Genomic DNA, 72089 nt, shown 5'->3' with positions numbered 1-72089 from the left:
TGCAAGCTCATGACACCACCCCAACACAACATACAGTACCTCTTGATCAACCAAACCTCCAGCTATCGATTGTGTGTCCCTTGACCTTAATTACCCCATACAAGTTCCTTACAGCAATCACCCATCAACTCCCACCACCCTCGGAATGCCGATCACAGGTCACAATTTACCAGTCACTGGCAGCTGACCTCCATCCCGACATTCTCCGCCTTCCAATCCAGGATGCTCCCACCCAAGCCCTGGCCCCGTTCCTTTTCCCTCTTGAGGGGTATGGTGACACAGTGATAAGTTACTGCATGAGCATCCAGAAGCTGAGACCATTGAGCCAGAGACATGACAGGTGGGAAATAGAAAGTTAACTAAATAAATACATCTGGAATTTAAGGAATAACTTAGTCTTACTAATGGTGGCCATGAAACTATCAGATTTGTCATTAAAAACCTGTCTGGTTTGCTCATGTGCTACAATTGGTGTGGCTGCAAAAGCAGTTAATTCGTGGTGAGTGACTTCCCTCCTGATACCCACAAACCTTTCCACTATCTATTTGGCACATCATACATTTGATGGAATACTCTCCACTTCCCTGGACGAGTATAGTGACAACAAGAACACAAGAAAATAGGAGCAGGAGTAAGCCACCAGCCTGCACTGCCATTCAACATGATCATGGCTGATCTATGCTGGCCTCAACTCCCTTTATGTGCCAGTTCCCCATAACACTCAGTTTCTCAATCTTTCAAATATTTATCTATCCCCACCTCAAATATTTCTAGCCTCCAATACCCACAACGCTCATCATCCTCCAGGACAAAGTAGTCCTCTTGATTAGCACTCCATCCACCACTGGTGTACAGGGGATGTGGTATGTGGTATGCGCTGTCTACAAAATGTACTGCAGTTACTCACCTCCAACAACATCTCGTGAACCCATGACTACCACCAAGAAGGATATGGACAGCAAATACAAGGGTGCCCCTCCAAGTTGCACACTATTCTGATTTGGAAATGTATCACCATTCATCCAAAGGTTCAAGCCTCACCACAGCTTCTCAAGGCTAATTGAAGATGACAAATACTTACTTGCCTTGTCAGTGATGACCTCATCTTATAAATGATTACAAAAATACCATCTGAAGTGAGATCAACACACACAAAATGCTAGAGGAACTTTGCAGGTCAGGCAGCATCTATGGAGGGAAATAAACAGTCAAAGTTTTGGGTCGAGACCCTTCGTCAGTCCTAATGAAGGGTCTTGACCCAAACGTCAACTGTTTATTTCCCTCCATAGGTGCTACCTGACCTGCTGAGTTCCTCCAGCATTTCATGTGTGTTGCTCCAGATTCCAGCATCTGCAGAATCTCTTGTGTATCTGAAGTGAGATCATAAGTACCTTTATTAAACCAAAGATCATGGACTCGATGCACCTAAGCTCAAAAATCAAATTGTGACTGCACATTCACCTTTACAAACTTCTTTACAGAGTGATGATTTTCACTGGGCTGGAGTGAACCAGAAAACAGCAATGAAACAAGTTGTGAAACCATTTCATTATCCCGTTTCCTTTCACATGTTTGTAAGTTCTTGTAATATTTACAAGCTAGTGATCCCTGGAATCAGAAATTTAAAGTAGTTCCATTTAGAAAACTCTAAAATCTTGTTGTACTTGATACTTTGACAAAATTTCAGAAATAAATAGATTACAAAAAGAAATCTTGATTGCTTATAGCTAAATATTTGATGAATGGTAAAATAACAACAGTATTCAATGTATTTAATCACTAAAAATGTAATCTTGAAAATTGACATACTGCATTTCTGATATTTGTATTGATGTCACAACTTAAGAACAGGTATTATAAAACCTTTCAAATTACTACAAGAATAATTCCCTTTATTTAGCACCTTTAATGTAACAATAAAAGCATCAAGGCATTTTTCTCAGGAGCTGTTGCTCAAACTATTGATGCTAAGCCTTGAAAGGTGATACTTATGCTGAGGTCCAAAAGTTTAGTCGAGGAGGTAAAGAAATATCTTAAAGATAGAAAGGGAGGTGGAGAGCCAGAAAGGTTGAAAGAGGGACAAATACATGGCTGCTTGGTGGACCAATTAAAACAGAGGACATAAGAAACTGCAGATGCTGGAATCTGGAGGAAAAAAAAATGCATCTCCCAACTCTACCCCTCCCCCTCCACTACCTGGCTCCATCTGCCCATCATCCTTCACCCTTCCTCGGTCCATCTATCCCCACTGGCGCCTCCCCCTCACCCTCCCCTCTTTACACTGACTATCTTCCCTCTCCACTCTTAGTCCTGATGCAGGGTCTTGACCCAAAACGTCGACAATTCCTTCCCCCCTACAGAAGCTGCTCAACTAGCTGAGTCCCTCCAGCATTTTATTTTTTTTGCTCCAATTAAAACCAGGGATGACCTTGCGGCCAAAATCAGAGGAGTGCAGATATATTTTTAATTAGTGAGATTTTGAGAAAAAGAATGTGTTGTTTAATCAGTATTCACTGTATGTCAGCGAGCATTGGGGTGATGTGGGGTGGGATGTTGAGATTTAGGCTGCCGAGTTTTGGATGACAGGTTAATGGACAAGAAACAGAGAGGTCAGCCAAGATGGAAAGGAATAGACTACAAAGACATCAATATGGGTTTCAGCATGGATGAGCTGAGGCAGAGCCAGAGTTAGGCAGCCAGTAAAACTTCTCATTAGATTCATTAAAAGCAATCATTTTGCTGGCACATTTTGTGCAAACAATATAAGTTGATTACTAACCCATAAAAGCTTAATACTGGCGAGGCTTTAAACTGTTTAAAAGACAAGCTGAGGCTCAGTGCTTCATTTTCTGAATGCTTAATTTTTTATAAGGCTGATTACTGGTACTTCTGTCTTTGTTAACAGTATTACCCACTTACGTGAAAGATTACACAATCCTTATTTAGGTCTGTTCTTAAATATTTTGCACCTGCAACTTCAGCTATTATTTTTTGAGTTTTTTATTGCAATTTGAAAAAAAGAACTGGTATTTTTATGGGGCTATATTTTGGTGCAAAGAAACCAAATTCTCCATCATGTATCAGCAAAGCTAATGTAGCTTGTTTGGCCAAATATAGCTCATGCATGTGTGGAAGATATATAAAATAAGATGCATGCCATTGACTTACCAAACCACACTATTTTGATCTTGAATTTCATTTTTTTCCACGCATAAACCAGGTCCACATATTACTTCATCATTTTATTCTAATAATTGACTATAGTCCTAATTGGCAAATGGAATGACATCATTTGGAATACCAGGGTCTCTGTCCAATTTTTTGTGGAAAGTGATGCTAAATTTGCATTACACCCTGGCTTCTTAAAAAGTACCTTCTAGATGACTTTCCCAGTCCACTTTTCCTTCTATGTTTCTTTCCCCACCTTTTTGTATTGTGGCATTAAGAAGCAGAAATCTATGTATTGTACAACTCCATTATTTGTACTTGTTGTACAAGATATTTCACAAATGCAGAAAAAATTGTGTGGAAAACATTGTACTGTTCAGCAGAAAGTGGCCTGTCAATTGAATATAAACCCCACGTAAGGCAGAGATTTGAGTCTTAAAGTCTAATTAAGAAACAGAGCTCTTGAAGCAATGGGTTATTACACAATGCTTTGCTGGTTATTCTCAGAGAAGTTGTCCTTTAACGCAATCAATGCAAACTCTTTGACTATATTTGAAATAAAATCTTATCTTATAAATAGAATTATTGAATGGAAGGAAAATATCTATTTATAATGCATAAGATGGACTTGCAGACCATTGTGAAATGCACGCAGAGCACTGTGAACAATTCTGGTCTTCACGTTATAAAGAGGATGTGGAAACACGGCGATCTTTTTAATCAGAACTGAAAAGTTATATCAATCAGTAAAGACTGGATATGTTTTTCTTGAAAATGGAAGGCTAAGAGATGGCTAGCAAAGGTCTTTCACATTGTGAAGGTGTTCGATAGGGAAAAGCAGAGAATATGTTTCTGTAGACAAGAACTGGTGGTGACATTTGCTAATAAATCTATTGAGGAATTTAGGAATAAGACTGCTCGAGAGTTAGGATGTCAAACTCACTGCAGAAATGTAGTTCAGGTTAAGAGAAATTATGTATTTTGAGAGGAAGCTAGATATGCACACAATAGAGGAAAGAATAGTAGATTATTTTAATGGTATTAGATGAAGACAAGTAATAGTGTGGACTTCTTGGGCTGAATAGCCTATTTCTGTGCTGTGAATACTTTGTAACTGCAGCTATGATTCTAGAAGAGGCATATTCTTTCAAGGTTAGTTCAAGATGTGTATGTGGAAACAGAATATGTTCTATTTAAATAAAGGAATTAAACTATATTTGGGAATAGCATTCTATTGTAATTAATTAGGCATAGGCTTACACAAAACATACCAGAAAGCAAAGCTCTTAATCAAAACAAACATATTTAGCATAGAGTAACCATGCTGAGTTCAATTTGAATTTTGCCTGTTGCCATAGAAACGAACGACAGGGAAGATAATTTACCATAAAGGCCCTTTGCTGGCCTTCCAGTGTAAACTATTAATGGACTTCTTCTTATTAATTTCTCTGGTTGCTGTAACATCATCCAAGAGTAAAATGGCAATCTGCCATATGGATTAATTTGTTACATGCAGTATATTTGCAATCTCTCTTTGGGATGAGCAGTCTCTATAATATTCTATAGCTTTCATCTTACTTGAATTTCATAGGTTTCTTCAAAATCCACCTATTGGTTCCATTTAAATATTCTAAGTTCTGATGCATGAAGAAACAGGAAAGGTTCCCCAAGGTGCATTTAGTCTGGATTGTTCTAATTTCACAACCCCAGTTTACCTCCTTGTTCTTCTTCTATCTCATCCACAACACTTGCTGCCCAACTGCATCTCCAGCTCATGATTCCCAAGTTTTCCTTTCATCCTCATGCTTCTATTTTCTTTTTGACTCCCCTCTCCCTTGAATCTATCTCTCAAGCTCTGTCTTCTCAATACTTCTTGCACCTCTCTTTCCTTACTGTCCCTTACTCCACAGGAGCTGCCCATGAGACATCTTTTATGTGACATTCATGAATCAATTTTCCCATTCTCATTATTTTTGCTATCGACTTCTATACCTCTCCAATTTCTGCTTTACTCCCAGACGGAGATTTTCACGTTTCCATTTCTCCAGATGACTACATGTAAATTCCCAATCTCCATACCTTAGATCCCCCTCTTCTTTGAAACCTTCTTTGTCCTTATTTCTAATACATGGATCTTGCCACTTCTTAAGACATCTGCAGCTAGTTCATGTCCCTCTCTCAAACACCTTTCCTACCACCGTCAAACCATATTTCTGCTGATCTTCAGGGAGCAAATGCTGCAGAGAGTCCAGGTAATATGCTAGCAGTGGTGAAGTAAATTATAAAATAGCCACTGCTTAGTAGAAACCAAGTCCTGCACCACATTCAAGACAAAAATAAAATTACTAATTATGTGACTATATATTTTATGCTTTGGTCGCCAGCAAAGTGGATTAAGATATCCTTAAAAGTAAAGAGACACATGCAATAAATATTCTTTGCTCACCTTCATCCCCCCTTCAGAAATCTGAGTTAGACAGTGCCCTAACTTGCTCCAAGTGTTGTGCATTGCTTAATGATCTATTTTGGCTAATGGTTTGACATTGCATTGATTTTAATATTTTTATCCTGTTTTCAAACCTTCCATAACCTCATTCCTTCCCTAGCCCTACAATATTCCATCTTTTCTAGATTCCTCCAATTCTGGTCTTCTTTTGTGCATCCTTGATAATAATACTTTGCTTCACCATTGATATCATTCCTTTGACTACCTAGGACAAGTTGTTGAATTCACTTCTTCTACTTCTCCATCTTCCTCTCTCTACCTCATTGAAGACTCTCTTTAAAACCTATTTTTTTGACTGAATGTTTGGTTATCTCTGCTAATATTTCCTTGTCATGAGACATATGATAGTACTCAATGTGAAGCACTTTTAGACAGTTACAACATGAAAAATGTTCTATTAATGCAATTGGTTATTGTCATGCTATGTACAATGTCTGTCCTAACATTAAGATAAGATTTCTTTATTAGTCACATGTACATCTAAACACAGTGAAACGCATCTTTTGCGTAGAGTGTTCTGGGGGCAGTCTGCAAGTGTCGCCACACTTATGGTGCCAACATAGTATGCCCACAACTTCCTAACCTGTATGTCTTTGGAATGTGGGAGGAAACTGGAGCACCCGGAGGAAACTCACGCAGACATGGGGAGAATGTACTATTACGGATCACGTTGCTATTTGGTGAATGTCCCTTTAAGACATAGTACGGTAGAGTAGTAGTGTTTGTGTGGTATCATCACGACAGCAAGATTACAACGTGCTGACATTTTTGCTCAGTGAGTCAGTGAGTTGGAGGAGAGAGAGAGAGAGAGAGACACTGACTGCTGGTCTCTGTACTGATGGATGAAGAACAATAACTGTGTCTGTCACTATCCATGTATGGATTTTTGGACCAAACAAGAGGAGTCCACTTTGTAGTTAACCTGTAGAGGGAAACAGGTATTTGTGTAGACGGCCACATCTCGAATGCCTTTCAGGGTGGCAGATACTTCACAACAAAGCAATGGAGATCATCGGAGATTGAGGTGTCGTATGGATTCCATGGTGTAATGATTAACACTCTGGATTCTGAATCCAGCGATCCGAGTTCAAATCTTGGTGGAACCACCCTCTGCTACCAAGTTAACTGCTTCACCTGTTGTTTTTGCGAAAGTTGTAAATGTTACAACTTTGTATCATATTTTGGTTCTGCAGCTTCAGTGACACAATGTTTGGTATAAATTGATCTTCCCCAGTCTCAACTTCAGATATCCTCGAAACAACACCCACATTATCAACCATGGCCACAGCTGTATTCTTTGGCAATGGGCCAACACAGTCCACAATCACCTTCGAAAAGGGTTCACCAAAAGCAGGAATAGGCTGTAAAGGAGCCACAGGGGGACTTTGATTCAGTTTACCTACCATCTGACATGCATGACAAGTTCTACAAAACATCACAACATCCTTCTTCACACCAGGCCAAAAGAATTGTTTCAAAATCTTTCTTACAGTTTTATTCACACCAAAATGACCACCTAAAGGCATACCAGGGGTCAGGTTTAAAATCTCATTCCTATAAACTTTAGGAACCACAACTTGGTAAATAACTGCCCATTCCTCACTGGCAGGAACACCAAGAGGTCTCCAATTCCTCATTAACACTTCATTTTTGAAATAATATCCAGTTGGCACCTTCTCAATCTCATCACTTGAGAGTGCTTTTTCTCCCAATTCAATAAGCTCTGGGTCTTTAGTCTGCTCCGTTATAAATTCTTTCCTGGATAGAGGCAAATCTTTATATTCAGGCCCAATACAAGGATTTTGATCCTCCAGTGAAGACAGAAAAGTCTCTGACAAGTCATCATAACTTGCATCCTGTTTAGGGCTGACACAGGGAACAAAATCAGGCTGCACAGGACTATCAGCCTTGGCTAATTCTTTAGCCCTAACTCGAGTCACTGCACAGGATGGATAAAGATCTGAATCGTTCTTGGACTCATCAGTAATTGGTTTTGTCGTTAACTGTACCACGGGGACAATTTTTCCACCTGCAAGGTCATTTGGCGACCATGAAGGGACCCAAACCCTCAATCCTCCAATGATCTTCATTGTTGTAATCTTGCTGTCGTGATGACACCACACACACACACTACTACTCTACTGTACTATGTCTTAAAGGGACATTCACCAAATAGCAACCTGATCCATAACAGTACAAACTCCTTATAGACAGTGGCCGTATTTGAACCCAGGTCGCTGGAGCTGCAACGCGTTACGCTAACCGCTACACTACTGTGCCTGCCCTTAACCCATTTGACACATTTAACCTGCTTTTAGTAATTGTTCTTTCTGAGATTTTCTGAGACAAGGGCAAAGTTAACATAATATCTTGAACCATCGCTAACACTGCAAAAAAATAGTGGGTGGCAAATTTCTCAAATATGCCCTGACTTAAATAAAAAGAACTAAAGGTGTTTTTTGACAGGCAGTGAAAAATGCTGCAGTGCACAAGGCCATTTAAAAACTGAGCATAAAGGAAAGCACCAACAGAAAAAAAATATATCCCAAATTTACTTTACTCTCTATTCAGCAGTATATTGCAGTGCATCAAAGTGACACGGTGCTATGACATTCATGGCAATGTGTCACAGCATATCAAATTGACTTTAATAAAAAAAAATACAAATTAGGTGTGCTGTACATATTTTGACAACCCTGTCTTGCATTCATTTAAATTTCTAATATCATCCCACTCTACTCCATTTATTTTATTTGCAACAAAATATTGTGCTTCTAGTCTGACTCTATGATAGACAGCATACATTTCCAATTCTGATTTCAACCAGTCGCTCCGAAGATTTTAATCTCTAAAATGGTTACAAACATAGTTTCAACTTTACCTGATCTGCCTTTGCCAAAAACAATTTTGGAACTAGACTGAATCTGAGTTAGGAGAAAGAATATGTGGGGGGATTAATTTGACCTTAGTAACATAAATTAAATGCCACACTCTGTACTTTTAAAAAATTTGTTAATTTGCTTTTTTTTAGAAGCTGGATGTCACTGGCAAAGCCAGTGTTATGACTGTGACTGAGCCACTAGAAACTGAAGCTGGTGGATGTAAAAGGTCTTTATTCATCGTGACAAGCAGGCATTCTCTCAGAGACACTCTCATTAGAATCTCTCCGAACTCGAAGTATATCGACTTTTTATATTCTGAAGAACAAGGATGACAGCAAGTTATTCAATATAATTACAATAGCTGAAATGATATTGTTTACTTCAATGTTTTAAGTCTGATGAATGGTTCCATTGAGTTACATATTTACAGTGGGAGCACACTGTAACTTACAAGACACCTCTCAAAGTTCAAACACATTTGCTGGGACAAAATACTTCACATGGATGGTCTAAAAACTTTAGAGGACAGTAAACCTAAAGACCCAAAATTAGTGTTCTGAGAACTGACTCTTCAGGTACACAAATATCCCAATTATTGATAGTCAGAGAAAATATGCTTATGACCATGTTTAATGTGCTGAGTGACAAAATAAGTCTGATCTCCATCACAATGATGCAAAATAACTTAGTTGAAGGTGTCTGATTCCTGGTTGATGTAGGGCAATTAACATAGCCCCATTGTCTTATGCTTGACTGACGTATACTACAATGTCTTCTGGTTATGTCAGTTTACAAACCACACTTCTTGAGCAATCTTCTGCTGTGGGCCAGCAGCCTGTACTCTGTAGATGGTACTCTTTGCTTACAAAGCTGTTCTCTTAATTTCAGAACTGATTACTGTTTGTAATTTACATTTGAGCACATTTTTGTTTGTATTAATACCTGCTATCCACTTAATTCCTGAAGGATGTCCAATGTCAAACAAACCCTAACAGCCAGCATTTATTCCCCACTCCTAATTGTCCCCCAGAAGGTGGTAGTGAGCTGTCATCTTGAACTGCTGCAGTCCTTCTGCTGTAGGTACTCCTACAAAGCTATCGTTTAGGAGATTCCAGGATCTAAAACCCAGCAATGAAGAGGGACCAACAACATATTTCTATGGCAGGGTGGTGTGCGACTTGGAGGGAAACATGCTTGTGCTAATGCTCCCAAACCCTGCCACCCTTTGTGGTAGAGATTGTGGATTTTACAAGTGCTGCCAGAATAACCTAGGTGAGAGCTGCTCATTGACTTTTGAGGTCAAGAGGGTTGAGAGCTTCAAGCTCCTAGGAGTGAACATCACCAATAGCCTGTCCTGGTCCAATCACATTGATGCCATGGCCAAGAAAGCTCACCAATAACTCTACTTACTCATAATTCTAAAGAAATTTGGCATGTCCCCTTTGACTCTTTTGATGCACCATAGAAGGCATCCTACCTGGATGCATTACGGCTTGGTATAGCAACTGCTCTCCCCAGGACCGCAAGAAACTGCAGAAGGTTGTGGACATTGCTCGTGGAAACCAGCCTCCCCTCCATGGAGTCTACACTTCTCACTGCTTTGGTAAAGCAGTCAGCATAATCAAAGACCCCACCCACCCTGGATATTCTCTCTTCTCCCCTCTCCCATTGGGCAGAAGATACAAAAGCCTGAAAGCACGTACTACCAGGCACAAGGATAGCTTCTGTCCTGCTGTTATAAGAATATTAACCAGTTCCCTAGTACGTTAAGATGGACTCTTGATTTCGCAATCTACCTCGTTGTGACTTTGCACCTTATTATCTACCTGCACTGAACTTTCTCTGTAACTGTAACACTTTATTCTGCATTCTGTTATTGTTTTACCTTGTACTGCCTCAATGGCCTGTTGTAATGAATTGATCTGTGTGGACAACGTGCGAGACAAGTGTTTCACTGTACCTCGGTACATGTGACAATAATAAACAAATAATAACTGCAGTGCATTTTGGAAATGGAATATGCTTTTGTCACGGGGCTCCAGTGGTGGAGGCAATGAATGTTTAGTTTGGGCAGCTTTTGGCTGGTTGGCCACAGAGTCACAGAGACAAAGAGATGTAAAGCAAGGAAATAGGCCCTTGAGCCCATCAAGTACTTGCCAACGATCTGGCACCTATTTATACAAACCTTATTATCCCCATGTTCCCTTCAACTCAATGCAGATTCAACCAGACACCTACACATTTGGGTCTATTTACAATCACCAATAAACCTATCACCCCACATGTCAATGGGATTTGAGAGGAAACCAGAGCACTTGAAAGAAACCCTCACAGTCACAGGGAGAATGTGGAAACTGCACACAGACAGCACCAAAGGTCGGGATTGAACCCAGGTGATTGGAGCTGTAAGACAGCAGCTCTGCCAGCTGTGCCACTGTGTTGTGCCTGGTGATGAGGTTGTTGGAGCTTCATTTATCCAGAAAAGTGGATACCCAGCTTCAGACCTGCTTTTGTAGCCACAATATTTGTGCGGCTGGATGTGGATGGAGGGCAATTTGATGAATGCCATTGAATGTAAAGAATAGATGATTAGACCTCCGCTTGTTGTAGATAGTCACCGCTTGATACCACTGTGGTTCGAGTGTTACTTGCCACTTGTCAGTGTGCGCTGTCAGCGGGCATGCACTGTTTCATTTGCTGAGCAGGTGCAAAAGGAATTGAACATTGAACAGCAATCATCACTGAACTTCCCAGCTGACCTTATAACGGAAGGAAAGTTATTGATGAAGCAGCTGAAGGTAGTTGTGCCCAGGATACAGCCCAAAGGAACTCAGCAAGTGATATCCTTTGGCTGGGATAATTGACTTTGAAAAATCACAACCATCTCCCTTTGTGCAAGGTACGACTCCAAATGCTGATACTGATTATTTAGCTCGTTAATCAGGGTATTGTTACTGCATATCAAATGAAAACTATATACGCAGAAAAAAAACTCCCTTCCCTCCTGACCACAAGAAAGTCTCTAATCTTTTCCCTGCTCCAATGCAAGAGCAGTGTCTGGTCCCTTCCCTCCTCCTGCTCTGGGCAAGAAGTTAGTGCCACAATAGCATCAATCCAACAGCAACCACCCAAATTTCTGCCAAGGCTCAGGAGAACAAGACCACAGAGCACATTTTCAAACTTCATGCAAAAAACACATCATTTCCTCTATTTCACCGCTACCCCATCACACATTTGGGATGCAGTAGAATTTCTGGGTTAGTGTTGTCACAGAGTGGTTAAAGTTTTAATCTGCTTCTAATCTTTGCTATTTCTGGTGAGATTATCCATCTTGTGCACAATGGATGCAAGAATGCAAATGTTGAGATTTTTTGCAACACATTTTCATCCATTGTATTTCCTGGTAATATATTTTTTACACATTGCAAAACACAGTTGTGCGTACATCTGCTGACTATGTGAGAAATAATATTTGTATAAAACCTTTATTTTAGTTGTGCAATCAGCAATCTATTTCATTTGAGCCATTGCCTATTAGCTCAAAAGTATAGGCGCCATGATTCAAGTGCCACTTTTCTAGATGCTGCTGGCAATATCCTTTATACATTATTAAAATAGAGAACTATGGGTAAGCCTAATAATTTCTAGGGTAGGGACATGTTCGGCACAGCTTTGTGGGCCGAAGGGCCTGAATTGTGTTTTAGTTTGTTTCTATGTTTCTATATACTGTACGGACATGTGATTTTGTGTTATGACAGAGATATTCTTTCCTAATCTACTTCAGTATTATTTCAATTGAGCAAGTCATGAACAAAAATATATTTTAGTTCAAGTAGCTTCCATGAATTCCAAAATGTAGGATATAATTCATGATTCTCCCTTTTTACTCTTTTTATTCTTAAATGATTTAAAGCTTCGTGGAATCAATATTCATTATTTTTAAAAGAATGTGATGTTTTCTGTTTAGTTTGCTCCAAGGAACTGTTTATATGTCTCAAGGTGTCACTTTTTTTTATAACTTGGCATACAAAACCTACTGGCGATGAGGTCACTTAGATTGAAAGAGCAATCATTTGTAAAAAGTAACAAGAAATCGCTGAAGTTTGATCCTTCACTGTCAATCCTTGTGACATTTAAATTGAGTATGTGTAATTTTTTCATGTAAATTTATTGCACCATAATTATTCTTCAAAACACTTTAAAGAGAACAAAAATATGATTCCTTTACTCAGCTTGTATTCATTTCCTCCCTATCGGTTGATGATAAAGGCTTGACAGGGAGCCTATCACATCAGTCACCGCATCACAAACTGCAATGAAAATGAGAACAGCTTGTTCACAAATAGAGGGACAACCTTGCCAGAGGTGCAATTAGCCGACTAATTTTGATTGTCATTATCAGATCTCCCATGAATAAAAACAAATTTACAACAGGCTGAAACTTAATATTTTAATGGATGCAATCCTGGAGAATATTACAACATTCATTTTCTCTGTTTTTTTTGTGAAATCCATTTGCACTGTGATAGTGCAAACTATAAGTTCTAAACTATGTCACACTGGATAAAAGAGAGCATTCCACTGGAGCTAAGTCATAATTCTACAGGGCAGAATTTCATCTTTAGTTGCAAGCATTAAATCAGTGTTTTACTATTGGGCACCACTGTTCTCCCTTCCTCATATTTGGATTCATGTACGGCCACTATTAATGTTCATTTAGTATCTAACTAAGGACATTATCAACTGTCAGGTCTTAAACAGCCATCAGTGTTCATTATGACTACGCTTGTTCATCAAACACAATGCAGCATAGTGAAAACTAGAATTACTTTGATTAGTTTTGATACAGGTATCTCTGGCAAGGGCAACATATAATGCCCATTCCAACTTGTCCTAAGGAAACTGGGAGTGGGCTTCTTTGAATATTGTGAGACTTCCATGATGCTGTCAGATAGGGAATTTTTACAGGATTTTGACCCAGCATTGAAGAGCATGAATAGCTTATTGAAGGCCATCAGGAAGTGTGTCATCTCTTTCAGATGAATTGATTGAACTAAATTCTTTGATGAAGGGGTTAAATTGTGGAAGTGCAGTTTTGTGTAATTTTAACAGCCACCTGCGTCATGATTACTCTGAAAGCAGCCATTGATCTCTAAATATTCAGCCAAATTTATTAATCAGAGGAAAATGGGAAGAGAAACCAAATTTTACACATATGGTAACACTGCAGAATAGTGGTGCACCATTATTTGCTCAGTCATTGACAATTCCTGCAGTTCACACAACAATTGATATGTCAGTGCGAAATATTTCAGTGGTTTTTGATGTGGGTTCATGCTTCATTACATTTTATTGACTTTCCAAGACTAAGTAAATACAGTGTTCATGGAGCAAATCGATCTCACCATGTCCCGAGGTAAAACTGCTGAACTACCACAAGATGTTCAAAGTTAACCAAGCTAGATCTGAAATATTAATTAGCTTTCAAAATGCATCACTATTTTTTCCCTTCTCATGTATCCATGTAAAAATGTGTTGCATTCAGGGAAGCCTTTCTCTCAGTTGTGTTTGAAGCAGGTAGCGCAGTAATAGGGAACAAATGATTTACGACAGAAGACCAGTTACACAATATCGTAACACTCCATTAGCAAATGCATTAGAATGGATGTTTTGGATATATCCTGTTTGTTGTGCGTAGTTAAAAAAAATCTTGCTCCTGTTGCAGGTTAGGAAAATGCAACATGTTGTGTGGGAGTGGAGTATCTTACCAGTTAAGGGATTGAATCTGAAGACAATTTTATATAGTTGTTCACTAAAGCAAGTAACACAACACAAGAAAATATCTGCAACAGTAGACCACCTGACCCCTCCAGCTTCCCTACTTTTCAATATGATCATGGCACATCTGTCACAGGCCTCAACGTTTTGCTTGTGCCTGTTCCTCATTGTCCTCAATTGCCTGGTCTTGCAAAAAATTTACTTCCTCCCCTTTAAATATCTCCATTTATCTTTTCTCCATAATCCTCTTAGAAAATTCTTGAGATTCACTTCTCTCTGCAAGAAGAAATTCTTAGACACCTCAGTTTTAAATGACCACTTGCAATTATGTCCTTTCTGTTAAGACTCTGCTACTGGTGGTAAACATCTATTTCCCTATGTTTGATTTGACTTATCATTCATGAGGCAGCACTTTAGGGGCATATATTCCACTCCCGCCCACATCTTCTTTCCCCTGCTATTCCTTATTTCCACCCAAACTAATTCCACACCACAATCCACTATACCTATATCACTACTTAGCTCTGCACTAATCTTCCATGATTAACAACTCTATCCCATTTCCTTTCCATTTTTGCCTCTTGGAACAGTCAATAACCCAAAATATTAAGTTCCTAGTGCTGGTCACCATGCAACGACATCTCTGTAATACCTTTTAAATCAGACTCATTTATTTCTATTTGTAGCGTCAACTCATCTAGTTGCAAATGCTGCATGCATTCAGGTAAAGAGCCTGAAGCTTTGACTTTTTAAAATTTTTACTTATTTCAGTTTCAATTTCTGCTACACACTTATAAGCAAAAGTATCCTTTCTTGTTATGCTTTGATGTTCATTCACCCCTTCACTAACCCTGTGCAACTGCTCTCTCATTTCTTTTTGATTTATTAAACTTCCTGCAACTTGAATTCTCTCTGCCCGTCCCCATCATCCTCAATGTGTTCAAAGCCCTGTCTATAAAGCTAGTTATGCAATTTGTTAGAATACTGATTCCAACATGGTTTCACTGAAACCCAGATCAACAAACAGGTTTAAGATGCTTCCAAAACACATCCTAACTTTTTTCCACTAGTCAGTCCACAAGGCTGTCTCTGAGTGTCCAGTTACCTTTCACTTTAATTCTCCATTCCATTCCCAGTTTGATATCTCCGTCTTTGGCCTCCTATACTATTCCAAGAAAGCTAGGCATGAATTCAAGGAACAACACTTCACGTTCCATCCAGGAACTTGGCAGCCCTTGGAACACAAATGTTGAATTCAACAATATCAGAAAACCAGTCTTTTGAGTTTGGGAACACATTGGCCAGTTCTGATGTAAAGTCATCAACCAGTAACGTTAATTCAATTTTCTCTCTCTGTCGATGCTACCTGGCCTGCTGAGTATTTGCAGCATTCTGTTTATTTGTGTTTTGTATCCTACATCGTTTTTATTTCTCTGTCTGCTATTCTCATTCATCATTCTCTATTTACGTCTCTTCGAGGCAGATAGGCTATGATTATCAAACCTTCACCACCCTCTCTGAGGTGACATCAACAGAATCTGTTTCAGCTTTATCCTCTTGGCCATCACTTGTGATGGACATTCCCTTTGGCCTCTCCAAACTTGCCGCTTCTCTGCAACTTACTTGTTTTCTCACTTTTCCAGTTCTGATAAAAGGTCATTGACCCAAAACATAACTCTGTTTCTCTCTCCACGAATGCTGCCCTTACATATTGGACATTTCCAGTATTTTCTGTTTTTATTTCAAATTTCCAGCACCTGCAGTTTCCTGCTTTTAGATTACTGGCATATGACAGACTGATGTGCAAGAGTATTGACAAACATATTTATCACGGCATTCACAATTTATGAAGTGCCTTGAATTTCGTTATTGCACTCCTCTTCCAGTGTGCAATAAACTCCATTCAACATACACGTCTCTATCACTTGAACAACTGCCAATGCATAGATATACTCCAGCAAGTTTGTTCCACACATTTGCTCCCTTGCATCCAAGGCAAACAGAACTATCCAGCAGTTTCTTTCTTTAGGACTTGCAACCCCATGCAATACAAGTAATCTTGTACAGGCATTCCGAGGCTGTGTTACTCCCTTTAACATCAATGGCAAGACCTCCAAGCTTTTGCAGCCATATTGTTTGCAGCCTTCCTGTCCTTGGCACTCGTTACTGAATGTTTTCCCATCAAATCACCCATAGCATCCATGTGAATCAGCAGCAAAGAGAAGACTACACCACCAATGCTATTTCTGTGTTTTTTTTTTCCTTGTATGCTCCTCAGAAGTGTCTACTGAGCAAAACTGCTTTCACTTTTCACATTGGTGGCTATTCTGCACACTTCCTTAGGTCCAGCACATCAAGCCACTTTGTTTGAATTCTCTTATTTGCCAACCCACATGCCAAATGGTCCCCCAGCACCTAATCTACAAAGGTCCGAAAGTCGTAGCATTCAGACATTATCCTGACCATATGCTTACTGATTATTTATTCTAATGCCTGAATGCATGTGCAAATTAATAATTCTTCCAAATCTATGACAGCACTGCATCAAAATGTAGCTTCAAGATTTTAACAACATTTTCAGAACGGACACAGATATTGTTGGGGATACACAGCAGGTCAGGTAGTAGCTGTGAAAAGAGAATAAGAATCAATGCTTATGGTCATCAGAGCACAAACAGACGTTTTGGGAATGAAAAGCAAAATAAACCTTCAGATGCTGGAATTCTGAAATAATTTGGTTGTACAACTTCCTCAAGTAGCAACATCCCAAACGTATTGACAATATAGTATTTACTGTCTTTTTAGCAACAAGGAAAAAGCTAACATATGGAAGGTAATACGTAATTAACAGCAGTGGCTATTACACTGATGTATCAAAAGTTAGCTCAATGGTATGTACAGTTCTTAAATGTACTTTCATATTCATATATTTGTGATACATGATCATATGTGGAAAAGATGGATGTGGAAAAGATGGATGTTGTAGAAGAATCATCTCTGGAGTCCGTATGGGTGGAATTAAGGAACAAGAAAGGAGCAGTTACTCTACTAGGAGTATTCTATAGGCCCCCCGGTAGCAATAGAGATATAGAGGAGCAGATTGGCAGGCAGTGTTTGGAGAGAAGCAAAAATAACAGGGTTGTTATAATGGGAGACTTCAACTTCCCAAATATAGACTGGAACCTGCTTAGTGCCAAAGGTTTAGATGGGACGGAATTTGTTAAATGTGTCTAGGAGGGATTCCTGACGCAGTATGTTGACAGGCCGACTAGAGGGAATGCCATGTTAGATCTAGTTTTAGGAAATGAACCGGGACAGGTGAAGGATCTATTGGTGGGTGAGCATTTGGGGGACAGTGACCATTGCTCCATAACCTTTAAAATTGTCATGGACAGGGACAGGTGCAGAGAGGACAAGGGGATTTTTAACTGGGGAAGGGCGAATTATGAGGCTATAAGGAGAGAACTTGGGAGTGTAAATTGGGATGTCCTTTTTAAAGGAAAATGTACCATGGAGATGTGGTCGATGTTCAGGGATCTTATGCAGGATGTTAGGGATAAATATGTCCCGGTGAGGCAGAGAAGGAATGGCAGGGTGAAGGAACCGTGGGTGACGAGAGAGGTGGAACGACTTGTTAGGGAGAAGAAGGTAGCGTGCATGAGGTATAAGCAGCAAGGTTCAGTCAGGGCCCGTGAGGAATATAGGGTAGCGAGGAAGGAACTTAAGAAAGGGCTGAGGAGAGCTAGAAGGGGACATGAAAAGGCGTTGGCTGGTAGGGTTAAGGAAAATCCCAAGGCCTTTTTCAAGTACGTGAAGGGTAGGAGGATGGCTAGGGTAAAGGTAGGTCCGATTAAGGACAAAGGTGGGAGAATTTTCCTGGAGGTGGCGGAAGTGGGAGAAGTTCTCAGTGAGTACTTCTCTTTGGTATTCACCAGGGAGAGGGGTCTTGATGACACGGAAGGGAGTGCTGGTAGGGGTAATGTTCTCTAGGTTGTAGATATCAAGAGAGAGGATGTGTTGAAGTTGTTACATAATATTAAGACAGATAAATCTCCGGGTCCTGATGGGATTTTCCCCAGGTTGCTTCGAGAGGCTAGGGAGGAGATTGTTGAACTGCTGGTAAGCATCTTTGAGTCCTCATAGTCCATGGGGATGGTGCCAGAGGATTGGAGGGTTGCGAATGTTGTCCCCTTGTTCAAAAAAGGTAATAGGGATAGGCCAGGGAATTATAGACTGGTGATTCTCACGTCTGTGGTGGGTAAGCTGTTAGAAAGGATTCTAAGGGATAGGATTTATGAACACCTAGAGAATCATGGACTGATTAGGGACAGCCAGCATGGCTTTGTGAAGGGAAGATCTTGCCTCACCAGCCTGATAGAGTTCTTTGAGGAGGTGACCAGGAAGATTGATGAGGGCAGTGTGGTGGATGTGGTTTACATGGATTTTAGTAAGGCGTTTGATAAGGTTCCTCATGGTAGGCTTCTTCAGAAGGTCAGAGGCCAAGGGATCCAAGGAAACTTGGCTGTGTGGATTAGGAATTGGCTTGCATGTAGAAAGCATAGGGTTGTGGTGGAAGGAGTGCCCTCGGATTGGAAGGCAGTGACTAGTGGTCTCCCGCAGGGATCGGTTCTGGGACCTCTACTTTTTGTGATATTTATAGATGACTTAGATGAGGGGGTGGAGGGCTGGGTTAGTAAGTTTGTGGATGACACTAAGATCGGCGGTGTTGTGGATAGCGTGGAGGGCTGTCGGAGCTTACAGAGGGATATTGATAGGATGCAGAGCTGGGCTGACAAGTGGCAGATGGAGTTCAATCCGGAGAAGTGTGAGGTGGTACACTTTGGAAGGACAAACTCCAGGGCAGAGTACTGGGTAAATGGCAAGGTACTTGTCAGTGTGGAGGAGCAGAGGGATCTGGGGGTTCATATTCACAGTTCATTGAAAGTTGCCTCACAGGTGGAAAGAGCAGTTAAGAAGGCCAATGGGATGTTGGCTTTCATAAATCGCGGGATTGAGTTTAAGAGTGGCGAGGTGATGATGCAGCTTTACAAAACTCTAGTTAGGCCACACTTAGAGTACTGTGTTCAGTTCTGGTCACCTCATTATAGGAAGGATGTGGAGGCGTTGGAGAGGGTGCAGAGGAGATTTACCAGGATGCTGCCTGGATTAGAGAGTATTGAATATGAGGAGAGGCTTAAGATGCTAGGGCTTTATTCACTGGAAAGGAGGAGGATGAGAGGAGACATGATAGAGGTATATAAAATATTGAGAGGAATAGATAGAGTAGACAGTTAGCGCCTCCTTCCCAGGGCACCAATGCTCAAGACGAGAGGGCATGGCTTTAAGGTTATGGGTGGGAGGTTCAGGGGAGATGTCAGGGGGAGGTTTTTCACCCAGAGAGTGGTTGGTGCATGGAATGCACTGCCTGGGGTGGTGGTGGAGGCAGATACATTGGACAGGTTCAAGAGCTTGTTGGGTAGGCATATGGAGGAGTGTGGGATGGGGGGATATGCGGGAGGAAGGGGTTAGGTAGTGTGAGGGTGGTTTGATGGACGGCACAACATGGTGGGCTGAAGGGCCTGTTTTGTGCTGTATGGTTCTATGGTTCTATAAGTATTTTTCAAAGTGATAGAATTGAACCATTTTTAAATTCAGTTTTCAAGATTTGGTATTGGTATTGGTATTGATTTATTATTGTCACTTGTACCAAGGTACAGTGAAAAACTTGTCTTGCATACCGATCGTACAGATCAGTTCATTACACAGTGCAGTTACATTGGGTTTGTACAGAGTGCATTGAGGTAGTACAGAGTGCATTGATGTAGTACAGGTAAAAACGATAACAGTACTGAGTAAAATGTCACAACTACAGAGAAAGTGCAGTGCAATAATGTGCAAGGTCACAACAAGGTAGATCGTGAGGTCAGAGTCCATCTTATTGTATAAGGCAACTGTTCAATAGTCTTATCACAGTGGGGTAGAACCTGTCCTTAAGTCTGGTGGTACCTGCCCTCGGGCTCCTGTATCTTCTATCTGATGGAAGAGGAGAGAAGAGAGAATGACCCACGGTGGGGTGGGGTCTTTGATTATGCTGGCTGCTTCAGCAAGACCAAGTCCAAGGAGGGGAGGCTGGTGTCCATGATGCGCTGGACTGTGTCCACAACTCTCTGCAGTTTCTTGCGGTCCTGGGCAGAGCAGTTGCCATACCAAGCCGAGATACATCCGGATAGGATGCTTTCTATCATGCCATTCATAAGGCAGAATTTATTGCACATAATTCATTATCCTAAACTAAAATATTTTCCAATTGCCTTGAGTTGTTTCCTTTGAAATTGAACCAGTATTATTAGATCATATATAATGCAATGATACCAACATTGTCCCTCTCTCCACAGGGACCTGCATTTTCTGTTTAGTTTCAGATCTCCAGCACCTGCAACATTTTGCTTTTGCACTTTTACAGCATACATGTTCTACATCACAACTACTCAGGCACGGTAGTGTTGTGGTTAGCATAACGCTATTACAGGGCCAGCGACCTGGGTTCAATTCCAGGTGCTGTCTGTAAGGAGTTTGTACGTTCTTCCCATGTCTGCATGGGTTTCCTCTGGGTTTTTCGGTTTCCTCCCACATTCCAAAGACATACGGGTTAGGAAGTTGTGGGCATGCTATGTTGGCGCTGGAAGCATGGCGACACTTGCGGGCCGCCCCCAGAACACTCTCCGCAAAAGATGCAATTCACTGTGTATTTCAATGTACATGTGACTAATAAAAATATCTTAAACTAAAACTAAATTTGTAAATGTTTATTCTTCTAAAGTAGTTATTGATATCATTAATTAACAGCAGAGTACCACAAATGCTCAGAATATTCAACTAACAAATACAAATTAAGATAAGTTGCAACAAACTTCTTGTCAACACCTTTAAACATATGGTGCAATATGTTATTGCCTTGTGTATACGATATGTATATGCAATATGCAATATCATCACCAGCTTAATGGGATCCAATCTAAGGTGGCCACAGCATCCTATTTAGTAAATATAGATATTACATTTAATGTGCTAACTCAACATAAAGACAAGGGGGTTGAATACAGAGCTAATGATGGTACAAGATGGATGATAATGAAAATGCTTATATTCTTCAGTAAAATAAATAGTTTCACCCACTATTGCCAATGGTGTGGGCATAAGAGTAAAGAATACTAATAGAGGAGAAACCTCACTATTTCTGTTGAAGTTCCAAACCAATCCTAGTCAAGGTCCACAATGAGAAATTGATCATAATGATACATAATGAGAAATTTCAAGTTGAGTTTCACTCAGCAAGGGATTCTGAATTCAAAGCTCTGAATTCTTGTCAGTAATTTTCTTTGTGCCCTTCAAGGACCCTTGCAATAATGGGCTGGTTTTGTCCTGATATTTTGACTGGTTATTTATAGATAGGGAGAGATTGAAAGCCTTACCCTACCATCAATCCTGAATAATTTTTTTGTTGTCACTGAGAATGAGTGACTTTCTTGGACAGTTTATTTTTAAAATGATGTTGTAAAACACTTTACCTGGTATGATTAATGAAAAGAAGGTGCCTTCTTTCTGGAACATTACCTTTTTCCCCTTAGCAAAGCCTGGACACCAGGATCACAATTCTATATGCAAAGTGTTGATTATTAAGATGGGAGGTTGATGCACAGGAGGGTTTGAATAAATTGGACATACAGTATGTTCTCTGGAGTTTAGAAGAATGAGGTGACTTCATTGAAATGTACCCTGCTGTTGCAGGCATTGACTGGATGGATGCTAAGAAGCCATTTCCCCTGTCTGAAGCTCTGAGGCTAGGGGTCAGAGACTTGGTGAAAGAGGACAACCATATGGAGGAAAGATTTCTTCAGATGATTTTGAATCTCTTCTCTTGCTCAGGGAATGATTGTTTTTTGTATATTTAAGGAATCAATGGATAGGAAGGTAAGGGAGGAAAATAGCGTTGAGATAAATGATCAAGCATGATTAATTGAATGGTTGAACAAACTAGTGGAGTATTGTGGTCCATTCCTTCCCCTGTTGTTTATGCTCTTTATATACTTTTGCTATGGTATGAATCATGAAAGTTGGTCAAAATGATTTTCCCATTATTACCTCATTACTTTCATATATCTATTGTTGTCATAATGTGGATGGGAATATGTAATGTTCCATTCAGTTAAAAAAGTCTTGATTTTCCTCTCAAAAACCTTTCCCTATCATTCTTCCAACACAATCCATTCTCAAGCTACTCAAGGAAAGAAAGCAGACAATTTATTTGCAATCAAAATTGCAGAGAAGCAGGTAGCTATTTTAGTGAAGTCCAATGAAATTGACCACTCCATCAAAATACATGGTCAGGGTGGATGGTACATGCTGGTAAATGTCTAATCAATGTAAGGAGAGTCTCAAATGGACCAGCTCCTCTGAAGCAACAAGAAGTACCTTGGAACCTGTCATCAATTCTTCAGGGAATCATCTTCCACAGTCCAAAAAAAAATCAATTCCCAACACAATTTACAGATCATAAAGAATATGAAACACTGGACAGATTGGAAACCTGAACTAAAAGCAGAAATATTCCGCAGATCAAGAAGCATATGTGGGGGGTGAAACAGTGTGAACAGGTGACATTTCACTGAGCTAAAATGTTAATTCTTTTTTCAGATGCTGCCTGACTGTTAGATTATTGATGCTCATTCTTTCTAAAAAAACAGATTTCTATGAATACTTCTTTCAAAAAATGCTGCAATGTTTTATGCCTTTAACAATAACACAAAATGACACTCCTTTACTTGGTCTTTTTCCACTCAGTGAAAATGCAATATAACCTTTCTCCATTCTAGTCATTCTGCTTCGTTCCTTCCATGTTTGAAGTGCCACTCAGTAGTTGATAACCTATTTTTAAAAAATCATGCAGTTCCCAGAAAGTCTACCTAATTGAAAAATAAGTTAAGATCAGGAGGAGCAAACCCCATGATGTCCCTTTAACAAGCTCTGTATTTGTAGAATCCAAAAGGAAAGTAAGTTAATGCTCCTTGCAGGTAAGTGGCCATCTTCGTTCATCTTCACTGGTCTTCAGATGTTCTTACGAAGGTTACATTGAATCCTATTGCCAGATGTTGTGAGCAAAATCTTTTGATCAGATTGTAAAGGAAAGCTTCATCAGATTGCCAACCCATCCAATTTACGTCTGTGCTAAAGGTGAAAAAGAAGTTTGACTTCAATGAAAGCTTTCTAGTTTGTCAGAAAGGAACTGACTGCAACACTGAAGAAGAGAAGCACAGGCATATAGTTCGAGGAGTGGGAGGGAGAGAATCAGATTCAAAGATACAAGGCCAGCAAGTGGGTGGATGAGCATGGTACGATAATCAGAGGCTTACTGACATATGAATTAATGAACCAAACCCATTCAACCATGGAAGACTGAAAATCAGGGTATGCAATGATTCTGGTCAAAACAGGAATCCTAAAGCAATAGGAATTTAGTAATCTGTTTTATAATTGCTTGCAGAGCATACTCCTTAAATGATAGAATGAATGATGTGTTGCCAATGTGCATACAATCTTAAAAAATGCAATGGTACCTATACATCCATCCAAAAATCCATTTGAACCTTAGCATTTAAAGACAGATATTAACTCTATAGCATCCCCAGACCCCAGTCCTATTACACAGTACAGAAGTATATTTTTAGCTGTGACTATGAATACAGCTTTCGTTTTTTATGCTCCACACTGCTGCCATCTCCAGGACCAATTCATGTCAGCACTCACACTCATTTCTCTTTCTTCACTGCTACAGACATATTCAATTACAAGCTTTATTTAAAATGACATTCAAGTTTTTTTTAATAAGGGGTCTGTTACCCATTTAATATTTGAAGGACCACTTCTAGTCTGGGTAAGATTATTCTTGAGACCTGGAACCTGATAATTCTGGTCTGCACTGGATAGAGTTATGCTATTTTTCTGTGGGGTGAAGGTGAGGTTATTTGACTTGTATATGGTATAAGTGCTTGTATATGGTATAAGTGCTTGTATATGGTATAAGTGGTGCCCTTTATGTTGAAAGTTGGCCACATTGACAAATGAATAATTCCTGTATGTTTCACATCTGAATTAAATGCTTCTCAGCTAGATTCCTCAGTGAGGGACAGAAGATTGTTCTAAATGCATTGTCCCAGTAACTACAAAGTCGGTTAACACACGTATATCACCAATATGTCAATTTCATTTCTCACACCAGATATCTGTGTGAATTGTCTAAATGGCACCATCAATTAACATCAACTAGTAGTGATGAATGCAATGATTTTCAGTGTAGTTTTATGCAATATTGAACTACCTAAACTTGCTTCACAAAGAATTCTTTTAGCCATCAGGAAAAGGTTAGACTTCAAACTGTTGATTGTGTACTGGCAGCACCTTTTATAAATAATAGCTTGAGGTTTTGTGACCATTTAATTATTACATATAAATCACATGTACAGAATCAATTTCCGTCGTTTTGAGCAGTGTGGTCACCAAGCTTGATTAAGAGAGAAATTACCGAAGGAAGAGTACAATACTGGTATAGAAGTATACCGTCCTAATGCAGGCAAATGGGATTATATAGATGGGCAAAAAGGTTGGCATGGACATGATGGGCCAAAGAGCCCATTTCTGTGCTGTACGACTATGTGACTTGATGATGACTCTGTGACCAAATCATCTCAAGTCAAACTGGCTATGGCATTGTCCATATGGGCTATCTCACTGAAGAGATTATTGGATACAAATTGTGCTTTGGGCAAATTCATGAGGCAGGAACTGCATGCTTAAAATGAAACATTCACTCAAAATGATGGTGTATTGACATTAATATTGGTGTTTTATGTTAATTAACAATTTCATGGTATGTACTTTCCCACACAACAGATGACTGTAAAATTGTAGAAAATTGAGAAGGAAATTATTTGAATGTTGGTGCTATCTAAAAATTCCTGTGCAGCCTGCGAAAGGATAAATTCTGACTGAAGCTTTACAAGCTGAGAAGAAATAGAAGTAGAAACAGAGAGGGAGAAATTAACACAAGATAGTAAAAGAGAAAAGGTGAACAAAGAAAGGCTAAAGGAGAAAGTTGGCGAAGGACATAGAGAAAATGAAAGAGAAGGAGAAAAATAGAGAAATAAAATTAGAAAGAGGCAGAGACAAAGAAAGAGGGAGATAGAAATGGAGAGAAAATGAGAGAAGGAAGGAAGGCAGACAACATCCCTTTCATAGTTTTCAGGCCGGTCCAGAGTGCAAAACAGTCAATGAAGCCATTATTGTTTGATGGTAGCCAATTGCACAGAGCAAGAGATAAGTGATCAGTCAAGCTAATGATCTTCTTTGAGAAATGTACTTTGCCAAGGATTTGAGACAAATACCCCTGCTCTTCTTCAAATAGTGTTATGGGATATTTTATAATTACGTGAATCTAAATAGCGACATAGATTAACATTGAATCTAAAATGTGGGAGCTCTGACAAGACAGTTGTTGACATTGCACTCAAAAATTCACTCCTACATGGCATTGGTAGAAGAGGCAATGCCTTGCTGGGACACTGTCCTAGGAAATAGCAGTTTGGGACATTGTAACTGAATCCTAAAATGCAGAGTAGTGTGGCAGACTGGAAGAACCAGATCAAATCTTGCTGCATGAGATGTGCCAGGTTGCTCACACTGATGTTGAAATGGCACCTCGGGATTTACAATCTGTGCTTCATTTAAAAATAAAACATGCCATTCCTTAAACGTGGGCAGAGCTGGCAAGACCAAAGTCTAATGTGTAAATGGTGATGGGCAGCATGTTTGAACCACAGTTCCTCATAATTTGAAGGTACTTGCACAGTGCTGTGAGGTAAGATTTTCCAGAATTTTGACCCAAGGACAATGAAGAAAATCACAGTTCATCAATAATTAAAACTAACAAGGAGATAGAAGGTGTAGCCAAGACAAACAAAATATGTATCTTTGTATGTGTCAGCTGTGACTCAGTTGATAGTATCTATTTCCAAATCCAGGGGTTATCAGTTCCAGTCTCACTCCAGAGCCTTGAATATTTGTACTACCACTGGAGAAGCAGTCAATCAGAAGAAATGGTGAAATTATCAGGTGGATGTAAAAGATCCTACTGGAGTCTTTGGTGTAGGTTCAGGGAAATTATTCCCAGGGGTCCTGGCCAATGGTTGTTTCACAAACAATAAGACTAAAACAAATTATCTGGTCATCATCCCTTGCTATTTTTGGAAACTTGCTGCATACAAATTGACTGCAAAGTTTCCTACCTTAAAACAATGATCACCATAATCAGATGCCTATATAACTCATGGTGAACCAAAAAGTTGACTCAAATTCTTGTCCCAAGGTGCCGTGGACCCAATGTCAGAGCTGAACATTTCAAACTGAAGAGGAAATCCTTTAGTATGTGTTTACTTAAAGGACAAGCTTTTCATTTGGATTTATGCTATGTGACAATGTCATCAAAGTAATAAGCCATTGCAGAAATAAAAAGGTAACCATGGTATGTCTAGCTCAGTCCTCAATGGGTGTTTGAAGTGTGAATATTAAAGTGAAAGTCAAGTTTGTCGTCATATGCACAAGTACATGTGTGCACAGGTGCAATGAAAAACTTACTTGCAACAGCATCACAGGCGCATTGCATTATATAAGCAGCATTCACAAGAAAAACATAAATTAAACATAAATTATACACAATTTTTACAAGAAAGAACACAATTAGAACAAAAAAACACCAGGTCCATTTTAGTGCAAAGTGATTAAAGTGGGCATAGTGTTGTTAAACTGTAGTGATTAGGGTTTTGCCAGTTGGTTCAAGAACTGAATGGTTGAAGGGAAGTAACTGTTCTTGAGCCTGGTGGTGTGGGACTTCAGGCTTCTGTACATCCTGCCTGAAAGTAGCTGCAAAAAGATGACATGGACTTAATGCTGGGGATCTTTGATGATAGATGTTGCCTTCTTGAGGCACTGTCTTCTGTAGATACTACCAATGGTGAGGAGGGATGTGCCTGTGATGTAATGGGCAGAGTCCACTACTCTCTGCAGCTTCTTACATTCCTGCGCATTCGAGTTGCCATACCAGATGATGATGCAACCACTCAGGATACTTTCAACAGTACGTCTGTAGAAGTTTGTTAGAGTGTAGTGTTAGAATGTAGTAGAAACATTTGTTAGCAAATTTAAGACTGTTGATAAACTTAAAAAAAACTTTTCTCCATCAAAGCATCTTTGCTGTGCTGAATGATTGGGTATCAAAGATTCCTATGTCAGACAAATAAGATGCAAGGGTGGTACAATCAAAAGGAAGATTGTGTTAATCAAAATAATCTTGGGTGCGATTTTTGTATTCCAAGTAAGGAATGATCGGAGAGAGAGAAGCAGCTGTAGTTAAGGGTAAGAACACGTAAGGTACTCACACAATGCGAGGAGTCAGAAGCAGAATAACCTGACTGTTGGGCATGGTGAGTTATGTTTGAAGGCATCTAGAGTTAGAAAATCAAGAATATTTAGAATTAAAGGGATAGCTTGCAACTGCAAACAAGATTGACTACCTGCAGGGGGAGAGAGGCCAGCATTTACATTTAAGGGTCAAAGCATATAAGCTACATCATACAGAGGTCCTGTTAGAGTGCAATAGTTTGCAACATTTAATATTATACCTTTGATAATTTCATATAACAATGCATGTTTTATCATTAATAGTGCTTGCATTTATATTATCTTATTTGTGAGGCATTTGTGCATTTATTTTTTCCCTGTCTGGATGTATTCAGATTGAATTTCAGAACTAAAATCAGAGTAGGAGAAATTGCCTACACTCTACTTCAAAAATACTTTCCCATAAAGCATTTTGAGCTGATGTGAAAGGTATTTAATGTAGGTCTTTCCTAACATTTCCTTGTGAATATGTACTAGTGGAATTACAAACTGTTGCAATTGCAGTAAACTGGAAATTCTCTACTGTTGTCTTTCAGAACAAATAATTACTGTCACCTCAATAAATCCTGTAAGTGAACCACACAATCTGGTGATCCATGAACTGTGGAAGTTAAGAGTTAATTCTTCACTGAGGAATCGCAGGAAGTCCATTCTCAGGAGACATAGGGACCAGAAAATAGTTTGAGCTTAGTGGATATGCAAAGGTAACCAAAGTGGCTTAGTGGCTACCAAAGGTAACTATTAAGAGTGCATTAAGTCCTGTCCAATATTGGATAAAACAGCTTCTGAGATTGTGCAGGAAGTTCAGGTCCAAAATAGCTTCCTAGATTTATAATGCATTATTCAGCCTTTAAAGACAGCTCTTAGTTATTTTTTGCTGCAAGAAAGGATATTTTGCTAACTTTGAAGCAAATTGAAACTGACAGTTATTCTTGGGATACAAACACTTCCCACTTATCTTGACCCAAATGTCCTATTTTGTTCAGTTACTTAACATTCTGATCCAAATAATAAAGGTCCTGATAATAACGACAAACAGAATCACTAATGATTTAAGTCCTGCCATTTTAGCTACCTGATTTTTTTTAACAGATATAACTAACCACCAATCTGTGGCCATGGTGTACTGCAGGGATTTGTGTTGGGACCCTTATTGTTTTGTGATTGTACATTAACAACTTGGATATGAATGCAGGAGGTAGGATTAGTTAGTTTTCAGATGACACGAAAGTTGATGATAGGGAAGAATGTTGTCTAAGTGTACAGCAGGATGTAGTTCGGATGGAAAGTTTGGTGAAGTGTTGGCAAATGGAATTTAATCCCAACATCCAAGGTGATGTACTTTGGGAAGTCAAATAGGATAGGACATATCCAGTTATAGGGCATATACCCTGTGGTAGGGCACTAAGGAATGTTGATGAGGGACCTTGGGGTTCAAGTTCATAGTTCTCTGAAAGTAGCAACACAGGTAGGTAGGGTGGTGAAGAAGGCATATGGCATGCTTGCCTTCATAAGTCAGGGCATATTTTGTTGAAACAAATGTTGGAACTATACAAAACACTTGAAGTGTGTGTGCCATTCTAGTCGCCACACTATGGGAAGGAGGTTGTTGCACTGGAGAGTGTGCAACGGAGATTCACCAGGATGTTACTTGGATTGGAGGGCTTTGGTTATGGCAAGAGATTGGATAGTTTTCCCTGGAGCGAAGGAGGCTGAGAAGTGACCTGATAGAGGTATAAAAAATTATAAGAGGCATAGATAACTTAGATAGTCAGAATCTTTTCCCCATGGTAGGGTTATTAAAAACAAGAAGGCACGGGTTTAAAGTGAGGGGAATGAGTTTTTAAGAGGACTTGAGGAGGAAGTTTTATTTTTACACAGAGAATGGTTGATATCTGGAACTCGCTGCCAGAGGAGGTGGTGGAGTCAGATGTAGTCATACTGTTTAAGAGGTATTTAGACAGGCAAAGTACAGAAGAATATAGACCAAGTGGGAACAAATGGGATTAGTGTGGATGGGCAAAAAGTTTGGTATGATCCTGATGGGCCAAATGATCTGTTTCTATGCTGTACAACTCTATGACTATGATAACTAATATTTTAAGATATTTCTCTTGGTCAATCAGGAAGTATTTAACTTATTGGCCTTATATATTTTATAATTGTCCTAAATTTTTATTAACATGTCTTATCCATTATTTTGGATGAGCTTTAGTGTTTTCCTTTCTTCTAGGGGAACTGCACAAGTCAGTTAGTTAGCCAGTGTAGTTATCTCCAAAATGTTAAGGTAACGCTGGCTTTCATATTTAGAGGACTGAAATGCGAAAGGATAGAAACGCTGCTGCAGCTTTACAAACCCCTGGTTAGATTAAACCAGTAGTTCTGGACATTGTACCTTCAGATGACTAAATTAAAAAGGGCACTGAGGTTGCATTCTGTGGAATTAAAAATTGATTTGAATGACATTTTCAATATATTAATCAGAACTGAAATGTAAATGGAGAGCAACCAATTCGCCAAGCTGGAGAGTCCCAGACTTGGGGCCAGGCTTTTCACAAGTTAATGTTTTCGGTCCAAACCACTTCATTGGAATTTGATAAGTTCAGACTTCCCTCATTCTTAAATAGGGTCTTGGGCCTGTTTATCTTTCCATGGATGCTGCCTGACCAGCTGAGTGTTTGCAGCATTTTCAGTTTTCATTTCAGATTTCCAGTGTCTGCAGTTTTATTTGATTTTCATTTTCACAAGTGGAGTGAAGAAACACATATACACAGAGGGGGGTAATAGAAATTTGGAACTGTTTTCTGCAAACAACAGATGATAGTGAGTTAATTGTTAATTTTAACTGAGGACTTTCGATAACCCAAGGTATTAAAGGACATGGATATAGACAATGATATGAATGTAAGTCAAGATTAGCAATGGTGTACTAAAGGGTAGGGAAGGGCCAAATGGGCCTACTCCACTCCTGTACTCCTTTGTTCCTATTTCTTTCAGCTTTCCATGTTCACTGCAAGGATAGCAAACACACTCACACAATCTTACAGGAGGCCATTTAACCCCCATGTAGTGGTGCCACCTGCACTTAATTTGAAAATGTACAAAATTTGGTATGGTCTCAGAATTCTGCAAAGGCAAAGCAAAAATGGGATTGTCATCTTAAAAACAAACTTCTAATGGGTTTTGAGAAGTTCCAGACAAGTTGGACCAAAGGACACAGTTTGTCACAGATTCAATCCTCATCATGTTGTAATTTGCCCTGTGTGAGATTAAATCAATATTGTCTTTCAGCCTGTATCAATTTTAGGACTGAGAAACATGTTTTCCGATTAATTCTCCTGCAAATAGACTAGGATTTCTTTCAAAATAAAATCTCCAGTTGCTGGACTACGTTAACCCGATAGGTCTGAGAGCGTGCAACCAGGAAATAATGTAGGTACGGCAGAGAACTAATGCGTTTAAGGACAAAGGTAAGATTCTCTCCCTGTGTCGTGCCTGAATTTTTCCTCCAGTCAGCAACCTAGAAGCATGGATTAATGACTTAGAGATACGAATTCAAATCCCCCTTTGACAACTGGGGTAATTAACTGCTTCTAGTTAAATAATCTGGACTGAAAAGTTGTTATCACTCGTGGTGATCACAAAATTATCAAACTGTTCTTAAAACATATTGGGTTCGTAAATGTCTTTTTTTCAAAGGAAGTCTGACCTACTTCACTGGTTTGGTCTAAGTGCAGCTCCAGGTCTGGTGCAATGCCCTCTGAAATGGCCTAGAAAACCACTTCAAAGTTACTACGGATGAGCAATAAATGCTGCTGTTGCCAGTAAAGCCCAGGTAACACAAAGGAATAAAATGAAATTGAGAAAACTGATAATGTTTAAATAGAAGTTATGAGAAGTATTTTAACAGAGTAATCTGGAATCAGCAAAACAATCTGAAGTGGAATTATGCAAATGTAATCACTTCATGCCTCCTTCCAACAAGGTAGGAGGAAGAAACATGGTATTTTTCTCACTAATAAGGCAATGGGAAATATCGGCATTGAAATATCTCTGATGTAATTTAAATGATCAAAAAGGAGGTTAAGCTTAATATTTTCTTATCTCCAATGGGAGAGAAGAACAGAGTGAACACAGGGAGAGATCTCAAAAGAAAATTAACTATCTAGCCTAGGATATATAAAAGAGACTGACTGTCTTCAAAAGGAATCTGGACCAACTCCACTGGCAAACGGTGCTTACTTTTGACCTGGATGAAAAGTAAAAATATGCATGGGTGCATAAGAATTCCAAAAGATGCAACTCTGATGAAAGAGAAAAAGGGTTTAGCCAAGCATATTAATTATTCACTGAAGATATAACATAATTACAGATCTGCTATGATCACGACCAATTGTGCAATTGAATGTACTTATTGAATATTAGAATAAAAGTTGAAAAAAAGGTATAAATTTATAATGGATCACCATTACAAAATAATGATAAGGTTTGCTGTGTCCAGTAGAATGAAACTCTATCAAGCAGTACCATGAGCTTTAGGGCAGTTATGGTTTATTCCCCTGGATTAAGTTCCCTCTGGAACCTCCAGAAAAAGAGTGTATTTTAGTCCATACTTTGTAGTTGCAAAGATGTTCGAATGCTCCCATATGCAGAATTAAAAATAAATTCTTTGTTCTTATCCACCACTGGTAAGTGAATAGAAAATAAATGGATTAGGTTTTGGTAAAATCTGATTTTGTTATGCATTGGATTCATTTTGTTAAGTGAAGGGAGAACAACAGATATATATTGACTTCTATGTTTACATTGCTGCAGCTGGGTTCCTTTTCCTGTCAGCATTTCAGTGAGTGTACAATTTATTCTAATTAAGAGATATAGTCTAGATTATCAGGTATACCTTCACTTGGTGCCTTGAGTCAGTGGTTTACTATTACAGCTTGACTAAACTCCCACTGGGGGAATGCAAGCTACCAGTAGCATGTTAAATGAGTGCTACTGTTCGTAGCCTTAGCACTAAAAGTCACAATTGGTTGGTTCATGACACTTCAAATCTCCTTTTAATTGTTTGCTCAGGCTATAAAGCATTTGCTTAGTAAAGTTAAACCTAAAGAAAACACTTGGAGTCAGTCCAATCTATAAAACTAATCCTCTGTCTGTTTATCTCCTGAGATGATGCCCTTTGTTTATTCCCACAAAAAAAGAGCTTGTCATTTCATAAAATAAGTTGCATTAGGTTAAATTCTCTGGTCTAGGTATTGTTATTGTGAATCATTCCACTTTTCAAAGTAACTTCAGTGAGGGAAAGGAATATTAGCTGTTTGCTATTTCCTTGTAATTGGATAATTGTGACGCTTAATGTTCCATAGGGCCTCATTTTCATGTAAGCAGTTAACAATGGTGTGCCACAGTGCTAGATGTTACTGCTTTTATGTTAGAGAATATAAAAATTAATTGTACCCCCAAGAGTACTGATATACTGATAGTGTGAATGAAGGGTAATAAATGATAAGGTAGGCTGTACGATGACAGGAAACTGAGCAGAGCAGAAAAAGATAAATTCCATGCTAGTCCTCATTCACAGTCTATCAAACTGGCATAGCTGTAGGATTATTTGATAAAAGAGCCAAATTATCCATTAATTAATTATTCCAACATCACCCTCTGATTCTACTTTCTGAGTCAGTTTGTATTCAGGCAATTGGTATTTCTCCACCAGCCAAAGTTAAATTAATTCACCACATTGAAAGTGTGCGATGCCACGGTCAGAAAGACTAAAGCCACAATTTTAACCTGGGTGAATGAGAATAAAGTTAACCATGCATAAAAGTGGCCTGGGTATACATCAGGCACCTGACCTAAATAATTCATGGTCTGGATTGGTGCAGTAGGTAAAAAGTCTGACTTATAAAGGAAGAGCGTATGAAGCAATAATGAATAGTCTCGATAGGGGCATGGGGACTTCTGCAAATGTTATCGGTGGGGGGGGTAGTGATGGGAAAGGAAGCATGAAATATAGTGACTTTAACAAGATTGATTTGAACATTCAGTGAAGTTATAGCAAACAGCTCGAAACTTGGTCAGAGAAAAAGGTTCTAAGTCATGTCTCAAAAGAGGAATGAGATGTGGAAAACAAAAGAGATTTAGGAAGGATATCCCAGATATGTGAGCTCTGGCATGGTAAGTTAACTTAGGCAGAAAGGTGATTGAAGAACGTAGGGACTGATCTCCTTTTGCTTTCTGAAACCATTGATAATACCACACCTAATGTGGCAGAGGAGGAACATCCAGAGCAAACTACTCAGTCATGAAGAAGTTTTTAATCATCAGAGCTAACCATTCAGATGGGATAATTAAACTGAGGCCATGGGTGATCACTAAAGGATTTATGCTCTTATTTAGAAACATAGACACATCAAAAGTAGGAGCAGTAGAGGGCCATATGGCACTTTGAGTCTACTCCACCATTCTATGTGATCATGGCTGATCCCCTATCTCAATAGAAGAGAAAAGGGATTTGCTTTGGATTCCTTATCCCTGAACCAACATTTTTAAAATCTGACAGACTACTTGGTCATTATCTCATAGCATTTGTGGGATTTTGCTGCAAGTATGTTAACAACATGCATCTGCCATGCTAATTACATTACAACAATGCCAGTCCTCAAAAGTTCTTTATTTGATGTAAGTGAATTTTTGAAATCCTGAAGCCATAAATGTTATAGTATAGAAAATCTTTGGTGCCAGGAAAGGCTGCAGCCCTCATGTGCTGTAAAAGTGATCTTATGCTATCTTTGTGTTTTGCCCTAGAACAGTGCCAGATGAAAAAAGTGGCCATGAGTATCGTTCATAAAGAGGTCACAGGTAAGATCTCCAATGTTGGGGTATCAGTGGGGAAAATGGGACTTTGGGGTTTTGGTTAGGGCATCGGTGATTGGCTGCTGGGAGTTTGTGATCAGTTTAAGGAACAGGAAACAGTGTGGATTAATGTTGAGGGTAGTAGGTTGTGAGGAGTGGGAAGGGTGATCCAAGAGAAAATTGTCAGTGGTTAGATTAGAGATCTCCGAAGTGAGTTTCTTGTGCCATCGTCAATAATGTGGAACCTACTTGAAGAGGTACATTTAAGTTACAAAAAGATAAGCCTCACTTGTGCTTCTGTATAAATGACCTTTGCCATCTGTGAAGCATACACGTTGTAGACAACACTCAGGAAAGAAGCATCCATGGATGTGTAGCTGTCATTGGACATCACGGCGCAGATTGTGCATTGTGAGGTACTTTCTAATTAAATTACGTATATCAGGTAATGCACGTAGACATTAGACAATATAACTTCTTAGCCAAGCTCCCCCCTCTGTCTGTTATAAAAACATTTGGTCATGTCAAAGCAAACAATATTCATTTATATAACATATCATACTGAAAGTTAATGTTGCAAAATCTAAGCCTTATTGGGGTTTAAAACATTTGTTATTATAGTATGTTTGAGTTAAAAAATTGTGACCTTGAATTTCCCATCACTTAAGCAATTCTGCATTGAAAATTCTGAAGAGCTAAAATCAGATCAAGGAAACCTTTTCAATTTATTGCCAACTTTCACTAGACCTTCTGAATTCCATTAATTTGGAGGGAAAATATTGCTGCTGTTATCTGGAATGTGACCAATAGGATTAAGCATGCAGCAAGACTCAATCCAGCCAGAAATTGTATAGAGCAACACAAACACCACCAAAAGGTCATGTACCAAAATAACCTTGTGTTAGAAAATTGCAGTCTGCTATTGAGAATCCTTCAAAAATGAGAATCGTTTTTGCCTATCAGTGGTCAGCAGTTCTAACCCTTGAAAATTGATACCATTAACTGAAACCTGGTTACTTCAAATTAGATTGAATTTTGAGCTCTGTGAAAACATGAGCCCATGTAATTTACTTGCAGAACATGTGTGAGGCTATATTGGATAGTCCCCCAAAACAGGCAGGCTGATCACAATCTATAATTATCCAACACCCCTATGATATAAGGCACCTTCATTCCATCTGCTTATTAGCACGTGAGCACCCAGCAATAGGGATGCCATTGAATGACTACACACAACACAAGGGGTCCCAAAATGGGAAATTGCTAGCACTTTTTGAACCTAGCCTGTTCCTCTCAAATAATTTATTATTTGGTTTTAACTTTTTGCATGCAGATAGACAAGCATCCCACATGTTACTTCTGATTATTCTGAATACTATTTCAAACCTGACTGAACAGAACATTAAGTTTCTGAAGGAGTGTCTCATGGAGACATGACTTAGGACTTCTGCTTTAATGTTTGACGTTGTTGGCATATTTTCTTGTTCTGCTCCTTTGCTCTATAATGAGTAAACATCGTAAGGAGGAGGTGGATTGCTGCTGAAGCACCTGATGAGATTTGTCAGGGAATTCATGAACTGTGCACACACAAATATTTTTACATAGATAGTGTCGGGAGTGCTTTATTTCAGATGAATGGCATGTATCACAGAAGTAATTTTGGTTTCCTAAAGGGACCCAAGCATGGACACCATCAAGCCCAATTTCTGAATATTTTAATAATCCAGACAAAAGTATCTTTTGTTGAACAATATGGTGTGAATTACTATTAAGGTTACCATTTTTACTATCATTATTCATTCAAGGATAACTTCTTCCACCATTCCAGTTCCACTTAATATAATCCCAATATATTCAAAACTCAAACAATACCTTATTTTGACAGGCAAGTCTCACCTCTACTTGCTGTCATTGCTTACACAAAATCAATGAGCAGTCATACACTTTATCATCATTTCCCTGTCACTTCAGGTAATAGAACAAGAGACCAAGAAAGATATTTGAACTGAAGCATTTTCATACTGTTAGCAGTTGATTATTGGAAATGCCATGTGGCTCTCTGACTGGGATGTATTATGAGTTTTGCATTCTCCCATTGGCTGATTTGTTTCAGCAATGTAAACTTCAGCAATGTAAATTGTATACTGCGGCACAGAAAAACAAAAGTAAGAAGAGATTTTCTGTTATGAATATCCCTCTTAAACATTGAATCCCAAGCAGCAATTTGGAATCCTGGATGTGGACATTCAACCCTAACATAATAGCATCCTGGTTCACTGAATGTGTCATCTGTATTCATTTAACACTAGTGCACAAAACACTGCAATGGCAGTTGGATAAACTTGATTCACGGACTAAATAAACCACTGTGCAACAAATTGGATGAGCAATTGTGACTGGGAAGTCAGGCTTTCCAAGGAGAAGTGTAATAGATGGAGACTCAAAACACCTCTTGATTTAGGGAGTATTGCATGTTTTATGATGGTGTCCTAGGATCCTATATGAAATCTCATTCTAAGCAACACAAATTCTAGAATGGTCACCTTATGTTATGCTTTCCCTGAGTTTTCAATGTCCAAATAATTATCTTTTCTTTTGACTAATTGAGCACAATATCCCACATTCAGAAAACAGTTTGAAAGAAAATAACTATATACTTGCATTTATATAATACTACTCACATTCTCACCAGGTTGCCTCAAGGCATGAAAGTGCCACTGAAATATTTTAGTGTAACTACTGCTGTAATGTAGGAAATCTGTCAGTCAACATTTGCACAGAATGTTGTCACAAACAGCAATGTAATAATAACCTGATAATCTGCTTCTAGTGATGCCGAATGAGGGATAAATATTGGCAGGACATCGGTGATAACTCCATTGCTCTTGAGAAGTCTTATTTGTTTGTGTGTGAAAGAGCAGATGAGGCTTTCGATTTAACATCTCATCAGAAAGATAACATGTCCAATCATGCAGCAGTCCTGAGTGTCAATCTCCATGATTTTAGTACCGACCTAGAGATTAGAATGCTTCCAAAATTCTCTCCTTTAGATGATCCAAAGCTTCCCAACAAAGGTGACAATTTGTTTGATGAAAATAGTTAGGAAATTAAGTGAAGACCCTGCTCAAAATTAATGCATTTTAAAATCCTCCAGGACATGGATCTTACAATCAGTGGCGAAGTGCTCTTGTCTACCATAGACGTCAAACAAAGCTGGGCACATAAATCTTACCATCTCATTGATATGAGATATCACCTTCCTTAATGCTAATCTCATTCTACCTGTAGGTCTGTGGGATCTTTGAAATCTGGTGACAGCGGTGTCATCAAATAGGTCAAACAACCATTTATACACATAAACATCTATCAATAAACAAGTGAACAATGATTCTACACTAAAGCAAAATAAAAGTTGGGGCATACATGAGAGATTGAGGTAGAAGTTGGAATGTCATAAACAAACTGAAAAAAGTGATATTATTTAAATTATGGAAGTTTTATCAGGTAGTACAGATACTTTACAACCTACAAACAGAATGAATTTACTGGGAAAAATATCTGTTCAGCAGTAATTACGACTTATTGCACTGTTAAAAACTCAGTTCAACAGCAACACACACAAAATGCTGGAGGAACTCAGCAGGTCAGGCAGCATCTATGGAGGGAAATAAACAGTCAATGTTTCGGGTCAAGACCCTTCATCAGAACTGGAAAGGAAGAGGACAGAAGCCAGAATAAATGGGTAGGGGGAGGGAGAGGAGCACGAGCTGGCAGGTGATAAGTGAGTCCAGGTAAGAGGGGGAAGGTAGGTAGAGGAGTGGGGGTAAAAGGGAATGATGTGAGAAGCTGGGAGGTGACAGGTGGAAGAGGCAAAGGACTGAAGGCAAAGGACTCTGATAGGAGAGGACAGTAGACCATGGGATAAAGGGAAGGAGGTTGGCAGGTTGTGACGGTGGGGGTGGGGAAAGAGAAGGTGTGAAGGGGCCACAGGAAAATGGAGAACAAAGGGTGGGGGGGAGGGGTTACCGGAAGTTAGAGAAATCGATGCTGATGCCATCAGGTTGGAGACTACCAAGACAGAATATGAGATGTTGCTCCTTCAACCTGCATCTGGCCTCAAAGTGACAGTAGAGGAGGCCGTGGATGGACATGTCAGTGTGGGAATGGAATGTGGAAATGAAGCAGCTGGCCACCGGGATATCCTGCCTGTTGTGGCGGACGGAGTGAAGGTGCTCGACAAAGTGGTCCCCCATTCTGCGTCGGGTTTCACTGATGTCGAGGAGGCCGCACCAGGAGGACTGGATGCAATAAGTGACACTGACAGATTTGCAGGTGAAGTGCTGCCTCACCTGGAAGGACTGTCTAGGGCCCTGAACACTTGTGAGGGAGGAGGTGTAGGGGGAGGTGTGACACCTAGCAATGCTGCAGGGATAATATGTTGCCTGACCTGCTGAGTTCCTCCAGCATTAACTGCCGAGAGTGTGGACACAGCCCAGCACATCACAGACACCAGCTTCCCCTCCTTGGACTCTGTCTTTACCTCTCACTGCCTTGGTGAAGCAGCCAGCATAATCAAAGACCCCACCCACCCAGGACATTCTCTCTTCTCTCCTCTTCCATCAGGTAGAAGATACAGGAGCCTGAGGGAACGTACCACCAGACTTAAGGACAGCTTCTACCCCACTGTGATAAGGTTATTGAATGGTTCCCTTATACAATGAGATGGACTCTGACCTCACTATCTACCTTGTTGTGACCTTGCACCTTATTGCACTGCACTTTCTCTGTAGCTATGACACTTTACTCTGTACTGTTATTGTTTTTACCTGTACTACATCAATGTAATATGTACCAACTCAATGTAACTGCGCCGTGTAATGAATTGATCTGCACGATCGATATGCAAGACAAGTTCTTCACTCTATCTCGGTACAAGTGACAATAATAAACCAATACCGGTACCATTTTGTGTATGTGTTGCTCCAGATTTCCAGCATCTGCAGTCTCTTTTGTGTCTCTGTAAAAACTCAATACAACCTCATTCAAAAATGCTTAACTTTTTCAAATGTTATTATTCATGAAAATTATACAAAAATTGTTGAAGAACATACTAATTCATTGATTTCAAACATTTCTGCCTGCAAGAGCTTCAACGGTGCTCTTGGAGGATTGTGGAGAAAACAGTAACTTCTGGATTTCCAAGTATAACTATGCATGTGCAGATGGCAGAAGCTGCTGTCAGTTCATGCTCACAAAGTGACAGTTCATCATCATCAAACCCGCAAAAGTAGGTCTTTTTTTTGGTGATTGGCTGAATGAAGTGTCAGGACTGGATGACACTGTACTTCTGTCACTTCACCTCATTGCCACTTTTTTTGCTTCCTGGTAAAAAAAACCTCATCCGATTTCTCTCCCCAAATGTTACTTCCCATTTTTGAGTCTTCCCATATTTCACAGCATTAGTTGGCAGAGAACATGTGGCATGCTGATTCTCCTATGTTGCTTCAGCTGCTATTGTGGTGTCACAGTGGTGGCAGTGATTAATGTGATAATGACGTCACAACATTGCACAATCAAATGTTTTCTTAAGGCAATAGGACAAACCAATTCAACTTTTACATTCATTGAATAATTTGCAAAATTGACCCTAACTGAGTCAGATGTATTTTCATTCGAATAATCTGAAAAGCAGTTATCTGTAACACCACAGATCTTTCACAACTTCTTGTTGTAAAAGATTTTTACCCACTTGCAGAAAAAAATTGCATTCATATAGTGCTTTTCACAATTCACAGCCAATGAAGTCCATTACTTCTCCACAACATGTACTGTTGTAGACCTCACAGATGGAAATCAATGAGTTTGAAGTATAGTACCTGTTAGAATGTGTGAAGTGCAGCAACCAACTTGCAAAGTCCTACAGTGAGCAATTTGATAATGGTGAGGTTTTACTAATGGAGACACAAGAGAATGCAGATGCTTGATGTTTTACTGATGTTAGCTGAGGGATAAATATTGCCCTCAGTACACTGGGGAGAATTCACCGTCTCTACTTTGAAATAATGTCATGTCTTCTTATAAATTCAGCTGAGAGAACAGGTGGATGTAAGGATGAATATTCATCCAAAATATGAATAATAAGCCTATCTTTTTCTTCTGACAATGAATGCTGTGCTTTTCCTTCACATCACTAGAGTTAGCACTTCTTTCAGCTTCTAATTTTGTATGTGATAACTTTGGTGTTGCTGTGGTGATTTTAACAATGCCCTTGCTCTTGAAATTTAACAAAAATGGATTTTATCTGTTGTTTTAATTGGCTTAAATAAGGAAATGCCTGTTATTTTAAACCCAGAGAGAGACATGTGCTGGCAGGCACAACCCTTCCTCTCCCCCTTCCCCCTCCACATCTTTCAAAATCCGTTAAGGGGCAAACATGTTGTTGTATGATATATGTGCATTTAACACACCCTTCCAAAAGCAGTCAGATTTAAATTTTTGCCCACACCCAAAATTACGGAAATTTTTGTGCTGATAAACATGAATTTTACATTGACATGAACTACAGCCTATTTATCCTCATTATGTACAAACGCACTTTCTAATGAATAAAATTTAGTCTGTTTTACTAATTTAAAGATTTCTAAGTAACAGTTACAAGCAGATCATAGGAGAAAATTTTCACCCTGTATGCCACAATTAAATCTGACTTCATAAATATAGTACAGTATAAAAATCACTCATGCACACATTTGTCAGAAAATTATACCTTAATCAGACAATTATATTTGAATAATGCTATTTGCAGTGTAGTAAAAAATCTAAAAGGATCCTAATTAGTTATTAGATATAACCCATTCCTTAAAATGCAAAGGCCTGATATTCCTTTAATTTACATAATCCAGTGGTAAAAACAGTAATCACCTTATGAGGCTTTTCTCTTTGACTGAGAGACCATTCGACATAATTAGTTCTTTGTGAATGACAATTAGAGCCCCATTTGAAACCTTTAGCAATTCAGCATTCATTTCATTCAAACGGGTATCAAAAATAAATTTGCATTTTAAATGCCTTTTCGACAAATAGTATCCAACTTATTAACAATTCTCTCCGTAAAATGTCAAGTTATTTCCTCAGGATTTCAACAGGGACAGAAAGGTCAAGCATTTCATTACCTGATGCATAGATAATGCCAAGGTTAAAGTCTGATAACTGCTCAAGTGAAATTTTAAAATTGATAGATTATGCGGTTTGCAATCCCAAAAATAAAATGCAAACCTGGAGGATGTGAAATAAGATGGTGTAACTTCATAAATGATCTGTTCTCATATCTTATAGAAATGAACATTATCGACCTAAAGATTATATGTTTCATGGTTAGCACGACAGAAAGGACTTCACATAATGAATTACTAATTGAATATTCCAGTTAGTGCCCAAATAGTTCAGAGAAACGCTGCAGCTCCATGCTGTCCAGCGCCACCAGTCCAACATCCCCATTCAATTCCATTGTAGCTACTCTGTATCTTAAACTCAGCCTTGCATCCATTTCTTTTTACATCATTTCAAAATGTTATTAATATTTCATTTAATATCATTATTTTTTTTGATGAAGTAACGAAGAAAACTGATGACGACTGGATGGTAAATGTTGCCCATATGGACTTTAGTAAGGCATTTGACGAGGTCGTTCATGGCAGGCTGGTCCAGAAGATCAAGGCATGGGATTCAAGGCGAGCTGGCTAATTGGATCCAAAATAGGCTTGTGATAGGAGGCAGAGGGTAATGGTGGAGGGATGCTTTTCTGATGGGAAGTCTGTGACCAGTGGTGTGCCGCAGGGATCTGAGCAGGGACCCTGTTTATTTGTGATATATATTAACAACTGAGGTGTGATTTGTCAATTTACCGCCTGCTGCCTGCAATTCCAATGCATAGGAATGCAAGAGGCTACAGAGAGTAGAGGACACAGCCCGGTCCATCACAGGCACAGCCCTCCCTACCATTGGCATCTACAGGAGTCGGTGCCTTAGGAAAGCAGCATCTGTTATCAAGGATTCCCACCATCTGGGTCATGCCCTCTTCACGCTGCTACAATCAGGCAGGAGGTACAGAAGCCTGAAGTTCCACAGCGCCAGGTTCAGGAACAGCTACTTTCCTACAACCATCAGGTTCTTGAACTGACCTGCACAACCCTAATCCTACTTCAGCAATGGAACGCTATGGACCACCTCTTGCATGGCCATGAACTTACCTCTGGTGTTTGTTTTTGCACAAATGTTTTGTTTTGCACAGTCTTTTTTTTCTCTTCAATATCTTGTATAATATATGTAGAATTTATATATTGTGTGTTGTTTCTACCAACGTGCCTGTGATGCTGCTGAAAGCAAGTTTTTTGCTGTACCTGCACCTCACCATACTTGTGCACATGACAATAAACTTGACTTGACTTGAATTTGCTGATGACACAAAAATTGGTGGCCTTGTGCATAGCAAGGAAGGTTGTCTAAGGGTACAGCAGTATATAAATCAGATGGAAAGTTGGGCAGAGCATTGGCAGATGGAATTTAATCCTGAAGAGTGCCAAGCGATGCATTTTGGGGAGTCAATTAGGGATAGGACACATACTGTAAATGGTACGGCATTAAGGAACGTTGATTAAAAGAGAGACCTTGGAGTTCAAGTTCATAATTCACTGAAAGTGGCAAAACAGGTAGATAGGAAGGAATATGGAATGTTTGACATCACATATCGGGGCAGAGAATAAAAGAATTGGGGTGTTATGTTGCAACTTTACATAACACTGGTTCAGCCATACTAATATGAAGTTTTGGCTACCAAACAAAAGGAAGGATGTGGTTGCACTGGAGAGACTGCAGAGGACATTCACCAGAATGTTGCCTGGATTGGAAGATGCTAGCATGTGGAACGATTGGAAAGGTTGGGTTTGCTTTCTCTGGAGTGACCTGATAGAGGTATATAAAATTATTCGAAACGTGGATAAAGACATCAGAATCTTCTCCAATGTTAAAGGTACCAGAAACAAGAGGGCATAGGTTTAAGGTGAGAGGAAAGAGTTTTGAAAGGGACATGAGGGAATTTTACACAGAATGGTTTTATATCTAGAACGCGCTGTCAGAATAGGTGGTGGGATCAGATACAATCACTATGTTTAAGAGACGTTTAGACAGGCACTTGTTTAGGCAAGGCATAGAAAAATATGGACCTAATGTGGGCAAACAGGATTAATGTAGATGTGCAGTGGTTGCCATGGACATGGTGGGCTGGAAAGCCCATTTCTGTGCTCTACAACTCTTTGACTCTCTGACAAATTGCGTTAGCATCTGCACTGTCCATGGGAGAGAGGTCTATGTGTCTGTTACCTTCTGTACAAAAAAATGTCACTGATTTCTGAATGGTTTGGCTCTAATGTTATGGGTTTGGTCCTCTGTCCCACCTGCAGTCAAAATTACTTTCTATCAAATCCTTACAAAATCCTAAAACTGCAATCAAATCAAACCTTAATCATCTTACATTCCATGGACTATGCTATTCTCTGCAATCACTTTTCATAACCTATCCCTTAGAGCTTAGGGCAATCTCAGCTGCATCATCCCTTTACCAACATATCCTTTGAAAGGTATGATATCCACAACTGTACACAGTTCTGCAGATGTGGGATGTCTTTTGTTTTGGATATCTGCTGAACTGTCTGACAAAACCACTTAAATGCAAAATTACAATCTGCTGGTTTACATCTACATCAGTCACACCAGATAAGAATACACCTGCTTCACAGCTACCACAAAATCCATTGTGCAATGTACTGGATGCACACTCATCAACTGGATTGACTGAGAATTGACAACTCATGCCACCAGAGGTGTGCAGCTCCAAAGCAAACTCTGAAGTAGTCTCTTCCCCGTGATATAACCAGCAACATCAGAATCAGAATCAGAAACAGGTTTATTATCACTGACATATAGAACATAGAACAGTATAGTATGTTGTGAAATATGTTGTTTTGTGGCAACATTACAGTGCAAGACATAAAGACATAAAAATTACTATATAAGTTGCAAAAATAAATAAATAGTGCAAAAGAGGAATAACGAGGTAGTGTTCATGAGTTCATGCACCATTCAGAAATCTGATGGTGGAAGGGAAGAAGCTGTTCCTGAAACGTTGAGTGTGGGTCTTCAGGCTCCTGTACCTTCTCCCCAATGGTAGTAACGTGAAGAGGGCATGTCCCTCTGGGTGGTGAGTATCCTTAATAATGGATGCCGCCTTTTCGAGGCACTGCCTCTTGAAGATGTCCTTAATGACAGTGAGAGTTGTGCCTGTGATGGCTGAGTCTACAATGCTATGCAGCCTCTTTCGATCCATACCAGGCAGCGATGCAACCAGTCAGAATGCTCTCCGCCGTACATCTGTAGAAATTTGCAAGAGCCTTTGGTGAGATACCTAATCTCCTCAAACTCCGAATGAAATAGAGCCACTGGTATGCCTTCTTCATGATTGCATCAATGTGTTGGGCCCAAGATAAATCCTCTGAGATGTTGCCACCCAGGAACTTGAAGTTGCTCACCCTTTCCACTGCTGACCCCTCAATGAGGACTGGTGTGTGTTCTCTCGACTTCCCCTTCCTGAAGTCCACAATCAGTTCCTTGGTCTTGCTGATGTTGAGTGCGAGCCAATCTATTTCACTCCAGTACACCTCCTCATCACCATCTGAGATCCTGTCAACAACAGTGTCATCGGCAAATTTATGGATGTCATTTGAGCTGTGCCTAGCCACACAGTCATGAGTGTGGAGAGAGTAGAGCAGTGGGCTAAGCATGCATTCTTGAGGTGCACCTCTGTTGACAGTCAGTGAGGAGGAGATGTCACTACTGATCCACACTGATTGTGGTCTCCCGATAAGGAAGTCGAGGATCCAGTTGCAGAGGGAGGTACAGAGAATTTGCATTCTGTGCAATTTCTAGGCAATCCAGGAAAATTGCCAACTTACCTCTTCAACCTTGGGAGGTATAAATCAGGAAGTGACTGTTTCAAAGATGCTGATGTCCAAGTCCTTTCAGGTTGCTTGTGTGAGTTTTCTTGTCACCTGAGATGGTATCAATGTGCTTGTTGTTTCTACAGCACTGTATTGTGAAATTTTGGGGATCTTTTCTATTCTATTCTCTTCTGTTGCTCTTACCTTAGTATGAGGTATGATGAAGGAATGAACCAATTCATCTGTGTTGGGAGGAGGTCAAATAGAAACAGATGTCTCAATGGAGTATTTCCCTTCCAAACAGCTAATAGGCATAGGCAACTAATTTGGAATTATACACAGAGCAAGGTTTAACAAGGCTTCATTTGTCTAAAACAATGTTACCAAATGGGGTGACGTCCTATAAAGAAGCAACCAGCTCTCAAATCAAGCAATACCTATTGCAGCCTGACAGTCACTGCAGCTTTGAATTTCTTTGTCTCCACCTCTTTCTGGGCTTCCATGTAGAATGTTGGTAATATAAGTTAATCTGCATTTCATATGTGGGTGAACTAACTGCAGCAGGTACCTCCTTCACTTTCTGCATGGATATCCAGCTGCATCATTCTAAGACACACACTGATCACTAGACGGCCCTATTCCCAAAGCATCATTGACTGCATTCTTCTCAAACTGCTGGCTTACTCACATGATCCCAGTGACTATGAATTGCACTCTTCCATCAACATCACACACTCTGTGTCTGTGCCTGCTTTCCTGGCAACTACAACTGTGCATTTACATTGTGTCGTTGCTACAATACCCTCTTCTTGTGGTGACTTGGTGGATCATACTTTTACCTCTAAATCAGCAGGCTATAGCTTCAAGCCCCACCCCAGAGTCTTGTTCAGGAAATCAAGCCTGATATCCTAGTACTCCACAGGCAAAGTGCTGCACATCAGAATTGCTGCCTTTTGGATGGAACTCAAGCTAAGATCATATAACTCCTGTTGGATAGAAGTAAAACATCCATGCCACTATTTTAAGGAGAGCAGGAAAGTTATCCTCAGCATTCCTGGCCAATATTTATCTATCAAATAACTAAAACAGATTGAAAATGAAAAAAAACATAAACGCTAGAAATCTGAAATAAAACAGAAAATGCGGAAGCACTCAGCAGGTCAGGCAGTATCTGTGGTAAAAGAAACTGAGATAACATTTTCTGAATCTTCAAGTGTTGCTGTTTCCAAGAAAACAGATTATCTGTTTGTTTACACGTTACCATTCATGGGACCTTGCTGTGTACCAATTGGTTTTCAAATGCTTAAGCTTTATATTGAACTTCATTCACAGTGAGGCGCTATAGGATGACCAGAATATTTTGACTGATCTCTGTCCTAACACAGTACGACATGGCTCAAGAATAATAAATAACCTTGTCTGTTAAAAATCTATTAATTCAAAATCTAAAGGTATTAATGGAGGGATGTCATATCCATGGGTCAACACCCCGTGTGAAGAATTGTTTCCTAACTTTTCACTCAAATGGCCTCGGTATCTACAGTTCGCTTAATACTCAGAAAATGTCAGGTATTTTGCACTGCCCATCCACAGATTGATGGGGAACTCCATCGGATTTCTCAAGAGACATAAAAGACTGCAGATGCTGGAATCTGAAGCAAAAAACTCAACAGTCAAGTGGCATCTGTAGGAGGAAAGGAATTGTCAATTTTTAGGGTCAAGACCTTGCACTTGGACTGAGAGTGGAGATGGAAGATGGCCAGTAAAGAGAGGACGGAAGGAGGGGTGAGCCAAGGGCAGGTAGGTGATAGGTGTACTGAGGAGGGGTGAAGGAGAATGAGGAGAAGGAGACTTTGCAGTGGAGTAGTAAAATGGAGGCAAATGAGTCTGCAGATGCTGGAATATGGAGCCAAGTGGGGGAAGGTGAGGATGAAGGAGGAAGAAGAGGCTGGAAGGTGATAAGCAGGGACACAAAGGTGACAAATCTAGAGTCCGAGAGCAATATAGTTCGGAAGCAGGGCCTTCAACCCGACTAGTCCATGCCGACCTGGTCCTGGAATCTGATAAATAAGGACGGTGATGATGGGAACCATTAAGGAAGAGGTGAATGGTGGATGGAGCCAGATGGGGAAGGGGATCCCTACCTGGCTCCATCTGCATTTTTTTCTCCTTGTCTGCTTCCATCTGTCATCTAACTGCCTCTGTTTCCTAATTCTACCTCTCTCCCTTCCCCGACCTGGCTCCTTCTGCCCATCATCCTTCATCCGTCCTTGGTCCACTTATCACCTACCACCCCCGTCTCATCTCTCCCCCTTTCCTCTTTATACGGGCTATCTTCATTCTCCATTCTCAGTCCAGATTCAGGGTCTCAACCTGAAACATGGACAATTCCTTTCCCCCTATAGGTGCTGCTCGACCCGTTGAGTTCTTCCAGCAGTTTTGTTTTGCTTTAGATTCCAGCATCCACAGTCTCTTATGTCTCCATTTTACTACTCCACCGAAAAGTCTCTTCAAGGCATGCCGACTTTAAAAAAGTTTTCTTCCTCTCATTGGGAATTCTGTGATCCCCTCTCTCTCTCCATCCCCCACCCCTCTGCCAGTTTATACTGCTCTCCTGCTCTTTGACCAGGTTCTTAATCCACCTTTCACACACCTGCCATTGTCTCCCAAATCCACCTCTCTCTTCTCCCCATCTGACTTCTTTATCCCTCCTCAGTCTAGCTTAGCAAGTGAAGAGGAAGTTATGAGGGACCTTCTGGATAACTGATGAACGTAAGACCATGGCAAACACTTGAGGACTTAAATTGTTGGAGTGAATCCCAGTATGACATAAAAGCATACTAAGTATATCGATCAATGCCTCCTGTCTTGCCACTCACAGGTATGGAAACTCTAATGCACAGGAACACAAGAGGCTACAGAGAGTAGTGGACTCAGTTAGCTCCATCACGGGTACAGCTCTCACCACCATCGAGGACATCTACAAGAAGCAATGTTTCAGGAAGGCGATATCCATCATAAGGGACCCCTACCATCCAGGCCATGCCCTCTTCTCGGTGTTGCCATCCGGGCAGGTGGTACAGGAGGCTGAAGACCAACACCTCAAGGTTCAACAATATCTTCTTCCTCACTGTCATCAGGTTCTTGAACTGACCTGAAGAACCCTCACACTACCTCAGACTATATTTCTTTTTTCCTCTCTCAACTTGCACTAGTGTCGTTGCATCTACTTTGTTGTGTAAATTATGTATAATTTATGTTAATTTAATATTATGTTAACTTATGTTTGTCACATCTGTAACTTAATGTGCTGCAGCTCCAAAAAGCTAACTTTCATGGCATTTATACCTTGGGTATGTATGCCTATGACAATAAACTTAAATCTTAAACCCACTTGACATTTTAGATACAAACGTTATTCAGCGTAGGCGAGAATCTATGCAGGGGAATTGAAGTTCTAAAGGACAGCTTCTATCCCACTGTTATCAGATCCTTGAACGGATCTCTCACACGCTAAAAGTTGAACTCTTGAACTTTTGATTTTCTGATCTACCTCGTTGTGGTCCTTGCTCTTTATTTGTCTACCTCTACTGCACTTCCTCTGTAATTGCAACACTATATTCTGCATTGTTTTCTTTTTACAACATCGATGTACTCATGTATGGCATGATCTGTCTGGATGTCATGCTAAACAAAAGCTTTTCATTTCTTTGCATTTCGGCACATGTGACAATAATAAACCAAACCAATATTGGCTCACCAATCCAATTTACACCATTTCTCTGTGCTTTCCATCAATCAACACTGCAAAGTTCTGGTAGCTCCATCTTGTTCCTCTTGTGAACCATCTTTCTGTACATTCATAACTTCAAAATCAAAAAGTAATAAAAAAATAAGTATGTGTGTGGTCAAAATATTTTGGTTGAGTATAGAATAAATGACTGTTGCAATTTGTAATTGCCAAAACAGCAATAAAATCCCAGAATAATATTTAATGAAGATTAAATTTGACTTACTCAGCCACTGTAAATCAGTAGCACTGATATGTACATTATTGCAGAATTGAGATCCACCCGCCTCATTGTGTATCACCATGGGAAATCTATTTATTTAATAAATCTTGTAAAGCAAGATCATGGATTGCTCATTGATGGAATCATTTTGTTCTACTACTGTTCTTTCTTTGGATACAGGACTGGTTAATGTTTATCTAATGCAATTTATGGTTGGCTGATTGAAGTACTGTGCTGCAATTGTTATTGTTTATAGTCTGCATTGACCTGTTTCTATTTTGTTTTGAAGTTTAAGTTCACAATGCAGAATGGACATTTCTTTGAGCACAAATAGTTGATTGTATTCCTGCTTGCATTGTTAGATATTGGTGCCACACTGTGGTATGTAGTTGTACAGTGACTGTGCACATCTGCAAGAGAACACATTATCTATCCTACTTAGATTGTGAATTGAAAAATGTCAATTTTCTCTGCCACAGTAAATGCTGCTTTATGAATAATTTTCTTCCAGATAAAAGGTTGAATGTTCAGTGGGATGCTCAAAGCTTAAGAAGGCAAGTTGTATTGCTGCAGCAGTAAAGTTAAACATCAGAGGCAGAGGGAGGCAGCAAGATTTAGTCTTCATGGGTTACAAAACTTAGCCATGCTAATTTTACAAATTACGCATATTAGCCAAAAGGTTAAAGAGGATTCAGAATGTCAAATTGTTATACCCTCCACATATCCAATGTCAGTGAACTGTACTTCAAAAAGGAAGACCTGAGGCTCTATGGTACTTTACAGAATTTTCAAGTGGTTTATTGTGAATGAAATACTTATTAGATGTTGTCACTATTGCACAGTAGGCATTGTAGCAGCCATGTTTATACAACAGACTCTCACATATACCAAAGTGACAATAACCCAATAGACTGTTTTAATATTGTTGCTTGATGGATAAACATTGATTAATCACAGAGGACAATGCCCCTACTTTTCTTCAAAAGTAATCCCATCATATCTTTGACACTCAGTTGAGAGAACAAATGAGTCCACATTTTAATATCTCATCAAAAAGACAAAACCTCTGATAATGTAACATTTCTTCAGCATGCAAAGGCTAACAGACGAAACCTTTGTGCTCAAGTTGGTAAAGTGAGACTTGAAACCAAAATCATCCAACTCAACAGCAAGACCACAATTCACTGAGTTACAACTGAAAGCTTACTCATTGCACCACTCAATCGTTAAACCTCCTAGCTACAGCAAATACAGGCAGGCACCAGTGTTAGAATCCATTACACAAAATGCACTGTTTCTTAGAGAGTCCGCCTGATTGTCTGAGGCCAAAGTCTCACTCAATTATAGAGTCATAGTCTTAGAGTTGTACAGCATAGAAACAGGCTCTTGGATCAGACTGTTGTCCATTCTACATTACCAAGTCTGTCCATAAACAGTTGATGTTCCTCACAGCAATGTTATCACCTACAGTCACTGCTCAGTTGGATTTTTGGTCTCATGATGAATTGCAGGAATTAAGCTTTGCCTTGTGATTCTTAATGCTCTACCTTATTAATTTATATTCCCATATAAAGGGCATGGAGGAATCAATGCCTATTTCAGAAATTCTGACTGACCACACATGTTTCTATTTATCATCTTCAAGTACTTTGGAATATGCTGCTGATGTGATGGGCACCTCTTTGCAGGCAATATCTTTCTTACTTGGAGGGATAATATTGGAAAATGCTTGGCTGCATGACTTGAAAAATTATAAAACTTTGACTTAACTATTAATCTTGTTTTGCTCCCTACGAATTGTGTCTAACCTGCTGAGACTTTCAAGCATTATCTATTCCTATTATAGTATCTGTCACTCTCAAGAATATAGCAACATGTATCGAATAAAACTTTAAGAATACTGTCCATTTATGTTGCTTGTACTTGTTCTTAAAATGCAATAACAGAAGAGTTAAAGAAGAATAATAGGATTGAGAAGTGTCGGCACAGACTTATGAAAGGAAAAACATGCTGGACTAATCAATTGACGTTCTTTGAGGATGTGGCAGGTGCAATAAATCAGGGGAACCAATGGATATGGTTTATTTAGATTTTCAAAAGGCTTTTGGTATGGTGCCATGCAGGTGAAAGTTAGAGAACATTGTAAGCTAATATACTGGCACGGATTGAGAATTGTTTTTTGGACAGCAAACAGAGAGTGGGAATAAAGAGGTTCTTCTCATACTGTGACTCATGGGGTATCATGGATATCCAGGCTTGGGTCCCAGTTGCTCAAAACCTACAGCAATGATTTGGCTGAAGGGATCAAATGTCATATTTCCATATTTGCTAGTGATACAAAACTCGGTGATGTCAATTGGGAGGAAGATGTGAAGATGCTTCAGGGATATGGACAAGCTATCAAAATCCAAAAACTGCAGATGCTGGAAGACTGAAATAAAAAATGCTGGAAACACTCAGCAGGTCAGGTAGCATCTTTCCACAGAGTGCTGAGTGTTTCTAACATTTTCTGTTTTTATTATCGACAACCTAAGAGCTTGGCAATAACATAGCATATTGAATATTATGTTGAAATATATGAAGTTATCTCCTCTGGTGCACATAACAGAAAAATAGAGTAGTTTTTAATCGGTGACTAATGTTGAAAAAGACCTCCCACATCCCAAAGACATGCAGATTGCTAGATTAATTGTCCACTGTAAATTGCCCGTGTGTCGATGAATGGTAGAATCTGGGGGGAGTTAATGGCAATCAGGGATAACAATAAATGGTTTTAACGTAGGATTAGTGTAAATGGGTAGTTGATGGTCAGCATGGACTAGGTGGGCCAAAGGACCTGTTTCTGTGCTGTATGTCCCTCTGACTCTATAACTCTAAGACTCCAACTCCTGGGAAAGCCAGTTTCAGTCAGTTGATCATACATTACAGAGAGGGCTGACATCCATGTTCAAACTGGCCTTCAAGTTGTGTACTTATTTGTAGGACAACACCCTCCCATCAAGATTGGCCCCTGATCTCAAGACATAGATCCCCATCCCATTAAATACTATATCAGAAACAGGGTGCCTACCTGTTCCTGGGCTGAAGCCACCCCAGAGCATTGTCCCCCTGACATGGACCCAAGCCCGTCAATGTTAAGAATCTCAGTCAAATCACCCTTAATCTGAACCATGAGGAGGTTTTTCTCCACGCAGTGATCTTTAGTTGAAATATAGACCTCCACATAGTGCTGGAAGTGAAGAACAGAATCATTTACAATACAGTTAAATGCAACATTCTGGAATGGGGTGTTGCAGTGAATAGATGAATTATATTCGCGAATATGTTATTGCTTATATGCATCTGGTGACATGAACAACTTCACTGATGAAGCAGGACTGCCTTTATACTGTATCAAGATGGTAATAAAGATTATGTGCTCTGGGATGAGCTAAGCAACACAAGAACGTAAACAATAGGAACAGATGTACACTACTTTCACTTTTGAGTCTGTTCCTCCATTGGGGCAGATCATGGCTAATCTTCTACCTTATCTCCACTTCCCATGCCGCTCCCCAGATATGTCCTTTGATTTCCCTTTTTTTCCAAAAGTCTATCATCTATGGCATCAAGTAAACACAGAATCATGAGGTAAAAAACTCTAACGACTCGCAACCATCTATCATCGGCCTTGAACCCTTTGATCGTTTGCCTTTAAATTAAGGTTATCATTACCAAAATGTCTAGAATGCTATTGATCGAATATGTGCTTAATCTATGTATTGGTTAAAACTGATGCAGTGCTTTATTAATGGCCTTACTAACATGTTTTCATGCAGCTTGTAGACACCATCATGAATACTTGTTCCAATTAATTTCTCTGGCTTATTTTTTTCAAATTATACATCATGCAAAGAAAATACGAAATGTGACCAAACCAGCTGATGGCTGTGAAGGAGGTCACTGCCTGGGAACGTCAAACTCTATCATTACTTTCTTTGACAAGTGACAGGTAATGCATTTAACTAACTACCATGCTGTTGATGGCAATTCCAATGTCAGCAGCAGGTGGCAAGCCCCTTATGTAGAGATGGATTTCATTAGCATCTCTGTAGGCAATACTACTACGGTGACAGGATGAACATTGCCACTGGGAGAGGAGGTCGTCATCCTTTCTGACCACAGGTACTGAAATGTCCAAGCCACCCCGAGAGGTCGCAGAACCCTTTGAGTTCCCTTGCAAGCAAGCTAGATGGTCCGATAACCTTGAAACATAGCTGCAAATTGCCATATTCAGACAGTTCAATCATATAAACACAGCAAGGAGCTAAAATTCCTTTTAGCTGTCAGGCTGCATGTCAAAGATAAGTATAGATGAGGAAGCTCACACAGTCCATCCAGCATCTCTCTTTAAAGACATTATTTCCCTCTTACAACAGATATCTCCGTCTTGAATGTTTTTTATAGGTTCCGCTCAGCCACCCTACTATCATATCTGGAAAAATTTTTCAGACATTAATCATTCTGCATGTGAAGAAGTAACTTCTTACCCACACGCTCCCACTCCACCCCATACCCACTTCTGCCCCCACTTTCCTACCCCCATCACCCTGTGTTACGGGACACAGGAGCATTGTGGTTATATCACTGGACTAGTAATACAAAGGTGGAGAACAATCTTTTCAATGGCATGAATTCAACCTGCACTCGGGAAGCTGGAGAATGGAAATGCAATTAATTAAATAATTCTGAACATAAAAAGAAACAGTCATCTTAACGTGACCATGAAACAATTGACCTCATAGAACTCCATCTGGTTCACTGACGGACTTTTAAGATGGAGCACTGCATTAATATTTTAATTTAACAAATAAATCTCGATCAATCTATGCCATTGCCCTTATAATTTGCAACCCACTTTAAGGTGTGTGCTTACTTATGCTCTTTTAAAGCTGGAATTACAGTTTTTTGAGTGTTTCTTACAATAAACTCTTCTATCACGAGAGTACAGATTTTATGGAGGGTGCAGGGAGTTTGGGTTGAATTGGTGAGTTGTCAAGCCCCTAGCAGCATGAGGTCTGGCAGGTGATGACTGGCAGAGGTCAGTGAGCAGGAGAGGTACCTCAGGTATTTGAGTGTCACAGCTGGGGACTTGAAGTAATGGTGATCAGTTCTTGGGTTTGAATTTGGGAGGAGGATTGAAAGACTTTGTAGTCCTTAGAAGCCTAAAATGTTCTTGTGGTGCTTGGATATCACCCCTGTTTCTCCCTGTCCCACAACTAAATAATTCATTTTCCTTTTCTGAACTTCTTAAAGACACAAACCACAACCGTTTCTCAGAAATTATTAATGATGTTGTAAGTAGTAATCTGATGACCCAGATGAGGAAAGCATGCTTTTTCATATTGCTTTACTATTTCAGAAAAACATATTATGATTATGGCAAAATTATAGATTCTTTGCAGTTGAGAACTGAACAACAGCATAGGCAGTGACAATATCCAGGCCTGGGTAGATAAGTGGCAAGTAACGTAAGTTAACATAAGCCACACAAGTGCCAGGCAATGCTGATATCCACCATGAGAAAATCCAGCTATCACCTAATAACATTCAATAGCATTATCCTCACCAAATCCCCCACTATCAATATCATGGGGGTTACCAGTGACCAGAAACTGAACTGGAGTGGCCATATACACAATGTACAAGCTACAAGAGCAGGTCAGAGGCTTGGGAGCCTGTGGTGAATAACTCACCTCCTAATTCCCCAAAGCGTGTCCACGATCTACAAGTCTCAAGTCAGGAGTGTGATGGAATACTCTCCATTTGACTGGATGAGTGCAGCTTCAAGAAGCTTGACATCATACTGAATATAGCAGCTTGCTTGATAAGCACTCCATCCACTTCCATTCACTCACTCCACCACTGACACACAGTACCAACAGTTCGTATCAGCTACAGGATGCACTGTAGCAACTCACCAAGACTCATTGAAAGGCACTTTCCAAACCACAACCTCTACTAGGTAGAAGGACAAGGTCAGCAAAAACATGAGAACATCACCACCTGGAAGTTGTCCTCCAAGCCACACAACATACCGACTTTGAAATATATTGCCATTCCTTCACCATCGCTGGATCAAAATCCTAACAGCATTGTGTTATACCCACACCTCAAGGACTGCACCAGTTCAAGAAGGCAGCTCACTGCCCCCTCCTTAAGGGCAATTTGGGATAGGCAATTAAATGCTGGCTCAGCCTGCAAAGCCCATATTCCTTGAATGAATAAAACTTTGGTATTTGATACTGAGAGAACAATATGGACTGGAACCTCACCTCTTTTTGTTCCTGTAGCAAAGAGGCATGACCTGGCTGTGCTTAACCTGGATACACAGAGACATAATCCTGATTAATATTGCTAGGGAACTTGCTCTCTGCCCAACATTGGAAAAGGTGATCTCTCCTATGACAGAGCTTAGAAGTTCAGCATTTTCAGCATCTGTTTCAGCATTTTTAATTAATGTTGTTATGCTATTGTATATTAATCTTGAATGAACAAATAAAACTAACTTCTTGTTATCATTTTATTGTCAGGTTGAACATTGATCCGACGATAACTTTAGATCACAATATAAAATCATTTCTTAGAGAAGTAGCTATATTCTGACTTAACCTGACTAGAGGTTTCTATAACATCTGATGAATTAGAAAAGAGGAAATGTTTTAACCTAAAGGTCTGTAACACTCTGATACTGAGACCGTTAAATAGATTTCTGAATAAACTTTGTTTATTTCATGAGATATATTAATGAATTGTGAGAACATCACATTTAAAATTGATGGCACAGAAAATAATTTATTTCTCCAAAATGACTACATGCGTGATGATAACTAGTTCTTTAACACCTCCTGATTGAGATAGGTGCTTAAAACATCTATTTGATAATATTAGCAATATGAAGAAGTGCTCTATCTTTACAAGAAAAAAATATTCCAACTGTAATTTTCCTCAAATATTTACCCCAAGGTACCACTGGCATTGAGCAGCATTTAGCCATTTAAGTGGAAATACGTCCAGATATTCCATGCACGTGTAATCAAACACAGAAGTCCTGAACTTACTGAATAATATTCTGTGCCATATCGTCAAGACATCCAACTACTGGACTCTCCATGCTATTCAGTGGCAGAGCTGAATCTTGTTGAGAGTCCCCAGTATTTACACTGGTTAAATAACACTTTAATTTTGCACCAGGTGAGACCTCGTGCAGGAAACACAAGTTTATTGATTTCAATGGAATTGGAAGGCTGCAGAGAGAAGAAATTAGGAAAGAAAAGCTCATCTCTGAACTTTTGCTAATATACATGCATTTTTAAATGTTTTAGCTCTTTAATTTTCCCTTATTAAAAAAAAGGATATACTTCGAAATGTTTACCACAGTTAATAGGTTTTCAAAGTCTCTGAATGAGATTCCAAGGCAAAGGACAAATACCTTGAGCTGAATTTGTACTTCATATCTAACCTGGTTTATTTCAAAGGAGTTGTGAACCTTAATTGAAAAGGGAAATGATATCTTTTTAAATTTATTTTCTAATTAGTTAAATCTTTTGAGCTGTTTCTAAACATCTCTGATTACCACAGCATTCAGTGGGAAGGGGGGGTAGTGGTGCAGAGTCTTCAAATTCACCACCTGAGGTCCCAGTTACCACTTCCAACTCTCTGTCCTATCCTAGTATTGAGGTCAGGAGTTCAAATTGACCCATAGAGTTACAAGTGGTAGATGCAGCCATGGGAAAAGTGCAGGAGTGGGGCAGGGGAAGTGGGGAAATGAGTACAGGAAACAGGCTGCATTGAACATGTTCCACCCCAATATATCCCTCGATTTTGCATGAGTAATAGTGTAAACAAAAATCATGTTGATCGTCATTACTCTGTGAAACCCACAGCAACTTCAGGATTTCCATCTATATGCTTGTTCAATGTGAAAATCAGAGTTTTTGATAGTGATTCAGCACTTGTCAATAACTGCACTGTTAGCAGAGTTAACCATTGCATCAGTGGAAAGCAGTCAAACTGATGAAAACTTAATTTTATGTTTTGTTTTGTCTGGTACAGGTGAATTTTTAATCCAATGGTAAGTCATAAATAATGCATAACAAACTATCTACAAAACATAATTTGATATACGTGCATTCTAATTCCTGCACATAGAAATGTCAAAATGAAATGAATTTTAAATTAACTAAACTTATACAGTTTTGTGATGTTGTAACTTCTACATTCTTCATGTAAATGCTCCAGTGTTTATTTAGCACTGTATAAAGTTTAAAAAAACTTTAAGTTAAACTTACTCATTTTGGTTTCTGGTTTGTTGTTTCTAAGCATTATTTAATATGATTGGCTGTTCAGTCAATTTGATGACATCACAATTGCTAGGTGCAATCAATCCTCTTGGATGAAAGCAGGCGTCAGAAAAGTGGAAGTTTTTAACCACTGGGATTGCTCGATCTATGAGGGGAGATAACATCGAGGTCAATAGTGAACACATTTGCTTTGTCATGGATTGCAAATTCATGGCCATAGCATAAAGTACTCGTGTCTGTAGAACTAACTGCTAATGTGCTAATTAAGCCAATATGTCGCTTGCCTGTGGCTCATTCAACCTGCAATTGGGATTGTCAGAGGATTTAGTAATGCATTAACATTTGTCATAATGCCTTCTTGAAATTCACCATGATTAACAGGCAGATCAAAGGCTAAATGAATGGTTAAGCCTTGCATGAAAGACATTGAAAGATAAAGACAACAGAAGCATGTGGAAGCAGAGTGAAAGTAAATGATAGAGCTGAGTTACTGAGTAAAAAGGTATTTCCCATAGTCAGTGCTCACAAGGGCAAAGAGTATTAAGGTTGAGAAACTGCGATGATTACAATAAGTCTATAAGGTCAAATGACGTGTGTGGATAATATTGTCTTCCTGTCTGGGAAAAATAACACATTGCAATGGTGTCTCAGGGTGTGCAAGACCTAAAGGGTAGAAGATAGAATTCTAGCACCTAAGAGCAGTGGAGGAGACCATTCAATCCAACATGTCTATACCAATTCTTTGAAAGAGGCAATTGTCTTCACTCATTGAAAATGCAAGATTTTTCCAACTATTAATATAACAAAGTACAATTTGTCCTTTGTATGCTTACATAGAAGGCATCAATGTAATACTTCAAATAAATTCTGATATCATCGAAAGGATTTGCAAAAACAGCATTCATTTGCAATATTTTGTCAATTGTCTTCTAAATGTCGAATGAATAAATAATGGATGTCTTTTAGGGATTCTCATCCTTGTTGTTAAATCCTGCCATACCCTTCACCCTCCTATCTCTCTAATTTCCTGATCCCAAAGATGTGCAGATTAGTCAGCTAATTTGTCACTGTAAATTCCCCCCTATGTAGAATCTGGGGAAAATTGATGGGGGTGAGGGGAGGAATAAAATAGGGGATTAGTTTAAATGGGTGCTTTGTGGTTGAAGGGCCTATTTCCATGCTGTATGACTTCATGACTCTGTTCTGTAACTCTTTACATTTTGATCTGCTGTGTACTTTGATTTTTATTCTAAAACCATTGGCAGTCATATGTTCACCTACGAGTTTAAATTTCCTCACACAGTTCTATTAAACTTGCCTCTGTGACCCAGCATTTTGTCATCTGAGTTAATATTGGATTTCACAGTGTCAAACTTCTGTTTTGCACTTTCACTCTTTTGACATACTTTATAGGGTCTTTACAGATAGCAGCTGAGAAAGAATTTAATGGAAATCATTTGTAGAAGTCCCTGGACTTTAACCTTTACATGGAAGGTCTGTGCCAACTGGCTGCAAGGGTGTTTTTTGTGTGATTCTCAAAAGCATCACAAATTCTCCATCTCCTCTTTCCCAGGAGTTAGTGGGGATTTATTTAAGTAGGTTTTGAACCATTTCTTCTACAAGTAGTCCATCTGGTAAACTACTTCCATGACAGGGCTTGGAATAGAGTTTATATTTCATGAGTCTGAGGCCATGCATGTGAATGAATTCCCCTGCACAAATCCGGAAATTCCTGATCCAGAAATTCTATGGATTTCTGGGCCTGAAGGCAACTGGAGAAACAGCTGAAGACCCACCTATTTTTAAGGTACTAGGATAAAGCCAAAATATGAGAATAAATGACATGGCCCATTCACAATTATTCATTACTTTAGAAGTGTTGTGTATATGAAGGTCACTGTTACTTACCTGTATGTTTTCTTTTGTGTGCACCAATAAAAGACCTGAGTTTCTGGAGCTGGTGTTACTGTGGGTGACAGTGAAACAGTTACATTTTGTATGAAATTGGGGGGGGATTCTAACATATTATCCAGCTGTACTGGCTTGTGGCAGGTTTTGTATTCAGTGAAATGGAAATGAATTTCAGCAGTTACAGTGGACTTCTTAAAAGCTAATGCAATTTGTGGCACAACTTACATCCAGAGTGACAATTTTACCTGGAGTGGAAGCTAATGGTTTCTTGTGACCCTAAGGTTTTCAGAAATTAGTGCAAGAATGGAAATTGATATGCCTGATCTATTTGACCATTTTTGCTTCCTCTCCTTTTCCATCCCTAATCTCAATGATACTGCAAAGAGTTATTTTTCATTGTTCTATTTTGTTCTACTCTTATTTAAACAGACAAGAGGCTGCTTAGGTGCACAATTCAGCATTCTATATTAAGTGTAGGGCCCTTTCCCAATTTTGAGACACAAAAGGAACGGAATAGATCCAACTGTGCATTATTATTAGTTCTCAGAAGCCATCACAGAAGTTATAATTACGAGTGCATAATTTGAATCAAGAGAAGATGTTTCATTCAAACTGCTTACTGGTTCAGTGCAGGGTAACCACAGAAGCTGTAATAAGGATCACATTTACTGTCTTGCTCAAGTAAAATGCAAACAAAATTCAACAAAGATGTTTGTGACATTGGGAAATTGAGATCTTGCACATTATAAATTGAGTTGTCAACAAGGAATTTTGCAAGCTTGCTCTCCAATACAAGAATGAGTAACTGTACTTTTCTATTAGTTTGTAAATGCTTTAATTCAGAGATTGAATTTCCAATGATTTTATTTATTATTTCATTCAAGTGTTAGTATGCCTGGAATTCCACACCTCAATGACATCTCTCATGATATGTCCAAGTTACTACCAATAGAAGAAAAACAAAAACACATTTATGCAAGACCTTTTACATCCATTGAATTGCGAACATTTGTAACAATCATCTTGAGAAGCAGCACACTTGCTTATCTTGTGAATAAATTGCCTGTCTCATGCGAAACATATAATAAGCCAAAACTATTATAGGTCTGTTCTGAGATTATTAATCACAAGCAAGATGGTAACTCAAGTGCTGCAATGCGGAGTATATTTTTCTTGAAACTCCAAATCGATAACTGTTCATTTCTAGTGCCAGATATAACAACCCTAAAAAGGAATTAAAAATAATTCTAAGAATGTTGCACAAGCCACTAGAAGGTATAGTTAAAATAAGTTAAGTGCATATTTGATAAACATGTGGGATAAAGGTGTGGAAAGATAGGTTGAGGGGGTTTAGTGAAGAGAGACAGGTGAGCATCATTTGGAGCACTTGAGCTGAATTATCTATTTCAATGTTGTAAATAGGATACAGGATGCCCCCGTACGTGTCTGCTCCCCAGCCTTGCATTGTGTGCTAAAGATGAATTGTAAAGATAAGGGATCAAATCGCCAATGCAATATAATTGCCTGCAAATGCTTGAGTAAGTGTTGGAAAGTGTTCCATTTTATTTTTTCAAAGTTAATGAACAGCACAGATGGTGCCAACCAGACTAAACTGTGCCATATCCATGGGACTTGGTGCAGCTTATCTCTTGCTCTGACAGATGGGCTCCCTGGTGGTAGATTGTCTTCTCCATCTATGCTAATTAATTTGATCCCAAAAAGCTAGCCAAGGTCAGGGCAGGTCAGGCAGAACTCCTACACTGTGAAAAATGAGCCAAGATTCCAGAGTGGCTGTAAATGGCAGCGTGTGTCTTAATGTGAAATCTGATCATGCCATACATTTTTTTTAATGACATTAAAGAGAAGTTTGTGGCTGAAGTCTCAGAGTGAGGGGTGCACTGTGAGCTCTGCATAGTTCTCAGCAACTTACTGGATCTGTGAGGTCCATCTTCCAAAGTTATGCCAGAAATTACACATGCAACTGCCAGCACTCACCAGTTTTTCTGTCTGGAAGGACCACACAATGGCTCAGAAGTGTTGCTCATCTGGAACATCAACCTCCTGTATTACTATATTTCAATCCTGGAGCCTCTGTCCTGCAACTCATAGCTCTTTGTGGAGCTCAGCGTCCCAGTGTTACCTTCCCTTCCCTGTGCTGTTTATAACCTCTGCCCCCAAACCCCACCCCCCCCACCACCCCTCATCAATCTCGGCAGCACCAGCAGCAGGAGATTGGATGATAGGAATTTGCTTAGCACTAATTTACAGAGCGCACTTACTAAAAAAAATCACTAGTATTATGTTCACAATTAGAGATAACAAAGCCTATTCAGCCCATATACGTCCATCCCAACTGATGCACTTACAGCACCCAAATGGAGCATCTATTGGCCTCCCAAATAATTCCAGGAGCTCATCACCACCACTCTAAACCATCTCTCCCAGTATTGATCAATTTTCTGTGAGTTGGGGGAAGGGGCTACTTTCCATTTTCACGCTTTCTGGCTGATTCCTAGTGCTGGAGGTCTGAATGAGAAATTGGAAATTCTTGAGTCCTTTGGGAACAGAAATAGGAAAGAATTGTAAAGGTAAATTTGCAATGTTATTTTGAAGAACTTTGTAAAAGCAAGAGAAACAGATGGATTTTAATAGACACACCTTTTCCTCCTATTGTCTTTCAGTAACCCAAAGAGTTTGTGATTCCCTGGCCAACTCATCAATCTCCACTAACCATTCCCCTTCCCACAGCACTTTCCAACAGCAGGTGAAACACCCGACCGTCAACTTTGTCCCTTCCCACCATCCAGGTACCCAAACAGTCCTTCCAGGTCTGTTGTTGTTTTCCCTTGTACTCCTTCAATTTCACTGTTGAAATGAAATGATCTTTATGGATGGCGTGCAAAACAAAGTTTTCCACTGTACCTCAGTACATGTGACAATAATAAACCAGTTTACCACTTGCACTTCTTCCAAATTAATGCATTGCATTCAGTGCTCATGCTGTGGTCTCCCCTATACTGGAAAAAACAAACACAGATTCTCCCCTACATTGGAAAAAACAAACAAAGATTAGGTGACAGCTTTGCAGAGCGGCCCTATTCCGTCCACAGGAATAACCCAGTGTTTTCTGTTGCCTATCACTTTAATTCTCCCTCCCACTCTCACTGTGACCTACTTATTTGTGGCTTGCTTCACTGTTCCAATAAAGCCCAATGTAAGCTTGAGAACTTCATCTTCCTTTTGGTCACTTGCATCCATTGGGACTTAATAACAACTTCAAAAATTTCAGGTAACTCGCTTTTCTGTTTGTATCAGAAATGACCGATTCTGTTGTATAGTTATCTATCTGTAATAACCACTTATTTTATGTTTCTCTCTCCACAGGCACTGCCTGATATGTTGGGCATTTCCAAATTCTTCTATTGATTTCAGGTTTCAGCAGCAGCTCTGATCTGCATTTCACATCCTTAACATGTCCCTCATTGTTTTTCTCTCTCTAACTATTCTCATTGATTTATTAACCGGCAGCTCCATGAACAACGGATTCACCTCGGCAATGGCAGACCCTCAACATATATGAGATATTCCCTTTTGTTTTATCCATCCCTCTCCTACCCTCCCTGCAATTTAAAACTAGCTAGTTTTCTCCCTCTTTTCCAGTTCTGGTGAAGGATCTTTGACTGAAACATTAACTTTGTTTCTCTTCCCATGGATGCTGTCTAATCTGCTGAGTGCTTCCAGCATTTTCTATTTTTCTTACAGGTTTAAGTAAATTCCCAGTAACTCCACAGCTTATTCCGGCCTGGGCTAATGTGATAGGGTCTTACCATCTGTGAAAGCCTTTCAGGGGTTGAGCTGGCTATTTATGATTAGTAACACCCTGCAGGGCCTTTCCAATCAGTTGTGAGTTGGCTTGCTGTCAGAAAAATGATCCAAAGACCATGCTCGATCAAGCAGTATAGTCAAGATCAGTGGCTTGGCACACTTGGGCAATTCATCTGTCATCAGAAGATCTAGCCTTGTATGGTTCTTTGCTGTAGAATCAACTGTTTCAGTTTTCAAAGGCAGTTATTTCAAAAGAAGTATTAGTTATCTTGCTTTCCAGCTGAATATATACAGGCCATTAAGTCCTGGCACATGTTTATGTGTACTTCGAGACTATTTTCTTTCAGAAAAATAATCAATAACTAAAATTTGGAACTTACCGCCTGGATTACAACCACAACAAAACTTGTAACCTGTGTGTGAAGATCAGTGACATCAACAAAGGTCTGCATATGTTTTTCTGTTCGAGCAAGATGACCTGTGGAAGGCTGCACTAGTTCATTCAAGAGTTAATGAGACCTTCATCATTGATGACTCTGGGAACTCAGGCTTGAGAGGGAATATTTGAAAAATGTGCTACCTCCCTTTCCTCTAAGAAAGTCTTTCCAAGTATCAAGGTAGATACTGATCAGTGGTCATCCACGTTTGAAGTGTTCCTGTCGTTAGTAATGGTGTAATTTCCCACTCCCATGGCATGAATGCCACTTATACTAGACTTTATTCACTGCTGCTGCTGATCCTTGTGCCAGTATACTGAGTGGATCAATGATATGAAGCTCCAATCGATTTGTTCCCTTAGGTTGTCCATGGTGAAGGGCATGGTTGCAAGTCACAGCCTGCAAGGCTCCAGTGGGAACAGGCTTAGACGTTATTACTGAGGGAGAATGTCACTGGTCATCAGGTGACAGGAGAACATTAACACCACGCAATAAAACTCCATACAACTTTGTATTACTTATAATTTGTAAATCATGCAGGTTTTTATGCCTCCCTCACAGTTTCATGCAGACCATCAGAGAAGCTAGCATTTCCATCACAATTTGTTTAGTTAACAGAATTTAACTTACCTGTTTCTCCCAGTGGAAGGTGAACTCATGTTCCTGTATCATTGTGCTGCCCACTGGATTCCCATTCAAGGAACATAATCACCATGGTGCTATTGCTGCAATGCTGTTGAGCCCACAGACCTAATCACTATTAGCTGTGTTTCAAAGCTCCTAAAATGTAGCATCATACCTTCAGCATATTCTAATTTAGAGGTTAACATTTACTTTTTTAGTGCTGTGCTCCTGAAGTGTATATTTCAGGAAATCTTAGGCTTGGCTTTTCTTTTGATCTTCCTTGCCTGTTTCATCTGCTGGCCTCTTTTTAATGAGTCCCTCTGAATATTTCTGATCGGGTGGGTGTGGCGGGCTTAGAACAGTGATGTTGTATTGCCATCACAATTTTTTGTTGTTAGTTATATGGACCTAGACCTATGCAACAGCACAGCCTTTTGTCCGATCTTGTCTACGCTGATGATCAAATACTATCTCAGTGGTTCCATTCATCAGCACTTGGTCCATAGCCTTCTGTGGCGTGGCAATTGAAGTGTTTGGACTCAAAGAGATTCAAAGAGTCATATAACACAGAAATAGTCCCTTTTGCCCAACTTGTCCATGCCAGCCAAGATGCCCATCTAAGCTAGTCCCATTTGCCTGCATTTGACCAATATCCCATTAAACCTTTCTTATCCATATAATCTATTCAACTTCTTAAAATCTGCTTGGTCTGCTTAAGAATAACTTCCAACGTTTTTGATTGGCTAAGATAAAAAAGGAAAGGAAAAGGGTTAAAATGTAACCACAAAGGCAAAAAACTAAAATTCCATTGGCAATTTTACATCAGTTTGTCATGTAGAGAAAATGAGTGAATACATGATTGAAGCTGCTGCACAACTATAGTTTGACAAGCCTCTACTTCAAAATAAAGCACTTTGAATGATGTTCTCAATGCAATCTTTTTTAATGTCTTTTTGCTGGGGTTGCCCATCCCTTCAAGGCAACATTGTCTCCCTGTCTCTTCAATCTTCTAAGCTTTGAATTTCCTAACAAAATTTTCCACTCCATCTTTAAATACTTATTAGTCAGATTTTTGACCAAGTTTTTAGTTTCCACTTCTAACATCTCTTTGTTTTCAATGTGGTTGATCTGGCCTCTGATCAAACACCTTGGGCTGCTCTATATGAAAGAGAAAATAATATCTAAGCTTTTTTCCAAGTTGATTCAAGTACCATTCCAGAGTCACAAACACTAAAATCTGTGTTGACACTCAATGCAGTACTGAAGGTATGTGGAGCCATTAAAACAAGGTCAGGTTGCTCTATCAGGTGGACATAAAAGATCCAAGGCTTGACATTGAAAAAAAGCAGGGGAACTATTTCCAGTATCATGAGAATATCCATCAAAGAATTGATTATCATAATGCTGTTTGTGGGAGGTGACTATCTTTGGTGTACCTGCACTTCACAACAGTGAGTAATGATTCTTCAGAACTAATTTACTGGCTGCAAAGCACCTTGGGACATTCTGAGGCTGTGAAAAGTGCCATTGAAATGCTTGTCTTTCTTTTTCCTCTTGATGGATCATGTTATTACATAAATGCAAGACTATTTTTTCCTTTTACACACATTTCTAATTCTTCACCCACACTTCCCCGAACATACTTGAATAAAGTTGTTCATCTAGCCTGTCGAACTGATCTATTACTTGACTGAGCCAGTCGAATATTAATAGCAGCCCCGAGACTTGACTTCATGACCTTCCAGCAGAAAGTCACAATCACAATTCATTCACTGAACCAGAACATTTTAACATTTGTTACATTTCAGTTTAGGAAATTTATGCTGTGCACAGATCTGATCTCATAAAATCTCCTTGGCTACAATGCAATAAACAGCTTCGTTAACCTTCCTCAGCGTTTAATGCACACTATAGTTTACAGCAAGCACTGGCACAATAAATATTCTCAACTGCATTTATTACATTTTTCAAAGAATGCAATAAACAATGAAATCTGGTAACTCGGTTAAAATTGTGTGACCCTATTATTTTTTATCATTCGGAAGTACGCATTAACATTACAGACTGAGGGATTTTACTTAGGTAGGAACCGCGGTAGAACAACAGAGACAAAACTGTAACTGCATCCTGCAGCTTACAATTCCTTTCAACCCACATTCCAGAAATTGGTTCCACTTGTGTAATTTTTATGTAGAATGTGCGCAAATGAGTCGTTTTACACATTTAGACAGACTTGTGGTCATTTATAGGTTAGTGAACATCAGGAAACTGGCCTGGCACTTCTCTCAGTACTGCACTGACCTGTTTGTCTGGTATCAGTCACACATCTAATGACTTCATCCGGTGTACAGAGGCCACTTCCGTGTTGCATGTTTGGAGGCTGAATTCCAAGTCAATGTTGACTCATTCACTGAAGCATACAAGAGAATAGGGCTTTACACTAAATATGCTCAAAAGGTCCTCTACTAATCTGCCTCAGCTGGACAACACCACCATTTGTCAATAAACTTCCATGATCAAACCCTGAAAAATTATGGCCTCATCCCAAATCTCATGAGCTATGTCTTCATGAAGAAATTCACTGATGGCTTAAGGATGCCTGCAAACCTTTGGCCTTCGACAAGAGGCAATGATCCTTGCCATCCTGTATATTAATGAGATATGGACTACCAAGGGCAGGCACATCAAAGCATTGGAGAAGTACGGTCAACACCGTCTCAACAAAATTCTCCAAATCCACTGGCAGGATAAACAAACCAATGTCAGCATCTTTCAGGACATCCTCAGCAGTGAGCTTCTACTTACATTCAGTTAGCAACAGTGAGGGCACTATGTTGTTCACATGCTCCACACCAGACTCCCGAAACAGGCACTCTATTTTGAGCTCCATCACTGAAAGGATTAACCAGGTGGTCAGAGCAAAAATTTAATGACCTTTCCCACCAACTTATAGGAATCCCTGGTACAGTTCAAAATCAAGAAGGAACGTTTGAGATGGCATTGAGAACCTTACACCATTGTATCATGTGCACATAAAAAAACAGCATAAATGATGGAAAGTGTGCACCATCTCACAAACTACCAATCTGCCTGCCTTGTCAATCAGTTTGCAGGTCCCACATTGGCTTCTTCAGGTGACCTGATAAACCTGAAGAACAGGGGTGAAGGTAGGTCATCCTAAAAGAGTAGACTGTCTAAAAGAGAGAGAGGTTTACAGTCAGAAACTAGTTAAGGTGAAACTAGCAACCAGTGTTTCTAACTCACAAAAAATTACAGGAAGCAAATTACAGGATTGACAAGGAGGGACATGACTTAAGGGATCCCTCATGTTACATTAATGTGTTACTCCTTGTATGTATCAGCAGCAGGTGTTTGTTTATCATTATATTTCAAACATCATTTTTGAGTGTCCCATCGACTATTACAATCTGTCCCGAGGTGACAAATGCCCAACTTCTGGATCCCCAGACAATTGAACGAACTCCCATAATATTACTAAATTCAAAAGTCTGATGTACATAACATACGTTCATTCCTATGAACAGCAGAACTAGTTTCCTCTTTCCACTTTCAGTAATCTTTCTTTCTTATCAATCTAATGTGTTTTTGATGCCACTCATTACAATACTGTGATGGAGGTGTGGTTACCATATTAAGTGATTTCTGTGTATTTTCCAACATAGACAAAATTGACTTATGAACTTCTGTAAAACCAGAAGCCGTTCATTACCCAGGGACAGTCTGTATTCCTCTTCCACACAAATCACTGCAGATATACATTTAGCGATCAATACATCATGGTGTGACACTTATGCTGTCTAGTTAGTCACTGAGGAGGTAGTGGGTGGAGTGGTCACTCGAGGTACCATGGGTTAAATGTTCACATCTCACTGTGCTTATTAAAGTGAAGTCCAAGACCCAATCCCAGTCACACTTTGGACTCAGGACCGTGAGTTTCAGGGCTATCTGTCATCCCTGTGGGCCCAGTTTGCACTACCCTACCTGTGGAAATAAACTTTTCCAAATTTATATGCAAATCTCAAATAACCTCAGCTGGCAACAAGAGGATCCTTAGAAGCCAAGAAACATCCTGTTAGCACAGAATGCCAAAAACAAAAAAAGCAAACACAAATATTAGACAACCGTGTTGACATTTTAAAAGGCAATAAATAAAATTCAAGTATTGCTGGAAAGCACTGAACAGTTTGAAGCCTATTAAATTTGCTGCAATCTTATTATAATTGATATTTTGGCTTCTCTATTTTGAATGTAACATTTCAATCAGTTGTCTGACATTAGGCAAAAAAAATCAATGAAAACTGTTGCTCTTTGGCTGCAGAGGCAAAATCAGTTAATGGAAAAAATGGTTGTACTGACTGAATTGTAATACACCTTATTTTCTTAATTGATCCAGTTTAGAAGGAGGAGAAAGATTTCCACTGAGTGAACTTCAGATGTCTTTATTACAAAACAGTGGCAATATCTTGAAAATTTCTTCTCCATAGGTCTTCCTTGTCATGAGTCCAATCCAACTGTTTTACATGGTCTTTTCTCAATGTGATGCCCAGACCATTGCTTCAGGTGTTGGTGTTGTTGAATCTTGTGGAATAAACTGCAGTCTCATAGGGCAACTCAAGAGGTGATGCAGGGCTTGCTTCCCCTTGAACACACATTGGTCTGGTGCATTGAAGCCCCACAATTTCATGAAAAAATTGAATTCTACTGAATCCCACTGTCAATCTCCTCAGAAATGCCATGGGGACCATTCATCTCAGCTTCCTTCTGAGATCCCCTCTGACACAAAAGCTAGTCTTTAGCTAAATCATTTCTTCCCTTTTGATATAAAGAAACACCTGAGAGCACTGGATACAGAAAAAGCTGTGGGACCAGACAACATCCCAGCTATAATACTGAACACCCATGCTCCAGAACTAGTTGCACCTCCAGCCAAGCCATTCCAGTACAATTACAACATTGGCACCCACCTGACAATGTGGAAAATTGCCTCGGTACATCCTCTCCACAAATAGAACAAATCCAATCCACCTAATTATTGCACTGTTAATCAGCATCAGTGTGCAGAGGGAAGGAAAGTGTCATCAACAGTGCTAGCAAATAAGGACATATGCCAAAAATTTGATGATATGTGTTCGTAAGGATTTAATTTATACTCTTGGCACTGATTGTCAATACACATCAGGAATTCATGGTCATATTCTTCACACCCAACCATTTTGTTGAAGGCAGCTATAAACCATGCTAAGGATAAACCAATTGGGCAAATATACCAGTTGAACATGTCCATCAAGTAGCGATTGGAATCAGTTTTGATTAAATACACTGGTGTTAAATGAGCAAATAGTCTTCTTCATATCTTTCCTGATTTTCACTCCCATAGAAATTAGTGGGAGCACAAAGGAGGTGTGATAAAACATGATGCTACTGACTCCTTATCACTTACTTCATTCTGTCACACAACAAGAATTGGAAGAGAATGAACATGAGTTCCTGTTATGTCTTCACTGCAGGTGAGCATCAGTGCCAAGAACATGGAACCATTTTTAAAATAGCGCAGTTTCAGGGGAAAGAGAGTTAGTAAAACCTGGCTGTTCTATAAGTAAATAAGAAATAGTGTTTTTCAGAGCAGTGAGGTTGAAAATCTTCACTGCAGACAAATTTTGCTGGTTCCTCCACTGTTGACTTCTTTTGGGTGAGTTTTATGCTGGAAAATAAAGTGCCAGGGAGAATGAAAATCCTGATAAATGAGGAGACGGATTTCCTGACACCCAGAAATTTGTGCAAAATTGCTATTTCGGGTGAAGCCAATTTTTGACAGTGTGATGATTGTTTTGTGAGTTTTGTGAATGATTTTTCGCCCAGGATCTTTTCCTACCCTTAACCACTTTAAATGTCCAAACAAACTGCCCAGGTTTACCTTTAGAAATACCAATATAAAATGTCTAAGAGAGTAAATCTGTAGTAAGCCCTCTGTAAAATCAGCTCCCATAACTAGAGTGCGTTTCTCAGGCATGGGTATACACCAGTGAGCAAGTGCTTTAGGTATTAACGAGCTCAGAGTACTTCTAAAAATTTATGTTCCCCACACAGAGGTTTGCGTGCTGGGAGCAAATATCAGGAATTCAGGTGCGGTGGTCCTGCAAAAGCACAGGTTCATTAATTTTACAGTTGACAGTGAAAATATAGCTGCACAAAGGACCTAAAGTAACCATAACATGGTTTCAATCACAATGTTGAAAAAAGCAAAGTTTCTAGAGGATTCATTGAGATTCACAGCTTTCTTTCTCCTTCATCTAGAAAATACAACCTTTACCAATGATATCACATCCCACAGTTTCTGCAGTTTTCATGGACTGAGATTGTTCTCCATAATCAGCCCAGATACTTATTCCTCATCATTTCTGCATAATGTGACTTTTTCATGTTCCTGCAAATCTCACATCCCCTTCATAAATTACCTCAGACCCAAATGGTCCTCTCCCAGTAGACTCACATATGGATCCCTTCCTCAAGGAATTGTCTTCCTGCTCCCAAAACTCACTATAAACATCCAGCTGTATTCTCATCCATTGCACAAACTCCTAATGTTGCCAGAGCATATAAACTTAACTCTCATGGTTTGCTGTAGCCCTCAATTCCCAACCTCAATACTCCCACTGTCTCCAAGTATCTCCACAGCCATACATCAGCCAAGCAGAATCAATGCCATGCCATCCCAAAACTCCAGCATTCCCAACCTGACTTACGAGGGACAATCCACTTTACGCACATACTCTCAATTTAGGGAACATCTTCCCCACGATCTTTGTGTGGATTATTGACCAAGGAAAGCTATTCAATTGAGTAACTAAGTAACCAAGGATACAATAACATCCAAGTCACTAATTTACCAATCCCACCAGATTACCAACATAATCATATAATTGGAATTTGTATGTACTACTAACCCCTAATGATTAATGCTAAAAATACATTATTAATTATAAATACTGGGAATCACTCCTATGCTCTTCTTAAAAATATTACTTGTTCTTTCACACCCCTCTTGAAAAGAAGATTGAAGAGAACTGTATCCACAGGTCCTAATGATCTTCTGTCTTGTTTCCAAACTGCATCTAAATTAAAATGCAGAGCAAAAGAACGTGAGTGCTAATCTCCTGTTTTCATTCTGCTCCTGACCTGAATTGCACTCAGTTTCCTCCATGATATTACCTGTGTTGGTATCTGCTT

The 72089-nt window shown here is 39.5% G+C and overlaps 1 long non-coding RNA gene across 1 annotated transcript; it reads right to left on the bottom strand.

Annotated features, from left to right (window-relative positions):
* Window positions 1-27347: 27347 nt before the first annotated feature.
* Window positions 27348-58047, bottom strand: LOC127570175 (uncharacterized). Its single transcript, XR_007956314.1, has 3 exons — window positions 58033-58047; window positions 27822-27887; window positions 27348-27526 (listed from the first exon to the last, which is right to left on the bottom strand). It is a non-coding gene; the product is annotated as an uncharacterized LOC127570175 (long non-coding RNA).
* Between the last annotated feature and the right edge of the window lie 14042 nt (window positions 58048-72089).

This window comes from Pristis pectinata, chromosome 5 (assembly GCF_009764475.1).
Source record: "Pristis pectinata isolate sPriPec2 chromosome 5, sPriPec2.1.pri, whole genome shotgun sequence".
Lineage (NCBI taxonomy): Eukaryota > Metazoa > Chordata > Chondrichthyes > Rhinopristiformes > Pristidae > Pristis > Pristis pectinata.
The sequence above is the reverse complement of the archived record's forward strand: the minus strand, read 5'-3'. Positions and strand labels throughout refer to the sequence as shown.